We start from the raw sequence: 71,774 nt of genomic DNA on the forward strand, positions 1-71,774 counted from the left end.
AGCTAGAGTGATAGTACAGTGGGCAGGGTGCTTATCTTGCATGTGGCCAACCTGGGTTCAACCCCCGGCACTCCATGTGGTCCCCTGAGCACCATCAGGAGTGATCCCTGAGCGCAGAATTGGGAGTAAGCCCTGAGCATTGCTGGGTGTGCCCCCACCCAAAATAAAAATCTGGGGAGGGGTGTCAAGAGTCAAAAACCACTAAAGTGGGGGGTAGAGTTGAGGGAGAACTCTCAGGAGGCAACTTCAGCCAGGTGTGGCCACACCCTCTGTCCTCTGACTGTGCACAAGGACTCCCGTTCCAGGCAGCCAAGTACAGAAACACTCAGTCAGCTCTTGGATTCCAACTGGTTCCTTTCAAAACCAGTGATATTGGTTCAACTAACTAAGGGGCTTCTCCACCTGGAAGTAGGGGGCTGGTAGCCTTTAGGAGATCCTTTCAGCAACTGGGGCCTGAACAAGGACAATAAATAGGAGCTGCTAATATCTAGCCCCCTCGTGTCCCTGGTCTGGGCACTGCCTTGGGCTGAGAGGAACAAATGCTTATTGCAGATACTTCATATATGGGTGGAGGAATTTGACATTTTGAGGGGCATGAAGTGTGGCACATGTCTATCGTTGCTCCAGGCCTACTCTTGGTTCACTTAAGGATCACTCCTGGCAGTGCTCAAGGGATCATGCGTGGTGCCAGAGATTGAACCATGGTCAATTGTGTGCAAGGCAAGAGTCTTGGCCCACACTATCTCTCAATCTTTGACAGAGAGGACTCAGTCAAATTGGAAGTTTTCCTCTCTGTACACTTCTCATTCTCTTTGAGTATTAGAGAAGGCTACCACACTCATTTATGAAGCTATTCTTACTCATTGAAAATATCACTGCTGTGAAACCTGCTTTGAGTTATAATGGAAAATGATCACTACTGTCGTTAAAGGGCTGGAGTGATAGCACAGCGGGTAGGGCGTTTGCCGTGCAATGAGCCAACCCGAGTTTGATTCCTCTGCCCCTCTCGGAGAGCCCAGCAAGCTACCGAGAGTATCCCGCCCACATGGCAGAGCCTGGCAAGCTCTGCCATATTCGATATGCCAAAAACAGTAATAACAAGTCTCACAATGGAGATGTTACTGGTGCCCGCTCGAACAAATTGGTGAACAACGGGACGACAGTACTACAGTGCTAATGTCATTAAAAGAAGAAAGATTTTTTAAAATTCAAACAAATAAAAATCCTAAGAAAGTCACTGCCCACAGCAATAGAATTACCCAGAATAAGGCTTATAAAGATGACATATGAAAGCACATAAGTTATATAAAGGTGACTATTCACCAAAGAATAGTCTATCTTGAGATAGACTTGTTTTCACTCTCAAACAAGACTCCTTGTTTTAAGTCATTAATGGAGTCTAGGGTTGTAGGAAATATTTTCGCCACACTGAAAGCAACTTAAAGACATCTCCCTTCAAAGAACAAAGAGCAAGTAAAGGGCAGTTGTTTGAGAGACAGTGTCAAGACAGAATGAGGATATCCTAAGCATTGACACAAAACTGAAATAAGAAATCCCAAAGCAATTTAAAATGGAGAATAATTATTACTTAAGAATCATGAACAAGGTCCAGAGGGGTAGTCCAGTGAGTCAGGTGCCGGCTTCGAGTCAGTCCCGGGGCTTTGGTGAGCAAATGCTTGTATGAGGCCTCCCGTGTGAAAGGGGTGGTTTACTCTGCCACCTGAGCTCTCGGAGGGACAGTGAGGCTGAGGGAGTTGGCTTCTAAAAGCAGCTGTCCTGGGAGGAGGGAAGGGTGTGGCCCCATCCTAGAGCCTGGAGATTAAAAACAGAATTCAGGGCTAGAAGGATCACAAGCAGAAGCTTTGAGTGTAGGTCTTTCCTGGACCCCCCCAGGGCCTCAGGAGCTACATCCGAGAACGAAGGGAAGTCCTTGAGGACCAGCAGATGTCACCCAAAAACCTAAGTAATCAACCAAAATTAATTTTTTGGCGTCTACCCCAAGGATCCCCAAACACCCTTTCCAAAAGGCATTGGTGCCCCTATGTTTAATGCAGACTTGCCAAAATAGCCCAAATCTGGAAACAACCTGAGGATCCGAGAAGAGATGAATAGATGGAGACATTCTGGTACATATACCAAATGGAATCCTACTCCATTTTATCTAAGAACAGATGAAATAGGCTGTTAGCTTGCTGCTAAATGGACTAAATAGAGGGTATCCTGTTAAGTGAAGTCAGTAGGAGAGAGAGAGACATATAGAATGATCACTCACATACTGAACATAAAGAAACGTAGTAAGGGAGAAACAAATGGCCAAGGGCGACAGAACTGGAGAGATGGTTTGCAGAACTGAGTTTGCCTAGGGGTGGGGGTGGAGGTGGCTGGGAGGGGTCATTGGAACATGGGTGGAGGAAGTTGGATACTCCGGTGGTGGGTATGGTGTTACAAAGATGCATGTATGAAACTATTGTTAAATATCATAAATCATGGCACTTCAATTAGGAAGAAAAAACATAGTGTTCTTTATGGAGAAAGAGCAAAGAGCTAGCATATTAAAATCTGCGCACAATTTTTTTTAGCACTGCTTTCATTGTATTATGTTCTAATCTTTCAAGAAACAGCATCTCACATTTAATAAGTATGCTAATTTGATTAACCAGGAGATTTTCTTCCAGCCTCCTCCATATAGAAGTTCTTTATTTCTAAGTCCCTCTATCAAAGCAAAAGGAAACTTGAAGCAAATCACTTACTGGTTTTACATGCTCTCCCTGACCCTGAAAATGTTGATCCACAGCCTTAATTCTTTAATTCCTGTTTGGGATATCTAGTTTTAGTGATGGTTGCCCACAAAGACCCCAAGTTGCTCTGCGGCCATTCATCACACAGAATCAAGCATGCTTCCGGGAACTTGCAAAATATGGCAACTGAAAATTTGACCAGCACAACTTTGACAAGCACAGCTGAGTGATATCTTTCAGAATGTCAGAACCTTTGCTGGTGTGTGTGTGTGTGTGTGTGTGTGTGTGTGTGTGTGTGTGTGTGTGTGTCCATACCTGGAGGTACTCAGAGCTTACTCCTGTGAGCTCAAGGATCACTATGAAGTGCTTGGAGGACCGTCTGCCGAGACAGGAACCGACCTGGGATTGACCTTATATTGTACAAGAACTTAACTGCTGTACTGTATCTCCAGACCCAAGCATAGCAAGATCTATGGGATAGTAGAGTGTCATAATAGAACAGAAATGACAACAGGCATGTTTTGAACAGAACTGGATTTCTGAGATGAGACATCAATGACAGAAAATACATTCCTGTTAGTTATCTACAATTCAGTATTGGTATCAGGTAAATAAATTCTAGAGACAATAGTAGTTTCCATTTTGACTTCATAATTTATTTTTTTTCCTTCCCTTCCCTTTGTATGGGTCTGGGGGTGCCCCTGGGGTCACATGCCTGGTTGCAGCACTCAAACTCTTGGACACAGTACTCACACATGGTTGTACCACCCAGGATCATACCAGCAGAGCTGGGGATTAAATTCTTGACCTTGGGGTTGGAACAATAGCACAGCGGGTAGGGCATTTGCCTTGCATGCAGCCGACCCGGGTTCAATTCCCAGCATCCCATATGGTTCCCCGAGCACCGCCAGGAGAAATTCCTGAGTGCATGAGCAAGGAGTAACCCCTGTGCATCGCTGGGTGTGACCCAAAAAGAAAAAAAAAATTCTTGGCCCTACACAAGCAAGGCAGGCATTCTGCCGCTGACACATACCCCGCCAGACTCAGGCTTCATTTCATTTCAAGACACTGGCTAAAAGAGCCTACCTAGGAAAAATAGTGAGAAGCAAATTCTTTTGTAGCCCAGGATGTTCTGGATAATCGGAGCTATTAAAAACAATTACTGGAAACCTTCTGTATTTCACAGATGAGGTTCGAACAGAAATCTCCAGCCTACATGGGCCGGGCAGTGGTTCAGCGCTTCTCCCTGTATCTCCCTTACCTTCTTTTTGTTATGATGGAAATTTATTATGTGTATCTTTGGTTTTATAATTGATTTCTAAAGAGATGATTTTGCTTGTGGGTGGAAAGTTTTAAAAGATGCCCACCCTGTCTGCACTTGAGATGAACTTCTCTGTTCCAAACTGAGAAAATGCTGATTTTAGGAAACTCCCGGTGCCCTGCTGATAGGGTGCCATGAGGTGCATGTGCCCTTGCTTTGCTGGAGCATGGAGCTAAGTAATAGTGAGTTGGCAATAATGCCCTATGAAAACAGGCTCTTGGACCCCTGGGCTTTTTTTTTTCTTTTTCTTTTTGGGTCCCACCCAGCAATGCACAGGGGTTACTCCTGGCTCATGCACTCAGAAATTACCCCTGGAGTGTTCTAGGAACCATATAGGATGCTGGGAATCGAACCTGGGTGGGCTGCATGCAAGGCAAACACCCTACCTGCTGTGCTATCACTCCAGCCCACCCCTGAGCTTTGTCGAAAGTTTCAAGTGCTTGCCTAGGCTAGACCCACCGGTGTGATCAACCGGTGTAATAAAGCCCTCCTTGCTCTCCTGCCATAGAATTTGTCTCAGTGTGTTTGATTATGCAAACGCCCAGGACAACATTTTCTCCTAAGTCCACAGGGGAGAAAGCGGCTAGACAGCAGTTATTCTTACGGGAGACTGGTGGCTCTGAGGACCTTCTCCTCACCTGCGTTAGCCACACGAGTACACAGACACGTGGGGCTCCTCCCTAGAACTCACACCAGCTTAGTAAAGTCCACCCGACTGCCCCAAATAGGAAGCTGGACCTTTGTGCACACAGCAGCATTGCTTTCCCAAATCACAAGCCCAGATTTGGAGAATTCAGAGAGTCCTAGCTGAAACTAGCGGCATGACCCATTTAAAAAGGGTTCTGAAACTCAGCAAAAAGAAAAGCGACACCCACTGTTGGTCACTGTATGAACCAACATGTTGGTTGGTACTTAGCCCACAATATAGACTTTTGACTAATTGTTGGCAGCACAACAGCCTCCTTTAATGCCCTGTCTCCCTTATTCGGGAGTTTATCTGATTTCTATTCTATTCCAGAGTACATCACTGTCATGCAGCACAAAATAAGCAAATAATTTTTCAAGAAGGTGATTTTCTTAAACAGCCTTCCTCTTCCCTTTGTTGGTGATGACACTGTGTTGACTGATGAGCTCACACATACACACTTGACTGTCACGCCCATACTTTCAGGGGAAGGTCTCCCAAGTCGTGTGCAGGAATTACAACTGGTGATACTTGACCTATTAGTGCCAGATGGTTCACTACTCGGGAGCAGGGCTGCAGGGCCGCTCGGGCCAGGCAGTGTTCAGGGGATCCCTGTGGTGACAAGGATCAGACCTGGATCCTTTTGGCATGTGAAGGCATGACTCCTACCACTGAGCTATCTTCATGGCCCCTGCCCCCACATTTATGCTGCTTTCCAGGGGTTGTGCATCAGGTCGAAATGCTCGTGTGCATGCTCGGTCGCAGTGCTCACCGAGGTTTGCACTTCTTTAGTTGTGGCGCCTGCACATGTGCTCACCAGGGCTCCCAGACTTTCTGGTCATGGCTCTTGCACATCTTTTTAGTTGTGATGCTTTCCAAAGGCTGCACCCTTTTTTGTAGGGCTTATACACATCTGGGCGTGGAGCCTCTGGAAATTAATTGTGGCACCAGGGATAGGAGACTGAAGAGCTAGGTTTAAACATCAGAGCTGCTAGGATTATGGTGGGCACATGTGGGGCTCCAGGGATTTGAACTTGTGACCATATGCTTCTGAGGAAGGCACTCAAAACCACTGCTCCAGGTCACAAAATTGATGTTTCTAAGGGTACCACTTATTTGGAGGAGCGGTAGATTTCAAAACCTAGTTTACTTCTTTAGTAATATGTTTGAATTTGGGGGCCATGCCTGACTGTTCTCAGAGATCACTCCTGACTCTGTGTCAGGTATAACTCCTGGTTGTGCTCAGGGGACCATGTGTGATGCCAGGGATCAACCTTGGTAAACTGCATGCTCGGCAAGTACCCTATCCATTATACTATCTCTCTGGACGTGGTTTAGTAATTTACTCAGACTTAACCACCACTTACCAAGGACTTCTTATGGACTCAGGCTGTGTCCATATAGTTGCTATGTCAGGGAATAAAGAGAGTAATAAAACTGCTCCCAAATAGTCATCTTGGGAATGAAAGGAGTTCTGAAATTTACTGTCCTGTGAGAGAAAGGAAAGCAAAGAGCTCTTAGAGATCCAAATAGGGCTAAATAACAACTCAGCCCAAGTGCAGTGGGGAAAGAGGGAACCTCTGAAACAGGGCCATTCCAGGGCAAGAACGGGAAAGGACATTCACAAGAGATTAGTCACGTCATCAAAGGGGTCTGCTCTGGCCCTGTGAGAAGGGGAGCAGACAGGGGGTGATGAACCAAGTATAGGAAAACAGAGTCAGATAGAAATAGATGGAGAAGGCCCAAGGAGTTTGGACTTTCTCTGGTACCATGAGCATCACCAAAGACCGAGCTCCCTGGGAATAAACAAAGGTATAAGGTGCAGAGGAAGTCTAAATGTCAGCCACAAGCTCAGTACTGTCTGACAAAGCAGAATTTAATTGATATATTGAGTGTCACTGTATAACCCAATTATTTATTCCTTTTAGTGTGAGAGTAGTGTGAAGACAAACAGACGGGGAAGCATAAAAAGATTGGTTCCCCAGGCCAATTTCAAGATTTACTACCTGCCAAATAGAAATAAGATCATATATTTCAGTACTTTCAAACTAGGTCAAATGCAAGTAAATGTACACATTGTGGTTATTAGAATAAAAAAGGCTTCCTACTGAAACAATGACAATGTGAACATCAAGATATACCTAAGGTTTTCCCATAAAGTGTTTATACTAACATCAAATATATTCTGAATCCTTATTCTATTATGAGTTCATAGGCTATAAAGTGCAATTAGAGCTGACAAAATTAGCACAATGAAATTCCAAAATATGGCATCGTTCGCTTACTTGTTACAATAATTTAAGAACCAGACAAGTTGATGCTTATAGAAAATTCATGGTCACAACAAACTAAGTGATTTACGACAGGTACAAGATAAATGTGTAGCTTAGCCAAGAAAATAATTCACATTTTCTGTTTCTCATTCTGGGTCTCTTCATGCTGTTTATCCTAGATTCTCTTTCAGTGGACATCATTTGCTTTGTTTTTCTGTCTGATAGGTTTTGCGTAAAGGAAGTCCTTCTCTAAATTTCCCCAATTTAAATAGCTTTTCAAGGCTAGAGAAACATTTGGAAACTAATGAACCTTCTATATGTCCAACAGCTGTGTATGTGCTCTGTGGTCTTCTCAGGAATGTGTTTTGGCAACTCGGGAGCAATTGCGGTGCAGCTGAGGAATCCTTCGGGCAGATGTCTCTGAAGAGATGGGAAAGAGCAAAGAGTTTCAACGCTGCAAAGGAGAGCATTTTTTTTAAGGTAGAAATAATGGTTATCCTAGGTTTCTCACTCTTTTTCATACTTCTTTATATTTTGCTAAATAATCTTGCCCCTCTCACCATGAATTTGGACAGTGTGTTTTCCCAGTCCTGGCGGGGGCCGGGTGCATGGGGATGGAGCACCTGAGAAGGAAGAGAATGATGTGTTCCTCTTGGCAAACAGCTGCTGCTGATCCAGGGGTCTTGAAGTCACAACCTTTAGGTGTTTTTCCAGAGTTTGGGAGGCAGGCACAAACCACTTCCGTACTACAAGACCTCTCACTCTGGCTGACTGGATGGAGCCAGTCGTGGAAGGTCTCTCTCCTTCTAGAATTCTATTCTTGGCAAAAAAGCTAAGTGGGGTCGGGAGCCTCTTCCTAAGAGCAGAGAGCAAATTGGCTCAGCTGCACCAGGGGCTACACACAAGTATCTCTAGTCCTCCTTGAGAGAGAGAGAGAGAGAGAGAGAGAGAGAGAGAGAGAGAGAGAGAGAGAGAAAGCAGCTGTAAAGCAGGTAGCCATGATGGCATCATCAAGAGGAGGGCAGAAACAGCTGTCACTTAAGCATGTATATGTATTCTTAAATAAATGATTTGTTCTGAGCTCAAAAACTACCCACAGAAACTGAAACCAGAATGGAAGATTCCATCCGCACTCCATCTCTTGGCAGCCAGACCCTTCACACACAGGAAATGAAATACAAATAGAGCCAAATTCAGCGTTTGGGCTGTTTGCTCCAGCAGACCTCTGCTTAGAGATCTTTGGAAAATCTCTGGGCCACCCTGAGAAGTAAAGTAGTTCAATTATGCAAACATGAAAAAAAAAAAGCACTCATTGGATTGCAAACAAATATTTCATGACTTTTACAAACATAAAGAAAGTTCTCTTCGTCTGCATTCACTTTTAGAGGCGTCGGAAGGGGGAAAAGGCCAGAGTTTGACTTTGAGGGGAGGGAAATTTTCCCAAGTTCCTTCAGAGAATTCTTCATCGTTTCCTGTTTTAATGTTTTTTTCTATTTTATTGATGGCAGTAAAACATCCTGTCAGACTGCGGTAGTCCTTTTCATTGGAGGGTCTCGAAGCAAGGCGGTGCTTAATTAAGGGCCCAGTCACCGGTCCAGGGTGGTGGCCGTCAGGGCCAAGCAGGAACAAAGCAAATCTGCCCAATCATTTAGAACATGAAGGGAAGGGCTGTGGATTCCCCCTGAGAACACGGGCGGGAGAGGCCGCACAGGTGTCGGGACCTGTGGTGAGAGGACTCAGGAAGGGAGGTGACCATCCGGCTTCCCCTTCCCTGGGAACTGGGGAACTGCCTCACCGCAGCAGGAGCTCTTGGCGGGCCTGCCCGGGTGTGAATGTCAGAATGTCAGACCGAAAGGGCAGTCGTGGCCCAGGAGGAGGGTGGGCGACAAGGCAGGATGGCTCTGGGACCAAACGTGGGGCCTGCATAGCCACTGCGTAGCCGGAGCTCGGAAGATCTCTGTCCAGGGAAGTCCCCCGGGCACATGCCGTTCTGCCAGCGCGTTTGCTCTTGCGGCCAGGGTTGTTACTGCCCTTTTGCCCTTCCTGCCCGCTTCCCCTCCACTATCTCCCCTCCACAGTCGCGCCAGCCTCTTGGAGACTTGGTTTCATTCTTGCTGGGAACTCAGCTCCCGGCTGGGGGCCGGGTCATAAACATGGTTCTTACGTGGTACCTTAAGGGGCGTAGAGTTCAAACGACAAGCACTGGGGGTTGTTCCTCGGACACGGAGCCTGGGGGCCGGGAGATGAGATCTGGGACCCAGAAAGGGGAGAGTCGGGGCGAGAAGGCCAAGTGGGGAGAGGTAGGCCAACCCTCCCGCTGTTCCCAGGGCGCAGGTTCTGCTGGGAACCAGATGTCAGCACAATCTAAGGAAGCGCTCTCTGGCTCAGAGTGAGCCAAATAAGAAACGAACAGGGTTGGGAGTGAGGGCCGAGCTTCCGGCTGTGGATGTCATTAGGGAAAAGGTAGACTCGTCAAATGGGGGGCACTGAGGTCCCTTCCACTCCGAGTGAATTATGAATCCACAGGGACTGCCTGCAGGAGGTGACAGCCCGGGTGGACAGGTTTGCTGTGCTTGTCATGGAAAAGGTGACGCAACTGGGAAAGGGTGGAGGGAGAGAGCGGGTGCTGAGGAGTGAGCTGGGCTCTGGGAGAGGAGCGGAGGGGGATGTGTGGCGGCCATAGCCTCCCATCACAGGCTGGGTGGGTTCCAACAACAGCAGAAAGTTCTGGAAACCCAAAGTCAAGGTGAGTCAGCAAAGTGACCCCTTCTGGGAGCTCTGATGGAGAATCTGTTCCAGGCCTTTCCCAGCTATGAGCAGCCCCAAGAGATCCTTGGCTTCTAAAGGCATCTAAAATCCTGTCTTGGGGGCTGGAGCAATGGCACAGCGGGTAGGGAGTTTGCCTTGCACACGGCCGACCCGGGTTCGATCCGAAGCATCCCATATGGTCCCCTGAGCACCGCCAGGAGGAATGCCTGAGTGCACAACCAGGAGTAACCCCTGATCATTGCCGGGTGTGACCCAAAAGCTAAAAAATAAATAAATAAAATCCTGTCTTCACACACGGTGCTTCTTGTAGGCCTACCTCCTACCTCCTACCCCAGTACAGCCCTATCTCCAAATAAAGTTACATTCTGCAGATCCAGGTGAAGAATTGGTTTTTATTGAGGGCCACACTGGTCAGTGCTCAGGGCTTAATCCTGGCTCTGTACTCAGGGATCACTCCTGACCATGCTCAGAGGACCACATGTGGTGCTGGGGATTGAACTGGGGTTGACAAGTTGCCCATCTCTCTGGCCTCGCTAAGGTACTTAGTGAGGATTTTTCACCTCTTTTTTTTTGGGGGGGGAACACAATTCAGTCCGCATCGGACAGCAATTTGCTGATTCCCCCTTTTCCCCTATATAAAAGTCTGAGGCTGGCACGCCACAGAGAAAGTCTGGGTGGCCCCAGGCAGACACCACTCCCTCTGCTGGCCCTTGCTTGTCTACAAGCACAAGTCAGTTCTTGGGTGTCTCTCTGCTCTAATGCCAGAGAATCCCCTCTTAACTCCCATAGCACCACCCTCCCCTCCAACCAGGACATAGCTTGGCCCCCTAGATCCTCAAGTCCGGCTTCTTAAATGAAGTACTGAGATTTCACTCACATGGAGATACAGGATTACTTGGGGAGGGTGTGGGTGTGTGTGTGGGGGGGTGCACATGCGCGCCTGTGTGTGTTCAGGGTCTTTTGGGTTTTTTTTTCTCCACTAGGTTTCCTCTCAAAACCCCCTGGGCGGCCCCGGGGGCTTTTGGCCAACTTCACCTAGTGTTGTGCAGTTATGTACCTTCAGTAAACGTCCTAAATAAGAATACTTTGGGGGGGACCAGATAAACCCCGATTCTAATGCCACAATTCCTTCCATTGGTTTTATCAACATACTAGAGGAATACGGTAACATGGGAACGTGCCATCCTAGAAACCAGAAATCTCCATTCCTGTGGCCACATGCTTTGGGTGGGCTGTGGTCAGCGAATGTCCAGTCACTGCCCCTCTCTCTACCATGGGGCTTCTCCAACAGGAAAAGCAAGCCTAGTTTGTGTGTTCTTATTCTGATATCACAACCAAAAAAAAATGTATCTTTTATGATTTCACAATGGAGTCTCTCATTCTGTTACTATTATGCGATTTTATCCTAAAACACTTAAGTTCGGGGGCGGGGGCGGGGCGGGAAGGCTCAAGACGTGTATGGTTTCTCTGCAAGTCAGGGAACGGCTTTTCCAGGGATGACGTCCCCTGCGAGCCTGTTTTCCCAGCTATCAAGCACAGAAGGAACCGCACGGCCCTAATAAGGAGACGGGCGTGCGGGCGCCCGGCGAGAGCCACAAGTGGGCAGCGGGGCGAGGCCAGGGCCGCTTTTGAAGGTGCCCTTTAAAGAGCTCCCGGAGCCCCGGGCCCCGGCCGGGCGCGGCGGGGGCGGGGCCTCCGCGAGGGCCGGCCGGGGGCGGGGCCGGGAGGTCGGCTCGGTTCTCGCCCCGCCCCCCGCCCCTCCCTAAATATCGCGAGAGGGCGGGCCCGGCGGGCCGGAGCGTCGGCGTCGCTCCCGCGCGGGCGGCACTAGGCCGGCTTCTCGTCCGGGGCGCGAGGCGCGCGCAGGGCCGCCGGGTCGCGCGGCGGGGCGGCTCCGGCGTCGGGGGCGTTGTGTCGTGACAAGGGCGCCGGCGGCCGTGTCGGCGACAGCAGCTGCGGCCGCGGCGGCCCCGAGCGGGCTCCGGCGGCCGGCCGGCGAGTCGGCAGGCGGCGGCTCGCGCGCACCCTTCTCCGCGGCGGACCCGGCACCCAGCCGCGACGCTGAGCCAACCGCCGGAGCGGCGGGCAATGGCGGCCTCGACGGCCTCGCACCGGCCCATCAAGGGGATCTTGAAGAACAAGAGCTCCGGCGCGGCGCCCCCGGTGGTGGGCTCGGCCGAGCAGCCCGGCCGGAGCGTGGACGAGGAGCTGAGGTGAGCGCGCCGACCTCGGGCGCCGGGGGGCCGCCGCCGGCGGTCTCGCTCTCTCTCTCTCCCTCTTCCCTTCTTCCTCGGAAACTCTCCGGGCCGCGCTCGGCGGAACCGGCCGCTCCGAGCTGTGGACTCTGTGCCGCGGGGGGCGGGGGGGACCGTTGGAGAAGCCGAAGGAAGTTTCCCGGCGCTCCCCCCACCCCACCCCACCCCACCCCGCCCCGGGAAGCGTCTGCCCCGGCTTCTGCCCCGACCTTGCCGTTCTTCCGTCGTTTGTGTGTGTCCTCGAGGCCGGGGGAGTCCCGGAGAGGCTCGGGGTCAGGCGCAGGGAGCTCGGAGTAGGACAGGAGACAGAGACTGAGACAGAGACAGCACCTCTTCCTTTCTCTGCCGCGCCTTCCGCAGCCGCCCCAGCCAGCCTGACCCCAGGAGCCCAGCATCCTCCTTGGCCGCCCCCCCCCCAGCCCCGCACGCCAAGGGCCATTAATACGGGCCGGTGGGATATTAATCCGGGTGCGTTTGCATCGGGAATAATAGACCCAGGCCCCTGGAGAAGAGGGAGATGAGCCTTGGTGCCCAGATGCAGTGTCCCGTGCTCAGTGGTGCTGGGGACAGGGATCACTGCAGTTCCAGTGTGCATATCTATATACATATATGTACGCGGTGTGAGAACATTCCCCGGGTGCTGTCGAGAGAAAGCCAAGTTCGGGAAGCAAGGCTGAAGGAGAACTGCTTGCATCTGCAGAGTCAGGGAACGTGAATGAGGATGTGCCCGAGAGCTCGGGGTTTGGGAGTTGCAGCGCGCCCGGCACCTGTTTAAAAGGGCCAGCAGTGGCTCGGGGCCCGGAGGAACTTAATGTGGAGGTGGTGAGTGGACGGGGGCCCCCGTCACCCCGAGAACGTTAAGTCGGCCTGGGAATCGTGGCCGAGAAGGACCTTGTTTGTTTTGTCCGGCTCCGGACGCCCAGCATTCTCCAGCGCCCGATTTTCCCACCTCTGTGTGGGGTGAACAGCTGGAAAGTAGGATTGGAGGTGGGTACTGTGGAGAGAGAGAGCCGTATAACCAAGAGACTTTTCAATTTTTTTAATTCTGTTTTTGTTTTGGGTTTCTTTTTTTTTTTTTCTTTTTTGATGTTGGGGTCATACCAGCGATACTCAGAGGAAACTCCTGACTCTGTGGTCTCTCCTGGCAGTGCCAGGGGTTCCTGGGGATGGAATCTGGGTGGGCGGTGTGCAAGGCCCACTGTACTATCTTCTTCCCCCCTTGCCCCCCCATACTTTTTAATTGAATTGTTTCTTTTTTAACCCCACTCCACCCCCTTTCCCCCAGGATACGTCTTTAAAACAACAGAAAACCACAAAAGGCTGTAATAGAGACAGGATGGATGCTTTTCACTGATGAGGCTAGTCCTCCGTGGGAACTGTTTGCAGTGGGGCTATGAAATGGGAGTACCTGCTTCCTTTCTCTAAACTTTGATCTTTTCTCACCTCTGGCCCCATTCTATGGACAGGCCTGTGTTACTGGGTGTGGGGCTTAACCTCCAGCCTCCTGCCTGGAATGCCACGTAGGACTGCTGCCTGCACTGGAGCTGCAGCCGACTGGTCTTGTTTAGAGGACTCGAGTCCTGTCCTCAGAAGGAACTACCAAGCCCCAATTTATTTATTTATTTATTTATTTACTTATTTACTTATTATTCGATCACTGTGAGATATAGTTACAAAATTTTCACGTTTGAGTTTCAGTCATACAGTGATCAAACACCCATCCATCCACCATGCACATTTTCCACCACCAATATCCCTGGTATACCCCCCCTTCCAACCCTCCCCCTATATCAATGGCAGGCAGTTTCCTCCATACTGTCTCTACATTTGGGCATTATGGTTTGTAGTACAGATACTGAGAGGCTATCACATTTGGTCCTTTATCTACTTTCAGCACACATCTCCCATCCCGAACGATCCCTCCAACCATCATTGACTCAGTGATCCCTTCTCTATTCCAGCTGCCTTCTCCCCCTACTCATGAGATCGGCCTCCACCTATGGAGCAATATTCCTGGCCCTTGTTTCTACTGTCCTTGGGTGTCAGTCTCATATTATGTTATGTTATACTCCACAAATGAGTCCAAGCCCCAATTTATGATGAGGTTCCTGATGTTCAGCTTCATGTAGCTTTTTATATGACTGTAAAGCAAAGTAACTTGTATTGGTAATATAATTCAGTAGTTGCCCCCTATTCATTCTTTTCACTTGCTGTAGTTTCAATTACCTTGTGGTCAATTTTAGTCCTAAGTATTAACCTACAGTAACATAATCTGAAAGCAAGATGACAATCATATATTGTAGTATATTCTTATAATTGTTCTGTTTTTATTTATGTATTTTTGATTTGAGGAATCACACTTGGCAATGCATAGGATATACTCCAGGCTCAGTGCTTAGGGGTTCCCACTCCTGATGGTGCTTAGGGAACCTTGCAGTGCCAGGGATCGAGCCCAGGCCTCTCAGTCCTTTGAGCTATCTCCCCTTTATTGTTTTTGAATCGCTTGCTATGCCTAATATATAAATTAATCTTTCTCATAAATATTTTTCTGTTCACATAATAAGAAAAAACAGGGTTCAGTGATACTTGGGCTTTGAGGACATCTCTGGGGGCCTTGGACTGTATGTGGGTAAGGAGAGCACTGTTCATGTCACAGCTCGTGCAGACAATATTAACAACGTAAGTGGTTCTCTATCCAGAAATACTAGTTGAACATATTGAAACAAACCTTTTGTAATGTTCAATTTATTTAGAATTCTTTCTTTAATATAGAAAGAACAAAATAAATAGCCCTTTTTTATTACAATGCACTTCAAGTTCAGAAACTAATCTAACTTTAAATGTTGAAACAGAGTATGAGACAAGAGAAACTCATGTTATCTGAAAATGACCGGGAATCTAAATCAGTTCTCATTATTCTCAATAGTTTATTTTTCTTATGTTATATGTTTTTTTGTTTGTTTTGTTTTTTTTTTCTTTTTGGGTCACACCTGGCATTGTACAGGGGTTACTCCTGGCTCTGCACTCAGGAATCACTCCTGGCGGTGCTCAGGGGACCATATGGGATGCTGGGATTCGAACCCGGGTCGGTCGCGTGCAAGGCAAACGCCCTACCCGCTGCTGTGCTATCACTCCAGCCCCTGTTATATGTTTTATAAAGTCACTGCAAATGCTAAATAAGTGACTGCTGACTTACTGCTCCAAGGGGAAATAGAGTTCCTTTAAGCTTTTGATCATAACATTTTCATCAATCAATAACCTTGTTTTGATTCTGATTCTGTTATACTTTATACTTGTTTTAGTTCTATAGAAAATTATGATACCTCGATAAAAATATACTCCTTTTAATATAATGTCTTAATAATATCTAAATATAGGCAATAGCATAGTAAACTCACACCTGACTAAAATTTATAGAACACTTTTTATTTTTTACTCTAAGACACATCACAGCTTTCTTATGTATAGGAACACTCTACAGCACTTGAACACTACAACTAGGAGTCATTTAAATCAGTGATTTCACTAACAAGCAAAAAGTTGTACTAAGTAGACATTTATTTACAGTCTAAGTGAAACAAGAAGGTAAAGCATCACCTATTTAGCTTTCTCTGGGAACCTATTTGTTGGACAACTCAAAATTTTTCCTAGTTTTGCACATGTCTCAAGAGTAAGAAAATACCTTTAGTATTGATTATAGAGTCACAGCTAACTTTTTGCAAGTAGGCAAATTTGTAAAATACCTTTATTGTTGTCCTTAGCAAATAAAACATAGTGACCTATTTCTTTTTTTCTGCACATACTACTTTGACCTTATTAGTCAAGAAGAGGACATGATTTAACATTTCATTTAACGAAGAAGGTTGTTACTAAGCTGGGAAGGCAGCTCAGGGCCAAAGCCCAGTACCCATACTTGGCATGCAGAAGCCCCCGAGTTTGTTCTGGGAGTAGCGCCTGAGCATTTCGGGGTGCGACCCAAAAACTAGCAGGGGAAGGAGCTGCAGATGTTGAATGTTGAATTATCTTATTTGTTGTGTCCTCTTTTGGATTGTGTAATCTTTATTACAATGAATTAGAATAGTCTTCTAATATATAGTTCATATATATGATATATATGTTATAAGGCTCCATATACACATAAAGTGAAGTTTATTTAAGGCCATATTTCATATAGTCCTAGAATGTTTCCTAGAATGTCCTAGGTGGGTTTCTTTTTTTTTTAATTTTATTTAAGGTTCTTTTAGTTAAAACTGGTTAGTCTCTCTAAATCCATATTTAGGCATAGAGAAATTTGCATTTGAAACACATTGTTCAACCAGTTAAAACACCACTGTCATAATCTTTGGTTATGGAATTCTTCATCTTTCAGGATATCTTAATTATAGTGTATAACTCATGAAGGTCTAATAAAACATCTGTTGAGTAGATAGGGTTCATCAAAACAAAAATAATGTTGATTTTATGATGTAATTTCATTTAAGATATATTGTTCTTTCAGAAATACTAAAATCAGAGCAAAATGTGCATTTGTAAATGTTAAGAACATAACATTAAATGCTGTTGAAGCCTGGTTAATAAGAAGATTAGAGTTTAATATGGGACTAGAATTAATCTGGACTCAGATCTTTTCTGTTATTAGCTCACACTTCCTGTGAGTTGGTTATTATATCCTAGTTTAATTATTAAAGGGATTAATGTAATGTTGAGGCTGAGGATATGACTCACATAGTAAAGCACATGTCATGCATGTGCAAGGCACTAGGTTTGACATTTCTCACCCAACTAGTAGGTGGCTCCAGGCCAAGGAATACTGCTGGATTTGTCCTCCAGTAAATAAAAAGTGTTTAACTCAATGCCTCACCTCCCATTGTTAATCTTTTTTTAGAAGAAGTAAACATGGAGATTAATATTTATATATCTCGATGAGTTATTTTATGTAATGTAGTATTGTCAGTATGTTTAAGTTATATAATAGTGTTGTTCAACCTTTTTACACCTGCAGACTAGCACCTGTCCTGCATACCATGCCAGTCCACAAACCAGTACTACAGCCAAGGCAGCAGACTAGTGGTTTTCAGCCTTTCTACACCTAATTGGTACCTGTCCATAGACTGGAGGCTTATGATCACTGATATAATAGATCTAGGAAATGTAGGCAATTCTGTTTATTGGGGAAAACAAATGTGCTTGGAAGTCAGCTAGCTCAAAGGGCTGGAGAAAAAGCATTTTGGATCAATGGTATGCCCATTTCATCCATCCCCTAAAAATTTATAACTTAATTTTCTTTGGCATGATTTCTCTGTTTTTGTTTTTGTTTTGATTTGGGGGTCCACATACAGTGTTCCCTGGGTTACTCCTAGCACTACACTCAGAAATCACTCCTAGCAGTGCTCAGGGGAGCATATGGTATGCCAAGAATTGAACCTCCGTCTGCTGGGTGCAAGCAAACACCCTATCTATCTCTCCGGCCCCTGTCTGGTATAATTTCATATAAGCATGCTTCAACTTTCTACCCATGAAGGGTTAGAAATATAGTCAAAAATTCACTAAGTAAAGTCTTGTGAAGTGACTTCGATTACTAATTGCTTGCATTGGTTAAGCCTTCTTTTATTTGTTCATGTCAGGCTTCAAAATCTTCTATTTTATCAACCTACATAAGCTAAATCTTCATTTAAAGACAGAACTATTTCTTGAAATGTGCAATTAAAGTTTAACAGTCTGAAGCAAAACCCTGCTTCCCACTCCATACTAAAACTATTAAATGAGCAGTTCATAGCAGTAAGAAGCAATAGTTCTTTGAGATAACATCATAGGAGCTGTCAAGGTGGAAATGAGAAGTGGTGACTTAGGGACTGGATTTAGACTGCAGGGAAAACATCTAGTGTAGGAGGAAGAGGGAGTGAGGACTGAAACTAGACCATTTTCATGCTTTTATCTCCCAACACATCTGCCATATAAATGTTGGTGCCATTTATTTTTTGCCAAGATAATGACCCAAAGAATGATCACTGTTTGTTATAGTGTTGGCTAAAATTCAGGTTTGTTCTTTTTTTTTTTTAACTCCATAGCTGTGGTTAATTCTGCAAATTTTATATAAAGATACTAATATCCTCATCAAGTATCCTCTTCTGCCTGTATTGCAAACCGTAATGTACAAAAGGAAAAAGAGAGAGAGAGAGCAAGAAGGAAAGTGCCTCCCATAGAGGGAGGCTGCGTGTGAGGGGTGGGGGGTTGGAAGATTGTGGGAGGGAAACAGGGGACATTAGTGCTAGGACATTAGTACTAAATGTGCACTAGTGGAGGGATGGGTGCTGGGTCACATTGGATGACCAAAACCCAGTTATGAACAGCTTTGTAATGGTTTACCCCACGGATATCCAGTTAAAAAAAAAAAGTAGAGTTCATGCCCAATTCAATCAGGCTTTTTCACACCTGCAGACTAGCACCTGTCCTGCATACCATGCCAGTCCACAAACCAGTACTACAGCCAAGGCAGCAGACTAGTGGTTTTCAGCCTTTCTACACCTAATTGGCACCTGTCCATAGACTGGAGGCTTATCAATGGCTGAATAAGTATCAGTACTCCTACATTAAGGGGAAAAAAAAGTATCCTCTGCTGACAGTTTGCTCTACTTCATGACTTTCCCCTAAGATGCCTAGATTCTTTGGAACCTCTTGTTTCATGCCTGTATGTAAGACTACATTTTTTTGTAAGATATTACTTCCTCTAAACCTGAGTCATTCTAAAGATTTTTTTTTTTCTCTTAATGGTGTGTTGAGGAAGTGAAGTGAAGCTTTGAATAGATAAAACTTTAAAATCTCTCTTTTGGGAGGGTTGGGGGGCTATACCTGGCAGTGGTCAGCTTATTCCTGGCAGGCTCAGGGGACCATCTGGGGTGCTGGGGATCGGGTTCAGAGGAAACCTTTTTGGCCTCTTTAAATCTTTTTAGATAAGTGGGAAATAAGTGTGATTTATAACTTATTTTTATACTTTTTATTATATGTAATAGATTTTAAATCTCCAATAAATTTAAGTTCTTTATGTTAACTAACTCTCGAATTCTGTTTTAAGTGTTTTACGTTTCACTTAGGGAAGAAAAAAAGCAACAACAAGACTTTGGGCTGGAACAATGATGCAGCAGGTAGAGCTCTTTGTCTTGCACACGTGCAACCCAGGTTCTATGATTATGACTTCCCATATGGTCCTGGAGCACTGACAGAAGTGATCCTTGAGTGAAAAACCTGGAGTAAGACCTGAGCATTGCTGAGTGTGGCCCACAAACAACAACAAAATCTTTAGTTTCAGTACTGGAGATCAAGCCAGTCCTTCCATACACGTGCATGGCAAGTGCTCTGTTGCTGACTATGTCCCCAGCCCAGCACTTTTATTATTTTTTTTTTACTTTTTTTTGTGTTTGGGCCACACCTGGTAGTGTTCAAGGCTTACTCGTGGTTCTGTGCTCAGAGATTACTAAGGTGGGCTCTGGGGACCATGTGGGATGCCAGGGATCCCAGGTCAGCTTCATGCAAGGCAAATGCCCTACCCACTGTACTATCTCTCTGACTCCTATTTATTTGTTTGTTTTTAAATTATGGTGCTAGATATCAAACCCCCAGACTTGAGAAATGCGAAGCAATTTGTTTTTTCATTGAACCATATTTCTGACCAAAACAGCTTTTTTTTTTGCTTTTTGGGTCACACCTGGCAATACACAGGGGTTACTCCTGGCTCTGCACTCAGGAATTACTCTTGGTCGGCCTTGTGCTAAGCAAACACCCTACCTGCTGTGCTATCGCTCCAGCCCCCCAAAACAACTTTTAAATATCAATTTATAACTGCTCCAGAGTAAAATACACTTACACACAAGTAGAAATTCTGGCAAAACTTTGATAATTATTGAGACTATCACATACAGTTCTCTTTCATTTTTATTTTTGTTGTTTTATTTTGTCTTGGGGTTACATTTGCGGTGCTCAGGGATCACTCCTAGCAGTGCTGGGGGGACCATGTGTGGTGCTGGGGGTGGAACCCGTTACTGCTTGCAAGGCAGTGCCCTACCCACTGTATTATCTCTCTGTCCCCCCAAAGGGATAGGGAATTACTTCAAATCTGATGATTCATGTCTTATATTTTTAGGTTCTAAAAAGAACTTTTAAGATTTTGACTTTTCATGGAGATAAGACATACGGCAACTTCTAATTGCTTGAGGTGGTATTGGAAGGGCTGGGGCTCTGTAGTAGGTGTTAAAGTCCAGTTATCTCTGTCATATATTTGCATCCACCTTTGCCTCTTGATAAACAGAAGGTACATTGGAAAGCAGCTTGTTGCCAGGAGTGCTGCAGTGGAATATTACTTAACTTTAAAACAGAAACTTTTACATCACTCAGCATAGCTGAGTCTGGAAGGCATCAAGTGGAATAAGCTAGTCACAAAGAACAAATACGGTATTGAGTCCTGTTATGTAAGGTACCTCTCTAGAGCAATCAGATTCACAGACAGAAATTGGAATGGTGGTTGCCAGAGGCTGGGGAGGGTAGACTGGAAGTGAACCTTCAATTGATGGAGTTTTAGGTAGGGAAGATAAACAAGTTTTATAGACAGATGGTGATAGGCGTGTAGCAGTGTGAGTGTACATAATGCCACAAAACTATACATTTTTAATGGTTAAAATTGTGGACTTTATATGTGTGTCTTAACCATAGTAAAAACATGAAAAAGGGGGCCAGAGAGATAGTTCAGTGGGTAGTATGCTTGCCTGGTACACAGCCAGACCAAATTTGATCCCTGGTACCACATATGGTTCCTTGAATACAACTAGGTATGTATGGCCCAAAAGTTCCCCTCCACACCTCCCCCCCCAAAAAAAAAGAGTGAAGGGGGTGCTTATGTGACGTTGTGGATCCTTTTGTGTAGAAAACATAAGAAAGCGTGTATGTGAAATAGTAGTTTCGGGCCAGGGAGATATTTCAAAGGGCTGGAGTTCTGTGCCACAGGCCCAGGTTCTATCCCCTGCAGGTCGTCTTAGTACCTTGCTGAGAGTAGTCCCCAAGTACCTCTGGGTGTGGCCTCAAAAAACCTCAGGAACACAAAAATAATGTTAGCGGTCAAATAGAATTTGAAATGTGGGATTTAAATATTGAGAATGTACATAATTGGTTTGTTTTTTTTTTTACAGTAAAAAATCCCAGAAATGGGATGAAATGAACATCCTGGCAACATATCATCCGGCAGACAAAGACTATGGTTTAATGAAAATAGATGAACCTAGCACTCCTTACCATAGGTAATGTAATTCACTCCTTTTTTGGTTTGTTTTCATTTTATATTTGATATGACCTTTGTATATAGTTTGAATTTGTGTTTGATTTTATATTTGTTATCGGAACACTAATTTATACTCCTAAGTACCTATATTACTGTAATAAGACTTTGAAATTATGGAATCTATTTTGTACACTATAATAATAGTTGTAGAAAATGTTGATTTGTTGGGGCTGAAGTGATAGCACAGCGGGTAGGGCGTTCACCTTACACTCGGCCGACCCGGGTTCGATTCCCAGCATCCCATATTGTCCCCTGAGCACTGCCAGGGTAATTCCTGAGTGCAGAGCCAGGAGTGACCCCTGTGCATCGCCAGGTGTGACCCCCCCCCCACCAAAAAAAAAATGGAAAGAAAAAATATGTTGATTTGTTGCACCAGTTGGTTCTGGCTGCTAATTTTGCTCACAGGTGAATGACTTGCCTTCCTTAATCTCTTTATAAACTGAGAGATGAGGATGAGATTTATTTATTTCTAAATAGAAGTCAGGTGTAGGGCTGGAGAGATAGTGTAGAATTAAGGCACTTCTGTGTGACTGGCCCAGCTCAGTCCCAGCTCCAGGAGTGATCCCTAGACACTAGAGGTGTGCCCCAGTGCTCTTGCCTTCCTCTCTCCCCCCAAAATTGAGGGGCTTCCCCAATCTCTTTGCCGCAAAAAAAGAATGACTTCACAGATGGAAACTTGTTTTATCCACCCATAGAAAGCCATCTCTCGTGTGCATCAGGCCCCAGATTCTATCCCCAGCACCGAGTGCTTCCTCTTTTCTAGCACCATCAGGTAGCTGGTCACTCCAAGGAACTCTGTGTGTGACTTGTATAGCACAGAGCAGGGTGACATCTGACCAAGAGATGAAACTATCTGGCAATAAACTGCCCTCCCAGAAAAGCTGAGAGCGAACCCCTGGGACCTGGCATCACTAGAGAACGCTGTGCCCCACTCCCCCCAAAAGACAAGTCATTACTACTATTTATCATTCCTATTTTTCATTTTACATAATGTTGTCCAGATCATTGTCTTGTGATTGTTGGCACTTTTGAGTCTTAAAAAATTATAAGGAATTGTAAAATGACATTATAGGTGACAGTATTTAGTATGAAGACAAAAGGGATGCACCAGAGAGTTTAAATACTCTACTTTAAATTAATGGGTGAAAACTTTGCAAGTTTGTCTAGAGATGCCTTGATAACAATAAAAATAAGAATTGACATTAGATTATAACAGGGATAGGAAGAAAGAATAAAATAGGGGATTAAGAAACTGAAACTCAGAGCTAACAAAGCTTTAGAGCAAAATTAGACGTTATTTATGAAAACTTTGATTTCTTGGGACTGGAGATGTGGGTAGAACACATGTTTTACGTGTGTGAGATTCTGGGCTTGATTACCAGCACTACAAAAACAAGAGTTTGTATTCTTGGGGTATAATACAGCCATTAAGGTATTTCTTGTACTCAGCCAACCTGAGTTTGATCCCCAGCACCCCATCTAGTCTCTCAAGCTCTGCTAGGAGTGATTCCTGAGCACTAATTTATACTCCAGGAGTATGCCCTGAGCATCACTGGTATGGACTTTAAAGAAAAGAAAAAAATAGTTTTTGCACAGCAAAAGCATGCATCGAATAAAATGCCCATTTTGTGGTGAAGGGGGGAGAACCAAGTTTTAATTGGAGACTAATTTGTGAAAGCTTTAAAATTTTCTGGATTAAGCCCTCAGGATCTGATTTTGTTGTTTTATTTAACCCTATGTCTGCATAAGATCATTTGTCCCTATGCAGGTTAATAGACAAATATATATTCTAAAAGCAAGCAGTTGTAAAAACCGTTTTGTTTTTGTTTTTTGCATTGTTTCTTTTTTTATGAATACAATTTTCATGATTGCATTAGTTTTGTGAGTTCATTTGGAAGTGCTATGTTTTAAAATATTTGACAGCAGAGCTCTGTGTTGATATTTTAATTAAGTTAATAGGATGTGTCTGCTTTTTCTGCTGGAAAAATTATAGTTTAGGTATTAATTATAATGTGTTTGTTCTAGTATGGTAGGAGATGATGATGATGTATTGAGTGACTCAGAAACCAATGAAGCCATAGCCCCAGCACTCTTAGCTAAAAAGTAAGTACTGATAAGTGTAAAGCACTTTTCACTTACACTGTTTTTATTTGTACAGAGATAAAGATCCTTTACTTTTGCAAGTATAAATAAAGGACATACTGTTAAGTTTACCTGTATTTTTCATATCAACTTTTGATAAGTTTTGTTTCTAGATAAAAACCACAATATGTGAGCACTCAATAAAACAAAAATTCTTCCTCTAATATTACATCTTGCTACTTTTTTGTTTCTACACCTGTTTCTCACCAGGCTTTAGCTAGTCTATTTATGATCTTCAGTTGTTTTTGTCAGACTTGAAAGTTGAATACAGTACTCAAATAATTTTAAGAATATCACAGTATTGATTTCTTTTTAAATTATTATTATATAGATTAGCTGCTGCTGAAGGCTCGGAGTTAAAGTATCGAGTTCATGACCAAGAAAGCAGTGAAGATGAGGATAATGACCTCTCACCTGAAGAACGAGGTAGTTTATTTTCTTTACTGCTTTTCAGCATTATGCTAGTAACTTTTGCTAAAAAATTTACTATTTGTCAGGTGGTGTTTTTTGGTTTTTTTTTTGTTTTTTGAAGAAGTATATGGTGGGGAGGTTAAGGAGCAATGATGTAGGTTTGTTATATGTCTTTTTCCCTCATGATATCAAAAATCTGGGAAAATGCTACCATCTTTAACATAATTGTATGTTCCTTTGTACTTCAGTGTCTGGCATTGTATAGAAGCCCCGTAAACATTTGAACAGATATAAATAAATCAAATAAAAGAACTAACACGTTTAGTCACTGAGCCATAAGAGTTCATTTCCCTGTGATTGTTAAGACAGTGGTGAATCCAAGAGTAGAATGAAATCTTTATTGAGCAAAAAGAACAGTACTGTCATAGGAAAGGAGATAGAGGCCCTGAGAGCTCACGCCTAGGGAGAAAGCATTGCAAAAGCTTTCTGGTTTCTGTTTTTACAACTGGCAGTGGTTGTCTTGTGGAGGCAAAAAAGAAAACTTTCTGCCTTACTGCTTTTCATACTTTTGAACCGGACTGGAGCTATAGCACAGCCGGTAGGGCATTTGCCTTGCACGCAGCCGACCCAGGTTTGATTTTTCCGTGCCTCTCGGAGAGCCTGGCAAGCTACCGAGAGTATCCCACCCACATGGCAGAGCCTGGCAAGCTACTGGTGGCATATTGGATATGCCAAAAACAGTAACAAGTCTCACAATGGAGACGTTACTGGTGCCTGCTCGAGCAAATCGATGAATAATGGGACAACAATGCTACTTTTGAACCATGTGAGTGTATGATCTTTTCAAGAAAGGAATTGCTCATATGTCTTTTGCTCTTTATTGATTTGTTTGATGGGGGCAATGCCCTCGAGACCATGTGGTGCTGAGGATCAACCACTCACCTGGTCCAGTTTTCAGCTCTCTTAAAAAGGAAAGGCGGCAAGTCTATGTATAGGTTAAATATGCATACCCTCACCCCAAAAAGGAAAATAATGTGTCTGGAGTGATAGTAAGCACAGTGGGTAGGGCATTTGCCTTGCACGTGGCCAACCCAGGTTCGATTCCCAGTATTCCATATTGTCCCCTGAGCACCACCAGGAGTGATTCCTGAGTGCAGAGCCAGGAGTAACCCCTGTGCAAGGGGTGTGACGCAAAAAGCAAAAAAAAAAAAAAGTAAAATAGTATATTTGAAGCCTTGAAACTTGGGAGTACCTCTACTGTAAAAAAATTCCAAAGTTTTAATTAAGGTTTCATGTATTTGCTGTCATAATCATTTGTATGTGTACCTATGGTCAGAATATAGCATAACTAAAATATGATAGTTTTAACCTAATTGTTAGACAAAAAAGAAATTTAACTTAGAACATAAGCTTAAACTGTTATTATGCCTACTCTCAGTTATTACCTGATTATTTTCAAAAAACATGCCTCCAAAGAACCTTGAAAATGTTTTCAATTAATCTTTCTTGAGCTTCATTAATCTCTTAAAATGTGATCTGTTGGCTGAAGAGATAGTATTGATGGTAAGTGGGGGTAAAATACCTTGCAAACTGCCAACCCCACTCTGGTCCCCAACACCACATCTGGTTTCCTGAGCATACTACTAGGGATCATTCCTAAGCACTGAACCAAGAATAACCCTTGAATTTGCCGTCCCCACCAAAAATAAATGAATAAATAACCATGATCTGTTCAGAATGGAATTTTTTCCTCATACTTCTAAAATTATTTTGCAGTGTCTTAGTATAGCCTGCGTGCTTAGTACATACTAAGTAGAAAAACAGGCCTACTAAAACAACTACTGTACCCTGTTTTTAGTGTCTCGTTTTTACCTGTTTATGAGGGCATATATTCCTGGGGAATTGTATTAATGCCTTTTGTTCTTTCAGTAGGTAATCTCTGTTTACTTTCAATTTCAGTCTCATGATTTGATCAAAGTTTTTATTGAGGCAATTTAATTACAACAGTTTCCATATTTTAAAATTCTTATTATTTAATCATTTTTATTGAGCTACAATATTTACAGTACTGTAAATTTTTTCGCCAGTGTCTCCACTTCCCTCCACCAGTGTCCCACTGCCCCAGGCATTCTACCCCTACTCATAGGAAGCTAAATTCTGTACACAAAAATTTCCAGTTTTGCTGACTTTGACCATTTGTTTCTTTACTGTGTTTCTTAGATCTCACATACAAGAGAGACCATTTAAAAAGAAATTTTATTATGGAGGTGGTGACACCTGCACATTCACACATGAATAAAACTAAACTCCTGAAATTCCACAAAATTATAAATCAGTGATAAGTTGATAAGAAAAGAAAAAATATTTAACTATATATCTGGGGCCGGAGTGATAGATAGTACATCAGGTCGGACATTTGCCTTGCACACAGCCAACCTGGGTTTAATCCCTGGCACTCTCTATGGTCCCACTGGCCCACCAGGAGTGATCCCTGCTTGCAGAGCAGGAGTAAGCCCTGAGCATGGTCAGGTGTGGCCCCCAAACCAGAAACTGTATGTTTGTTTTTACAGGTATATAAATTTTTTAAATAATATGAATTTTATTTATCTATCTATTTATCTATCTATCTATCTATCTATATCTGTCTCTGGGCTGGAGAGATAGTACAGCGGGTAGGGCATTTGCTTTCACGCTGCCAACCCAGGTTTGATCCCCATCGTACCGTATGGTCCCACAGCACCTCTAGGAGTAATTCCTGTGTGCAGAGCCAGGAGTAACCCCTGAGCGTTGCTGGGTGTGACCCAGAAAGCCAAAAAAAAAAATAGTATGAATAATTCTATTCTGATACATTTTAAACTTTACGTTAACTACATAAATCCTGCAAATATACAATTTAGTAAGAGTTAGAAAAGGAGAATTAAGGGAATTTTAAGGAAAAATCTGAATAGGAGCAACGAATTTTTTACCAAGAGAATTTCCTCTGAAATTGTAATTCCAGGAGTTACCCAGCAGGGGGAACCATTTACTAATTAAATTTTATAAATTCCCATCAGTTTTATTGTTTGATTTCAAATTATGACTAGAAATCTTGATTATTGACAAAAATGCATAGGTAAAGTCTTGTAACTCTCTTTTTATAAGTTGGTTTCATAAGATACTACATTTGGAGTCAGATCTCACTGTGAACCTTAGATATGTCACTTAAATGGTTTGCTTAATTTTTCTGAGCCCCAGTTTTTCATTTCTGAGTTGTGGAGATGGGATGGTAGGATGGTATTGGAGAGATCATTCGAAGCGGGTTTGATCCCTAGCCTCACATATAGTCCTCCGAGCCCTACCAGGAGTGATTTCTGAACACAGAACCAGGAGGAGTAATTCTGAGCACAAAGTACATATGGCCCAGAAACAAAGCAAAAGAAAGGAAAGAAAAGCTGTAAATTTTTAGTCATTAAATCAGAAATAATTTATTAGTACAGTTCTTAGCAATGATTCTAGCTTGAGAGCTCAATAAATGTTGACTCTTAATTGATATGTCACCATTGTATTATTGTGTATAATAATAAGAGAGCCTGGCAAGCTACCCGTGGGCGTGTTCAGTATGCCAAAAACAGTAACATTATCGGGTCTCATTCCCCTGACCCTGGAAGAGCCTCCAATACGGCGGGGTTGGTTGTATTATCCCTATACTGTCTCTCCAGCACCCCCCTTTTTTTCTGTGTTGTGATTCATGACTCATGATGCAGTTTGAAAAAATATATTATGAAAATGCTAATAAAGGGCTGGAGCAATAGCACAGTGGTTAGGGCTTTTGCCTTGCACGCGGCCGACCCGGGTTCTATTCCCAGCATCCCACATGGTCCCCCGAGCACCCTAAGGAGTAATTCTTGAATGCATGAGCCAGGAGTAACCTGTGCATTGCCGGGAGTGACCTGAAAAGAAAAAAGAAAACACAAATGAAAAGGGGTAATCAGAGATTTTTCATCAGAAATAGTAGATTAGGACCAGGTATATGGTTCAGGGGTAAAGCATTTGCTTTCGGTGTTTTTATCCCTGGCACCACAATCATTGAGATTAAATTATAACCATACTTTGTAACCATTTGAATATATTTTTAATTGTCTAGATCAGTGTTGCCTAAAGTGGGTGATACACCCTGCAGTGTATGGTTTTTGGGGACACTCAAACAATCCAGGGGTGGGGTGACAGCCTGTGATACAGTTGTAAGGAGGTTGTAAGTTGCGCTTTCTGTTTTTTTCCCCTCTGGAAGGTAGATTTCGAGGGGGTCCTGGCCACATGAGTTTGGGATCTTTTGGTAACCTCAGTAACTTAAGCACTTTAGGAATGAACGAAAGGGCATACACACAGACACACACACACACATTACATATGGTATGGCTTGCTTTGTTCCATTTAAATTTTTTCTGGACTATTTTTCTTTATCTTTGTTTGTTATTAGTACACACCCGGCGGTGCAGGACTTGTTCTTAGCTCTTCGCTCAGGTATCACTCCTGGTGGGATTTTCAGGACCTATGTGGGATGCCAGGAATCAAACCTGGGTTGGCCACACACATAAAAGGCAAGTGGTCTACCCACTGTACTATCCTTCCAGCCCAATTTTCTATAACTTTAACATTTTCTTCATAATTATAATTGTAGCTGTTATGATTAGTCCTCAATAAGATACACCAGCATAGACAAAGTAAGAGCCAAAGAGAGAATATTTTCATTTTTGTGGGTAAAATGGTCTCGTTTGCAACTACTTAACTCTGCCTTTGAGTTTGTGAGCAGTCTTAATAGCAAAAGACAACTGAGCCTGGCTGTATTCCAGTGAAACTATACTGAACAGTCAGATACAGGCTGTGTGTTCTTTGATAGTCCTTAAGTTTCAAAACTTTCTAAGCCAGTCTTCTATATATTCTAGAAAAAAAGCGACAGTTTGAAATGAAAAGGAAGCTTCACTACAATGAAGGACTGAATATTAAATTAGCTAGACAATTAATTTCAAAAGATCTAAATGAAGAAGAGGAAGATGAAGAAATGTCAGAGGATGTTACATCTGGAGGAACTGTGAGCATGGAAGAATCAAGTCAAGGTTAGCTATTTCAAAAAAATTTAACTGAGACTATTGTTTTCTTTATACCTAAATGGAAACCTTATTCTGCTTTAAACATTTTTTTTTTTCCCTTTTATGTTGTAGGGTATCAGACCCAGAGTTCCTTGGTCTTTGTTTGCTATTTACTGATATTTTATTGTTTGGGGTTTGTTTTCTTTTGTTTTTGCTTTTGATGCTGGAGATTTTTTTTATCTTTTGTAGAGCGGGGAGCCACATGCAGTGCTCCTGGGGACTTACTCCTTATGGTGCCTGGGAGTAAATCTAGTTCTGCTGCATACAGAGCATGCTAGCCATGTCAGCTATTGCCCCATGATTCCAGGGATTGAACCTGAGGCCTCTCACATGCGATACAAATGCTCTGCTGATGACTTTATATCTCTGGATGACTTTATATCTTTAAATCCTGGATGATTTCTTTTGATGTATTCATTGTATATTGGTCATAACATTTCATTTGATTCATGCTCTCCATGTCCTTAGTAATTGGTGAGCCCCTGGGACTGTTCATTTCCCACTTGAAATTTGCATTAGTAGGGACTTGCACTCAGCAAAGGCTAAAGAGATTTGGTGGGGTGGGGTTGGTGGGGGGAGCAGAGGACAGAGAGCCTTCTGGCCAGTGCTCAGGGGGCTCAGGGCCACTTGTAGAGAAAGTTGATCAACTTGACTGGCAGATTAGTGCTCAGAGCAGCAGAGTGGTATGCTGCTGGGGCCCTGACATGCCAGGTGGAGTACACCAAGTCACCTGGACAGTGCTCGAGAAGCTCCCGGACGTGCTTGGGAGGCCTTGTGGTGTATGTGCGCCAGACCCTCTGCTTAATCCCTGACCACAGAGGGATTTTGCTTTAAGCCATAACTTGAAAACGATCAGGGAGATAACTCAGCTGGCTAAGTGTGTGCTTTGCATGCAGGAGGCCTGACATCAGTCTCTGGCACTGAAGAGTCACCAAAGCATTGCCCAGGTTGCTCAGGAGAAAAAGAAAAATAGCCTTTCATCTGTCTCTGCTTGAAATAGATTTTACCTACTTAGTGCATAAATACATTTTTGTTAGTAGTGGATTATTAAATTGTTGGTGCCTGATTTTTCTTCAGTGCATGTGAAATACTCTTTACACAGAAGAGTGTGTCCTTCTTAAATTCTTTTTTTATTCTATCCATTTTTGGTTCTTTTTAAAAAATCTTAGCAGTTTCACAAGGGCATCAGCAGAGAGTCTTAGGCGCTTTGGTTGTGGTAAGGTGAGGTAACTGTAATATACCAAAACATAAGTGTTAATAGTGTTGTAATTTGGTTTTAGTTTTGGAGTCAGATATCTAATGTTGCTCAGGGCTTATTCCTGGTTCTGTGTGCATAGATCACGCCTGGCGGAACTCGGGGGATCATATATGGTGTCAGGGATTGAACTTAGGTCAGCTGCTTTCAAAGCAAATGCCTTACCCACTGTATCATCGCTCCAGCCCCAGAATTAAATTTATGGGGTTTTCCTTCATTTTATTTTGATGGGAGGCTATGCCCAGTGATGCTCAGGCATTACTTCTGATGCTATACTCCAGAATGACTCTTGGCAGTGCATGGGGGACCATATGGGATGCCAGGCATTGAACCTGGATCGACCACATGCAAGGCAAGCACCTTACCTGGCTGCATTATCATTCTAGCCTCTGTTATAGATTTAGAACCTAAGCTATAATAATTTAATAATTTAAAATATGTAAGGACTGATGGAGTATGGACTTTGTAGTGTAGAACACAATAGCTTTGTCCATCAGAATGAAAAATAGTTAATACCAGCTTGAGGCTGGAGAAATAAGTTAAGAACTAGCACATGCTTTGCATTCAGGAGACCAAGCACCTATGTATAGTCCTAGAACATCATGGAATGACCCTTGAGCTCCAAATCAAGAGTAGTCCCCAAGCACAGCTCAGATTAACTTAAACACATGCACATGTACATGCACACAAAACTTCCTAGGTTTTAAATTTTCTAGGATCCATGGAGCAAAGAGATAGTACAGGGAATAAGGCACTTGCCTTGCATGAGACCAATACCAGTTCAATTCCTAGCACCACATATGGGTCCCCTGAGCGCAGCCAGTAGTGATTCCTGAGCATAGCCGGATTTGAGCCCCCAAAAAAGAAATACTTTTTCTTAATTCCACAGAAACCATTAATTTTTTTATTATTATTCTAACTCATCCCCTTAACTCTTGCACTCTCTTTTGTTATTGTTATAAAAAGTGGAGCTATTGCACAGTTGGTAATAAAAGCACAGCATTTATTACCAAGGCGAGGACGTTTGCCTTGCATGCGGCCGACCTGGGTTCGATTTCCAGCATCCCATATGGTGCCCCTGAGCACCGCCAGGAGTAATTCCCTAGTGCATGATCCTGGAATAACCCCTGTACATCACAGGGTGTGACCCAAAAAAAGAAAAATGGCATGGTTATATTCTGAGGAAAGTGTTTTACTATTTTGAGATCATAAACAAATCGTATTTATAACTTTGGATGTTTAAGTTCTAATAAAATTATTTGATTTAGTCACAGAAGTGTTTGGAGTAGGGGACTGAAGCAATAAGTACAATAGGTAGGGCGTTTGCATGTAGCCAACTTGGGTTCGATCCCTGACTTCCCATGTTGTCCCCTGAGCACCACGAGGAGTAATCCCTGAGTATTGCCGGATATAACCCAAAAAGTCAAAAAAAGAAAGAAGTTTTAGTATAAAGTCTGTTCTGTCACCAAGTAAAGGCACCTATTCTGCTCACCTATACAGACTCTTTTTCTTTCTTTTTTTTTTTTTTTGTCAGACTATCCTACATGAAATATCTCTTTAATTATTAGACTTTTAGTATTTGTCTATTTTGCATAGCAGTGAAGGGAAGTTAGATGGCAGTAAAGGGAAGTTAGTTAACATGGTTCCAAGATTGGCAAAACAGTGATGAATTAGATTGACTTCTTTTCTTTTCTCTTTGCAGGATCTACTTCAAGTGACCAACTGAAAAACCAATCACAGAGTTCATAGAAGAAATTTGTTCCACACTGTAATTGTTTGTCATACCTGCACCCTCTTTTCTTTAATACACAATTCATCACAATTAATGACTTACATACCAAAATGCATATGTTATATATTGCCAAGAATTAAATAATTAATGAGTGAACATGCCTAATTGATGCATATCTTTTGCCTACTAAGTACTTTACCACAAAAGCAGCATAATGTCATCAGTCCAAAACCACATTACTTTTGTAAGAACACTGGTTAATTTGTATAAGATAGTATATAGCTTTTTATGCTTAGAGGATAAATATCTTTTGGGGTGGGAGATGGATCTAATTTATTTTCTTCACTTCTAGATAGGATAGCTCTTGTAAATTTGTTTTTAATCAAAAATTCAGTTGGAACAAAAGTTTATGTAGACTGATAAGTGTTCAGTCTGAAAAATATTTTAACATGATGTAGCTTTAACTTGATTTGTTTAATTGACGAAGATTATCAGAGTGACTATTGCCTTTTCTAGCCTACTACGTTATTCTGTTGACTTTCTTTTTTAACGAGGGAAGAATTGACCTTTTTCTCATCAAAACTTTTTCCACAAATATATATCAGGTAAAACTTGCACTAATGTCTGCTCTGACCGTTTTATACACTCAGTGGGCAGCTTCAGATCAGTTTTCAAATAAATATAAAGCTAACATAGTCTCAGCATTTTCTTTTTGTAACTCGCTGCACCTCCTGCCTTTATTTCTTAATTGCTTTCAACACATTCGTACACAATCTTTTACCTTTATAATGGCTCAGAAAGATTGTCATGACTTTAGGAACACTTTGTTCTCTTACATATTTTATCATTTGTTGTAACAGTGACATTCTTATTTTATTATCAATACTGTTCTTCTAATCCATGGAGAAAACAGATTTTGTTGAAGCATTACTATAGGCAGGAAATGAATTTTAGAATATCTTCACCTCTCTGATTTACAACTTTGGAATCAAATTACTATTACTAGTTTTATTTGACTTAATTAGACCTTAGAAAACAATTTAGTGAGGGTTCTTTTGTTTTTTTGGTTTGGGGGTTTTGTTTTATTTTTCAGAATAAAAGAATTTTGTGTAACCAGTATGGTCATTTCTGAATGTACAGACAGGGGTAATCCTGAATACTTTTTAATTTAAAAACTTAGTCCCTGCTTTAAGGGAATATGATAATGTATACTATGACAAATATACTTTATTCTTCTAACAGTGAGTTTTGGATTTTTTTTTTCCTGAAATGAAGTGCAGTTCTGTATCTGGTTTAGTGATAGTTTCATTTCTAGTCAGTTGTCTGTGTCTTAAGTTTTTTGTTAGTACATTATATAAACAGACTCAGTATAATTTCTGTATATTGTATATATAAAAGTTTTATTGAACACCTTGTCTTCCACTTGCAAGTTAGTGGAAATATCAATATGTCGAATAAATAAAAAGTGGGGGACTTCTTTGCTGTTAGAGGAATGTGCTTATTTTAAATGTGTTTTTTTAAATGGGATCCAATCAAAGTACTTATGAAATGCAGTATAGTATTCTAACTAAAACATATTAGCTAGTAATACCATTGATTTATAAACAAGCATTTATCTCTTCTGAATTTATAAATATTGAGGTATGCTCATCTGTTGAAACCTGTTTGGGAAAATTTAAGCTTGTTATTATGTGTGTACATATATTTATGCACACAGCAGTTTTTGGCTTTCTCATTTTGAGTTTTTTTTTTAGAGTATCCACATACTCTATTTGTAGAAATAGCTGTAGTACAGTAAACATATTATTCTTTTGGTGTTTTCTACATACTATTTCTTGAAGCTTAAACAATAGGCAAACTGGTTTCTGGAGGGTAGGTAGATGGCTATCTCAGAGCAGTAAGACAGCAAATAGTATACTTAGAGGTAGATGTAACTGAATAAAGCTGTTTGCGGAGCTCAGAGGTAGACTGTAGGCTTGCATGTACTGAATTATATATCTCCTGCACTGCCAAAAACAAACCCAGCTTTTCATTATGCCACAAGTTCCTAATTTGACAATGGTATTGGACTATTGGCTTTCCTGTGGAGAAAGTTACCTTTCAGCGTTCAAGTCTAGCCAAGATAGATTCTACTTTCAGCTTATTAATGTCACTTCCTCAGTTTAACTCTTGGTGTCATATTTTCTGTTTATTTCTTTTTCATTCTGAAATTCACTGATGCTCCTTATAATTCAGACAGAATGGTACAAATGAATTGTTAAAATAAAAGCAGGTTAAATTGCCATTTTCCCCTAGACTTTAATTTTTGTTTACATGATTCCTTTAAGTTAGTACGGAAACATGTTGTAATAAAATACAGTGCTCTTGACATTACCTGTGTGTGGATTTTATTTTCTTGCTGTCTGGCTGTCTCAGAACCATGTTCCATGACCAAGGGTTCTGGATATCAAGAGAGGCTCTTGAACTACATTGTTGCAGAATAGTTTTTGTAGGGGCAAGCTGCATTCATTTACAACTCTTGCTCTAATATTATTTTGTGTCTTTAATCCTCAAACAGCCACACAAAGTGCGAGTGTCCATACTTTTTTTGGCTTGTTGGTATGGGGGCCACACCTAGTGGTTCGAGGGCTGTTCTGACTTGGTGCTTGGGTTTCATTCCTGGCTGTGTTTGGGGTACCATGTGGTGATGGGATGGGACGTGCAGAGCATGCACACAGACTGTTAAACCATCTCCTCAACCCTTAGTCCATATTTCCTAGTGAGGAAAATGCTGTTGGCCTGTTTATATGTTTTGACTGTCTCCATTCTTCTTAAGTTTACTTATTTTTGTTTGTTTGTTTGGGGCCAGACCCAGCAGTGCTAAGGAGTTATTTCTAACTCTGTACTCCAGAATGACTCCTGACATGCTCAGCACCTAAGCAGGGTGTCTTGAACTTAAAAGCTCATTGTTGGGGCCGGAGCGATAGTACAGTGGGTAGGGCATTTGCCTTGCACGCTGCCAACTCGGGTTCGATCCCCAGCATCCCATTTGGTCCCCCGAGCACCACCAGGAGTAACCCCTGAGCATTGTCGGGTGTGACCCAAAAAAAAAAAAAAAGCTCAGTGTTATAAAGTACTAGCTAGTCTTTGAAAATCAGCCTATACCAGCATTTCTGGATATTCCATGGAATTCCAATCCTGCATGTTCACTGAAAGAGGTTCTGTGAGCAAATATGCTGTCCCGGGGCCACACCAGTCAGTGCTCATGGGCCACTACTTGTAATGTTCTCGGGGAACCTTGAAACCTGGGCCTCGAGCGTGTGTAGCCTGTGCAGTAGCCCTTTGAACTATTTCCCTAGGCCTGTAAATAAGTTTTGGGCAGGCTGTAATACTTCACTCTCCTTCCCTTTGAAGACTTTTAATCATCATATTAAAAGGTCTGGTACGAAAAACCTATTTAAAACTTAATTTAACCCAGTATTTTCAAACATGTCACCATAAACCAGCCTCCCCTGGTCTCATTATTTTCCTCATATAGCATCTCTCAAGGGGATAGGATCCCAGGTGCTCAAGGGTTTGTAATATGCTATGTTGGCTTCTTCCAAAAGAGGAAGAGACAGTTTGACAGAGGAGATGGCATGTTATCTCCAGACAAAACTTATCTTTTTGGTATCATACAAGAAACTAAAATATATCCTCAAGTCTAGTTCAGGATGTGGTCGATGCTCTTGGTTCTAAGCTGCTGTGTTTTAGTTAATATGACTTATCGCTTAAACTTAACTGCTCCAAGCAATTTTCTAAAATGCTTTCTTTGTTTTTGCCATCAGCTGTTAAAACTGGTTGATCAGCACATCAGCTACTCACTGGGGAAATAAAAAGAGCAAATACCAAGTGTCTCTTCTGACTCACTCAACCCTGCACCCAGTTGCAGAGGGGTGAGGGTGTTTGACTCATCGTTCTGTATTTTGGGGGCTCTTGGTTTTTGTTTTTAGGGATTACTTGGGAGAGTTAACGCTTCACAGTAGGTGAGGGTGGATTTGGCAAGCGTATAGTCATGATTTCATGGCCTGCCCAAACTTTTTTTATTTTTCAGTTAATCTGCCAAGTATTTTAGTTCTAGTACCATTTTAGTTCTATTTATTACCAATAGGGATTGCTGGAATTAGAACTATAAGTTTCTGTTCTGTTTAATTCTTTTTGGATTGATGACATCGTGTTGACTAGTAAGAGAAGCTTTGTGCAGGCTGATTTTTAGTATTGTTTGACCACTTTTTCTTACCATTTGATGGTGCTTTCCAGCCATCTGTATTCAATTATTCCTTAATTGAATAAAATATATCGACCTGGTGAGGTGTTACCAATAATAGACCTAATAAACATAGGAAGGAGAAAATTTAGTTCCACTCTTGTTCAACTTATACTCTGTGGTATCTGAATTATCTTACATAAGTAATTAAGAGACAATATAGTTTCCCTAGATAAAAGAAATACCAATTAAAAATTAAGCACTTTATTCTCACGCTCCAGGCCAACCTAATTGAAGATAAGGATATGAAACCCTGCCTTTAAGTGCTTCCAAACTTAGATGAACATACAGAGCAGAGGGTACTGCTTTGGGTGGACATTGGCAGAGTAAGCAACATTTGAGCCATTCTGAGATCTTTAGGAGGGAATTACAGATTTCTAGAAAGATTTTGTTTCCCTATAAACCAAAGTAAGACCTTCATAAGTCACCTACCACAAAATTGTCACTAAGCAAGATAGAGGGATGCTACAAAAATCGGAAACTTCCAATGATTTGTTTCAAAGTAATCAAAACTGTTGGATTTCAGAAGCAGTTATGTAGGCTTTTAGGCATTTTAGTAAGACTAAATCTGATCATTAGAACACCAGTAGGTGGTGGGTGGGAAGATCTAGGATAAGACCATGATTTGGGACCAATTCAAAACTCTCAGGGAAAAAGTATCTTGAGTTTTTGCAGCAAATAACAAAGTATGGAATTGGATCTGGTATCTTAAAAGCATCCCAAGGGGGAGACAACAGTTGGCCAGATTACAAAGTAAATCGAAGCAAGAATGATAGTCATTCTAAGCTTCAAGCATTGTTCCATAGACTTAGACAAGTTATCTGGAATGTTATGGTTTGGATGCGGAGGCACTGATAAATGTAAAGTTGAAGGGAAAGTGCTTTTTAGAACATTACTAAAACATTTACTAAACACCAGCCATGCCCAGCATTTGTGAGACAGTATTCATAAAAGGTAAATGAAAGGTGTGGGGTGAGGAGGTTGGAAAGATGGTATGGCAAGTAGGGCATGTGACTGACCCAGGTTCAGTCCCCAGCATCTCATGTGAATCCCCCCCTTCCAAGACCCCTAGAATTGATCCTTGAGTGCAGAGCTAGAAGGAAGCCCAGAGCACTACCAGCCAAGTGTGACCCCAAAACAAACTAAAGATGGTTCTTGGAAAAAACATGCCATTATTATGACCAAAATCAAAACATGAGATGTGATAGAGGTAAAAAAGAGTTTAGGATTCTATTATGTAAAATCTCAGATACCAAACAAGTCCTTGTATGACCACTCTCTTTTTCTCCATTTTCAGTTGCTTTATCTCCAACCTAAAATAATACTCTCTCCAAATAATAACTTGGCACCATATTTCTCAACAACAGATCCTTTCATTCTCTCAAGTATCATGCCTGTAGTCCACCTGGAAGCTCTTTGACCCTTCCCTGCATAATGAATTTGGTGGGAATGGGAGAGAGCACACTCAGTGATGCTCTGGGACTGCCCTTGACACAGTACTCGGGACCGTGCAGTACCAGGGGTCAGATGCAGGGCGCCCCTGTGCAAAGCACACATTCCAGCCCCTTGAGCCATCCTCCCTTGCCCCTGTACAAAGAATCTTGTTTCTTCCCTTCTCCAATTCCTACTTTAGTATCCTAGATAAGAACATTCGTACCTTGCTTCAGTCACAACCTCCTGACTTCCAAATTTTCATTCCAACCCATCTTTCTGGCCAAGTTTTGGTTTTGGTTTGGGGGGGAAGGGGAAACGAGGCATACCTAGCAGTACTCAGGGCTTACTCTTGGCTCTGTGCTCAGGGGTCACTCCAGGGACCTACTATATATGGTGCTGGGAAGCCCTTTCCCATTGCACTATCTCTGTCCATTCCGCCAATCCATTTTCTCTAATGGTAAGTCTTGTGAACCTGGGAAATGCTTCAAAGGGCCGGAGTGCATGCTTCGAATGAAGGAGACCCAGATTCAACCCCTGGCACTTCCAAACACCACTAGGTGTGGTTTCAAAACAACAAAAACAGCAAATCTTGCTGCCTGCTATTTAATGTCCTCCAGTGATTTCTCAACCACCCTCAAAAACAAGCTCCCTTATCTGTGAAGACTCCCTTACCATTTACATTGACATTCCTTTTCCCCCTCTCTCTCATTTTCTCCAATTCACTTGGGTTTCTTCCTGCTTTTCGGACCTGAGCACTAATCAGCCATTTCACTTGGAATTCTCCTCACTAATTCTTATATGACTTTCCTTCTCATTTTTCAGGCTGAAGCCTGAAACAACTCCAGAGTTGCTATCCCTTCAGGGAGATGGCTCAAAGGGCTGCTTTGCATGTGAGAAGCTCAGGTTTGATCCACAGCACTGCCAGTCCCTGTGGGCACCCGTGGGTGTGACCCATCCACACACTAAAATGATCCCTTTTATTACTTGCAGGCTTCCCTTTGGCTAACTGCTAGATTTGCCTGGTGGTGCCTGCCTTCCTCGATACACAGATCTACGGGACAGAGGCTCTCTGCTTAACTCCATTCTCAGAGCTTCCTATGGGCCAACTCAAGAGAAGCTTTAATAAACGCTGCTCAGATAAACTATAGGAAGATGATTGTTTATAATGTGATTTTCCTTTCTCTTCCTATTATCTTTAAGCCTATCCTGTTTATTATCCATCTTCACACATTTAATGTTTGACTGTCAGAACTGGAAAGGATTTTTGTCTTTCCTAAGATTTTATTGATGGTTTTGAGGATCAATACACAGACATTTTCGTGTGTACACAAATTCTTAATGTACTGAAAAATCTTAAAAAATCATGGACTGTGCTCAGATCAGACAGGAATTCTAAGCCGTGATTTCTCTAGGGCCCTCTGATTCTTCTCTAAGCATTTATTTAAGTGACTTAGAAATAGAAAGGATTTTTTTTCTTGGTGCATTTATTTTCAATTAAATTACCACAATTAAAAACTTACCTGTGGTTGAGTTTCAGGTGTGCAATGTTCCAACACCAACCCTTCACCAGTATCCACTTTGCTCCACCAATATCTCCAGTTCCCTCCTGTCCCCCAGCCTGACTCTATGGTAGGCACTTTTTCCATTTTTCCTTTGTTTTTTAGATACTGGTAGCAGTACCGTTACTAATTGGGGTGTCATGTGCATCCCTTTATCTCCTTTCACCACCCAATCCTGTCCAGAGTACCACTTTCCTCTATCATTGTCCGGGTGGTCCCTTCCCAGACCAAACCCCCCAACCTGCTTCCCCACAGTGGCGAGCTTCCTACAAAGGACCAGATCTGCACTTCTGTTGCCTTTGGGAATCTCCCTACTATGTTTCTTTAATCCCGCATGTGAGTGAGATCATTCTGTGTCTATCCCTCTCCCCTCTGAATCATTTCATTCAACATGATACTCTGCGGATCCATCCATGTAGCAGCAAATGGCATGACTTCATCTTTTCTTATGACCAAGTAGTGTTCCGTTGTGTAGATGTACCAGTTTCTTTATCCAGTCGTCTGTCCTTGGGCATTTGGGTTGTTTCCAGATTTTTTGGCTAATGTGAATACAGCCACAATGAACGTAGGAGTGCAGATGGCATTCCTGCATTGTGTTCCAGGGCAGTTGTGTAAGGGATTTCAGAACTCAGTCCAAAGTTCTTATATTTTAGTGCATACCCAAACAGCGAGGATGATCCAAGCGGTTTTGGCTACAGAGACGAGTGTTCCCTCCATGGCTCCCTGTCTTGGATGGAGATTCTCTCCTTAGATTCAATATCCACAGCCCACAGCCCTGTCTTGACTTAGTTTGTTTGTGTTCTGTCAGAGTAGCGGGAATCTAAAAATATTCTGGATCTGAAGAGGTAGCACAGGGGTGAAGGCTCAGGCCTTCCATAGGGTCAACCCTGGTTCAAATCCCTGGCACTGCCTATGATCCCCTGGGCAGAGCCAGGAGAGACCCCTGGAGTGCACAGGGCAGGGGTCACACAGCAGGCCGCAATGCCTGCATGCTTGCTGAGCTGCCCGGGGAGAGTTACACCCGTTTAGCTGGGAGGCTTGCACACAGGCTAGCCAGGAGCCACGTTCTCGTCCAGAAGTAGAGTTCATTGATGTTACTCACACTTGCTCTGGTGGGGATGGCGCTGACTGTACGCGCTTGCACACCTCTTTTAGTGGTACACACCTGATGCATCTGGAAGCCACATGTGCTGGGGTCTCCAACAGGAGAACTGCCAGGATCACACTTGGGACTGAACTTGGACAGGAATTCTAAGCCATCATTTCTCGGGGCCCTCTTGGTCTTCTCCTTTACAACAAACCCTCTAAAACATCTGCCAACATGTGCAGTTCCCTTTTCACAACTTGCATCCCCTCCTCAGCCCCCCGCAGCAATGCATGCCTGGGAAAAAAGGGGATGGTTTTGAGACCATACACCGTGGTGCTTGGGGGTTATTCCCAATGCCTAGGGCTTGCTCCTGGTGGGGCCTAGGGGCTCAAACCTCGCCATGCACTCCTGCCATTTGAGCTAGCTCCCCGGCCCACAGACCTGAAGTTTCTATGTCAGAAGGCAGTAATACTTCAATTAAGAACTGTTTAGATTGGGGGTGTGACTCAGTGGGAGACTGCATGCCTTGCATGTGATAGACCCTGCACTGCAGCAAAATATGTTGAGGAATAGGGACAGGGAACGGGGTTGAGCGGTAGAGTCCTCACCTTGCATGTGTGAGTGTGTGAGTCTCTGGTTTGGATCCCGGGCACTATGAGAGGGGACGGGGGACGCTGTTTTGACTCATTAATCCATAATCACAGGTGAAAGAGCTCTGAAAGTTTCAAACTCCTGCTCTGGAGATTGAGAGGCAGTTCTGGGGTTCAGTTAAGGCACAGGCTTTGCAGATGGCCAACCCCTGGGTGATCCCCATCACTACATGGTCCTCCCCAGGTGCCGTCCTAGTGGCCACTGAACTCCACTGGGGTGACCTAAGTTGTCTCCAGCAGTGTAGCGTCCAAGCTGCTCCCGCCCAGGTGCTCATAGGCCAGCCCAGGATTCCAGGGCACAGCTTGGGAGACCCAATTCCCCCACTGGGAGCCAAATCCTTGCCTTATTCTCTGAAGCAGCCACATCCTCGCTGTGTGCTGTGCTGTATGTGTTTATTGAGCATCTTGTGGCATCCAAGCCTGCTCGCTTCATGCAATGCCAAACACATGTCATTGTTTTTTATAGCACGGGCCAATGAGATCTATATTAGTATTTTCCATTATTTTCATGTCATTTGCCTTCCAGAGATTATTTTTAAACCATTAATTAACCTAACAGATGGCACGACAACTAAGAAATTTATTTTTAGAGTCAGCTTTGATAGATACTCAGAACCCCAAACTTTATAGTTCTTTATTCACATATCTCTGAACAAAAATGATTGTTTGCCAAATGGTCATAAACATAAAAATATATACTGATGATTTTTTAAAAAAATACTAGAGCTACTTCTGCAAAGAATCATGTAAAAGATGATCTCCCGCTATTTTTATATGAAATTTTTAGACAGTTGAAGTGGCATATCTTAGTATAAAGGGGATATCCCAATGCCCCAAGCCCCAAAAATAAACTACGAGCACAGTACCAGAATAGTCAGAGCGAATTTTGGAACTAAACAGTCAAAACAAGATTTTTCAGTTTACATTCTTTTCTTGAAATTTAATGCGTACAAAGCGACTCATAAAACTTCCCTCACAGACAATGGCATCATTGAACATCCCCAGGCACTGCGAAGTCATCTGTGATGCCCTTTTTGTCCTTCCCCTAACATTGCACATGTAATTACAAAGCGCCTTCAATAATACTTTCAAAATATCACTTGAGGGTCGGGGAGAAGGCCTCAATGAGCCGGCACATGCATTGCCGTCGGGAGCCTTGGGTTTGATTCCCAGCACTCTGAGGTCCTACCCCCACCCCAACACCAACGGAAGCAGAGCTTGATCACTATTGGATACGACCCCCAGATGAACAAAACAAACACTTGAACCTTTTTTTTGTGGGGGGAGGGGATCATACCCGGCAATGTACAGGGGTTACTCCTGGCTCATGCACTCAGGAATTACTTTTGGAAGTGCTCAGAGGACCATATGGGATGCTGTAAATCGAACCCGGGCCATTCACATGCAAGGCAAACGCCCTACCCACTGTGCTATCACTCCAGCCCCCACTCAACCTATTTTTAGATTCTCTGTAAATATGCTCCCTGATCCTTGATTACCCAGCCCCCAACTAATCTCATTCCTTTGGTCCCTCCTCCTTTGTCCCCGTTGCTAATCGTTATCCACCCTGTTCCTGGATGTTAACTTCCTTTAAAAACAAATATGAGCATCCATTAAAATATTTTCCATTTAGGACACTGGTGGAGGGATGGGTGTTGGATCATTGTATAACTGAAAACTGATCGTGAACAGCTTTGTAACTGTGTATCTCACGGTGACAAAAAAAAAACAATAAGAAAATTAAAAAAAATAAATTAGGCTTTATCTTAAGCTTATCATTAGAAGCAAAAACAAAACAAATTTTCATTTTGAGGCCCCTGGCTCCTCCAACCAACCCATGTCCCCGTCCTCCGCCCTGGCTCTCTCAGCACACCCCTGCACAGAAGCGAGCCAGACCTATCTCTCTTTTTTCCTATCAGTCTTGCTTTCTAACCTCTTCCTTTGCTCCATCAAATCTCCTCCTTCGTGCCTTTTCTATCTTTCAGAACAAGTTCTATCTCTTTCTTTTTTGTTTTTTTGTTTTCTGCTTTTTGGGCTTTTGCGTGTTTTTTTTTTTTGGTTTTTGGTTTTTTATTTTGCTTTTCAGGTCACACCTGGTGATGCTCAGGGGTTACTCCTGGCTCTGCACTCAGGAATTACTCCTGGCGGTGTTCAGGGGACCATATGCGATGCTGGGAATCGAACCTAGATCAGCCGCGTGCAAGACAAATGCCCTACCTGCTGTGCTATTGCTCCAGGCCCCCAAGGTCTATCTCTTTAAGCTTTTCCACACCTGCTATTTTTTCTGTGCCTCCCATGGCATGATATTGGTGGCACCTCTCTCTCTCCCTGGCCACACACCATTCGGTCTTACTTTGTCTCTGTCTTTTCTTGACCTAAAGGAATCACATCTATTTTCCAGCACGCTGGAAGGTGCAGGGCGTGTTTCCTTGTTGAGTCTTGAAGTATTTGACTAGTGAAGCAGGGATCCGGTGGCCCTGGGTAGCAATGGAGCCCGTTGGTCACTGTGCCAGGGCTGTTGATGGTGGGACCAGCCGAAGAAGCTTGCCTGGACCCTGTTTCTCTGAGGGTCGGAAGGAAGCCTGCACTGCACTTCTCTTCCTTCCTCTTCTCCAGTCGTGGGTCCCCAGGAAGCTTGCCGAGGACAGGCTGATGACAAGACGGGATTTGGGTTACGACAGACACGTCACTCCTTTGAGCCTGAGCAGAGCCAGGCCTTCCACTGTCCAAAGGAGGGAGGGATTCTGGTCAACACGGTCTTTTTCTCAGAACTGGTGCAGGTTTGGCTGGCACAGCTGTTTGCTTCCAAACACTGGCTCGTGCCACATACTGATATTTCTATTTCTCAGTGACACGTGGGCCCATCGAGAGAAAAAGAAAAAAATCAGCAGATGTGTCCATTTCTACTGAGGGAAAAGGTGTCAGAACACTTGGTCACCAAAAATATCTTCCTCAACACCCTGGGTCCTGGATTTAGAAAGATTAAAAATAAAAACAAAAACATTTTTACATACTTCTCAAGTCGTAATACATGCTAAACTCTACACAAGGACTCTCTCAGTATTTATTATCAGGAGAGTTGCTTGCATAACCAAAATGATAACTATCTCTGCCAAGTTTCATAAATTCCCAGGGATTTTTCATCTGACGTTTTCCCTCACAATCTATTTATTGCTGTGGGGAGACTTGTCGAACAGCATTTTGTTATCCATATGCATCTTAATCCAGTTTTGAAGAGAATTTGGTTTGAGGCTGCTATTCAAATCCAGGAGGACAAATGAAGTAAGGTGGGGACCCAGGGACCTGGCCAACAGCTGGGTGTTAGAGCAGCTTTGTTCTTAATCGGGTTTGCCTCAGTTACACACTGCTCCAATTTCCTTCTCATGCTCAAACAAGAAAAGTAAGGTTTCACTAAATATTGTGAAAGGAAGGAAGACGTTATCAAAATATGAATAGGACAAATTTGTAGGCATGGAATCACATTACACTATTGAGAAACAGATGATGCCCTTTTATTGTTCCCACCAGGCTGGTCCACATATTAGAGATGACTACAGAGATGGAAAAGTTTTTCCCTAAAAGGCAGAAAATGCTACAAAACTTGACATGGGGTAGGCCATTTCTAAGTGCCTCAAATACTAGCATGAGGTCTTCTCTTAAGCTAAAAACCGGGTTACCAACAGTACTGACAGCATATATGGTTTATCAACTGTCCCTACAATGGATTTCTAACCTTCATCTTTATCCATCTTGTAACATCAGGATTGGTTGTCTTTGATTTGTCAGATTCTTGAAGCATTATAGTAAGAGTGCTGTGTGGAGCTGGCCCATTGGGTTGGAGCCATGCTTTGCACACAGGAGGGCTAAGTTCACTCCCTGGCGCCCCCAGTGGCCAGACTGATTCAGCACCTTGCCAGGAGCAGCTCCGGAGCACTCCTGGGTGAGGCACAGAACCAACAGCAAAGTTGTTGTATAGACAAACTATTAAAGAAATCAGACTACCCTTTCATACACACTATGAATACCAAGAATCTCTTGGTGCAAGCAATAGAAACCTAATTCTTTGCAGGGAGGGGGATGTGGTGGGCTGTGCCCCCCCCCGCCCCCCACCCACCCACACAGTGGTACTTGTTAGATGCCAGGGATTGAGCCTGAGCTCAGCAAGCAAAGCATGTGCTACAGCCCTTCAAGCTAGCTCCTTGGCCCTAGAAACCTAACTAGTAAGCAAATGGGATTTCTCTGACTTCCAGGGCTGTGAAATTCAGTAGCAAGTTTATTTCCCTTTAGATTGGGGTGAATTCCCCAAGGGCTGTTTGCACTCCCATTTTTTTTTGAGACCCCATGATTTACAAAACTGTTCATGATAGGGTTCCATCCTTACGGCGATGGTCCACCACCACGCCCACCACCAGAGTGTGTGTGTTCTTCCCTCCACGATCATCTCAGAGTCCCCCATCAAGCCTCCTCCCATCCACAACCCCACTGTGTCCCCACTCTGGTAAGCTGTACTGTAGACTGTAGTTCTCAGCATCTTTTGCACTTGGATATTTATTATTCCCCTCCTATGTTTCTTTATGTCCCGTATATAAGAGTACTCATTCTGTGTCTGTCCCTCTCCTCCTGACTCATTATTTCACTCAGCAGGATACTCTCCAGATACATCCACATAGCAGCAGACTTCATAATTTCTTTTTTTTCTTAGAGCCACTGTTCCATTGTGTATTACAGCATAACTTTTTTTTTTAGTCCACTCATCTGTTCTTTCTCGTTGGTTTGGTCTGGGGACCACCCCAGAACTTACTCCTGGCTCTGAGCTCAGGGAGCATTCCTGGGGGACTTGAGGGACAGTATGGGACACGGGGATCGGCTTGAGTTGGTCACACGCAAGGCAAACGCCCTACGTGCTGTGCTCCGGCCCCTCATCTGTTCTGGAACACAAGTTGTTTTCAGATTGTGGCTATTGTGAATAATCACTGCAATGAACACAGGAATGCAAATGTCTTTTCTGAATGGAGTTGTTTTTTTTTTCATTTTTAATTTTTTTCTTTGTTAAGATTATAGATTCACAGAAAGTTGCACACAAACTTCTAGCAAGGTCCTCTGCACCCTACACTCAGTTTCTCCTATGGTAATTTCTTTTCTTTCTTTCTCTCTCTTTCTTTCTTTCTCTCTTTCTTTCTTTCTTTCTTTCTTTCTTTCTTTCTTTCTTTCTCTCTTTCTTTGTTTTGACTTTTTGGGTCATACCTGGAGATGCTCAGGGTTTACTCCTGGCTCTGAACTCAGGAATTACTATTGAGGGAGCTTAGGGGACATATGGGATGCCAGAGATCGAACCCAGGTCGGCCATATGCAAAGCAAACACCCTACCCACTGTAGTATCGCTCCAGCCCAACCTGAATGGAATTTTTGGGTCCTCAAAGTACATGCCAAATGTAGAGAGAGAACATGGGAGAAATTGTCTGCCACAGAGGCAGGAGGAGGGCTGGGATGAAGGGATACTGGGGACATTGGTGGTGGAAAATGTACACTGGTGGAGAGGTGGGTGTTCAATCATTGTATGCCTGAAACTCAAACATGAAAGCTTTGTAACTGTATCTCACGGTGATTCCATTAAAAAAAAAAAAAAGAATTGCTGGGTCCTATGAAAGCTCAATCTGCTGCACCAGTAACACCTGCTCCTCTTGACGCTGCTTCTCTGTCTTGACCTCATTCTTGTCACCAATATCAAAAGCAACGGTAACACCAGCTACATCAGCCCGAGGGCAAGAGACAGCCAAGAGAGAGAAGGTTCTTTGCCCTGTGGTTTGGCAACAATCCCAGCAGGTCTCTGCGGGGTCTGAGGACTCTCACTGTGTGTGCTGGGAAAGGGCCAGAGATGAAGGTGTGGGCGCAGGCAGGCACAGCCGCCCACCTGGGCCTCTCCACTCCCCACCAGGGCTGCAGGGAGCAAGAGCCAGCACTCAGCCCAGGGAGGACACGCCTTAAGGAGCACTGGAGGGCTGGAGAGAGAGTGGGGTGGGTACAGTGCTCACTCTGTACACAGTGGACTCCAGTTCCATCCCCAGCACTGCGTACGGTCCCCGAGTGGTTCCAGGAGGGATCACTGAGCACACAACCAGGGGTAAGTCCTGAACTCTGTTAGGTGTTGCCCCCCCCCAAACCATTATAAAGGAATAATGGCAGATAAAGCTTCTTGGCTCTCATTCAACCCTTAATATTTAAAACATTTTATTTTAATGGTTTTGAGCAGGGGAGAGGGGTGGTTGTTTGTCTATTTGGCAGTGCTGAGGACAGAACCCAAGTGCTTTGCAAACTGCTAATATTTATGCACTTTAAATTATTAATTTATTAAGGCACCAAGAATTGAACCCAGGGCCTCACATATGCAAGTTAGTTAGGTTCTTTACCACTGAGTCACATTTCCAACCCTATATTTATTTATTTATTTTGCTTTTTGGGTCATACCTGGCGATGCTCATGGGTTACTCCTGGCTCTGCACTCAGAAATTACCCCTGGCGGTGCTCAAGGGACCCTATGGGATGTTGGAAATCGAATCCGGGTCGGTCACGTGCAGGGCAAACGCCCTACCCGCTGTGCTATCACTCCAGCCCCCCCAACCCTATATTTAAGCATTTTAAGGTCATTCAGACTTTTGAGGGAGGCAATTTTCACTTGTTTGTTGTTGTTGTTGTTGTTATTGTTCTTTACTTTGTTTTCATTTTGCTTTGTTTGGGGGTTACATGCGATAGTCTTAGGGACTCCCGTCAGCTTAGTACTTGGGAGTCAGCCCCAGTGGTGCTTGAGAGACCATGAAGTGTCAGGAGCTGAACCCTGCGTGCAAAGCATGTGCTCTAGCTCTTAAGTTCTCTCTCTGGCCTTCCTCAAACATTCTTTTAAAAAAGGGGGTGGGTGCTCGCTTCGGCAGCACATATACTAAAATTGGAACGATACAGAGAAGATTAGCATGACCCCTGCACAAGGATGACACGCAAATTCGTGAAGCATTCCATATTTTTAAAAATAAATAAATAAAAATAAAAAATAAAAAAGAGGGTGGGGTGATGGAGAGACAGGAAGACAGGACAGTGGCAAACCTGGGTTTAAGCCCCAGGATCCTGTTTGGTCCCCTGAATACTGCCAGGAATGATTCTTGAGTGCAGACCTCGGAGTAACCTCTGAGCATCACCAGGTATGATACCCCTCAAAAGAAAAACAAACAAAAATCTTAAGGGGGGGCATGGGCCTGGGGGGAAAGGGCGGGGGAGACATTACAGGAGATAAGATGCTTGTCTTCCATGTGACACACCCTGGGTTGGTCCCCGACACTGAGCGTGGGTCACTGAGCATTTCCAGGGGTCACTCCTGAGCACAGCCCCTGAGCATTGTTGGACGTGGACCAAAATATGCCCCCAAAATTTTTTTAAAAATCTGTTCTGGGCTCAAACTGGAGGTGCTCAGGGCTTATCCTGGATTGTGCACAAAGATCACCCCTGAAAGTGCTCAGGCGACACATGCTGGGGATCGAACCCAGGTCGGCCACTTGCAAGCCAAGCACCTTGCCCACTCTACTATCCCTCTGGCCACTCAGAAGAAAAGTAGTTCTAACAATCAAAAAGGCACGTACTGTCACTACCACTCTCACAAGTGAGCAAAGTGGGGGCACCGAGGAATAACCCTGTCCTGGCTACACACACGGTGGGTTTCCAGGACGCCAACCCCGCAGCCTCCACTGCGCATGCTCTCCGCAGACGAGCCAGATTGACGCCCCAGTTCCGGGTACATCTCCTCCATCTCCCATATGTGCTTCTCTTCCATTTCCTTCTTCCCACGAGCATGGAAAAAAAAAATCCAAGCTTCAGTCCAGTCTGCTAGGCTGTGCATGACCTGGCCCGACTTCTCCACTCCCCCAACCCCCTGACTCACCCTGTTACTCCTCACATATGATCCCAAATTACACGACCGCAGGATCTTAGTACTTCTGTCCCTCTGTGCGGCCCTTCCCCCAAACGACCATGTGAGCTGTTCTCTTCTGAGTCATGTCTTTGTCTAAAGTTCCCTCCTGCACACGGCTGGAGAGGTAGCACAGGGGTGGAGGCACTTTCCCCGCAGACAGCCGGCCTAAGTGTCATCCCTGGAGCCCCATATGTTTCCTCTGAGCCCTGCCAGGGGTCATCCTGAGCACAGAGCCAGGAGTAAGCCCTGAGCACAGATGAATGTCATCCCCAAACCAAAACAATAACAAAGTCCCCTCTTTCCTGCTCACGCGCTAAATCCTGTCCTGTTTTGTAATTCCTCCCTTGATTTATCACTCTTGAAACCAAGGGCTCTTTGTCTGTTGCTCTGGTGAGTATCCCTTTCAGTAGGATTCAAGCCCTGCTTCTGGCTGTGCCCTGCCCTGGAAGCTAGAACAGAGAGGAGCGCGCAGAGGAGATTGCCAGCAAGTCGCTAACACAGAACATACCTGCTGGGTAGTGAAGTGGTTTCAGAAAGGGAAAATCCACTCCTAAGTGTTTGGGACTAACATCCCTCACCCCTGTCTTCAAGTGTGGACTACGAGTTCCACCTCTGTGCCACCATGATCTGTCTGAAGTCATCTGATCGTCTCTTTGCCTCTAGGGTGATGACAAAACGTTTCTGAAGTCCTGGTCTGCATCACTCATCACACCGAGAAAACCACAGCAAAGAACGTCTTGGGTTTGAGAATTCACAAGTCAGGGGTGCTAACTCTTGGTGCCTCTTCACAAAATTTCCCAACAGCCAAAGCAGAAATATTTAGAAACCTCTATTCTTCCATTCCATATGTAGTCAGAATATTTGCATAGGCCCAAACTTCCACTTAAGTGGACAGAATCCGTTCATTTGGTCGCCACGGATTTCAATAATCTGCGTCATTCCATCTCTCCAGGCCAGTCCCTTCACTTGTTGAAGGAAGAGAATAAGGCGTTTACCTCAAAAGGTGTTGCGCAAAATGCTTCACATGTAGCAGGGGCTTAGTAAATAAAAACTGCATCACTCTGTCCTACACACTTCCTAATCACTGTCACTGTCACTGTCATCCAGTTGCTCATCGATTTGTTTGAGCGGGCACCAGTAACGTCTCTCATTGAGAGACTTATTGTTACTGTTTTTGGCATATCCAATACACACGGGTAGCTTGCCAGGCTCTGCCATGTGGGCTCCATACTCTCGGTAGCTTGCCGGACTCTCCGAGAGGGGCAGAGGAATTGAACACGGGTCAGCCGCGTGAAACCGCTGTGCTATCGCTCCAGTCCGAAAGTAGTGAGTGGTCGCAAGGTCAACCTAAAGTCAACCTTCAGCAAACACTTCCTAATATGAGGATAAAACAATGAGTCTTTTGGAGGAAGCCCGAGTTTTTCGGAGTCATTCCGCCCCACCACACAATGCTTAGCATCCCTGGGGCCACCCCCCCAGCGATACTCTTCCAGGGGGTCCAGGCGACAGTTCCGTGCTCAGGTCCTGCAATGCAGTGCTGCTCTGGCCAGTGGGATTGGGGGACACCAGTGCCTCCCCGCTGTGCTCCAGGGCCACCAGCATTATATCCAGCGGTATTCTGGGGTGCATTTGGTACCAATGATGGGACTTGGGCCATGCATTGCATGCTTCTACTCCACTGTGCTGTCTCCCCAGAGCCCAATTTCTGTATTGTTATTGCAGGAGTCACTCCTGGCAGTTTTGGAGGCAAGGGGCTGTATGCTACGTACGAGGCACCAGGTTCAGGTGATCTACCACAAGAGCCACGTACCTGCCACATGCAGGTATTCCTGCCGTGATCAAGCCCGGAGGAGCATCCTTCCTCCTGCACAACTTTCCGTCTAAGAAGGTGGTAGTTAAACAAATAAATGCATATTTGTCAAAAGGATACCAGCCTCTGGGGGAGAAACTCCAAACAGTAATAGTTTTGTGTTGAAATAGTGAATGTAATCAAAGTAAAGTGAAAGTAAAGTGAAATTTATCAGTAACACCAGGCGGGGTGGGGGGCTGGAGATGTAGGGGGACGGGGTGGAGCTATACCGTGATTCTTGGTGGTGGAATATGTGCACTGGTGAAGGGATGGGTGTTTGAGCATTGTATAACTGAGACTTAAACCTGAAACCTTTGTACTTTCCACATGGTGATTCAATAAAAGAACAAAAAAAAGGATACCAGCCTCAGAATTATCCTGCACTCCTCTCCTGTCCTACCCGACATCCAGACTATCATCAAATCATGCCAATTCCTCTTTCAAAAATACTAAGAGGAGGGGCTGGAGCAATAGCACAGTGGGTAGGGCGTTTGCCTTGCACACGGCCAACCCGGGTTCAATTCCCAGCATCCCATATGGTCCCCCAACCACCGCCAGAAGTGATTCCTGAGTGCATGAGCCAGGAGTAACCCCTGTGCATCGCCATGTGCGACCCAAAAACAAAACAAAACAAAAAAATACTAAGAGGGGCCAGAGCGACAGCACACTGGGTAGGGTGTTTGCCTTGCATACAGCAGACCCAGGTTAAATCCCTGACACCCCATATGGTCCCCCAAGCCCTCTGGGAGTGATTCCTAAGTGTAGAGCCTGGAGTAAGCCATGAGCACCACTGGGTATGGCCCCCCAAACCAAAACAAACAATATAATAACGCAAGGCTTGGGGGAATAGCTTAGTCTCTTAGCTTATCTGCCTTGCAAATATCAAGTCTTGAGTTTAATCCCTGATGCTGTCCCATGGGGCGAGAGTGATCCTGGCAGTTCTGGTCACCCTGAGTTGCCAGGGCTGCAAGCAATTTTGGGTCAAACTCCAATCCGGTGTGTGTGTGTGTGTGTGTCAGCACCACAGCATGGGGGATAACCCCTCTCATGAGCTTGCCCTGCAACCCAAGAAGACACCGGGACCCCAGGGACAGGAAGCGTAAGCCCAGGGGATCAATCCTGGAGATCACCATGGCCAAACTGTGCACAAGCACCACAAGGAAGCAGTGAGCCGCAGCACTGCAGGCACAGGAGCAGCCCTGCATCTAGACGAGCCCCCGAAGTGTGTGTGTCCCGCCAGGTGTGCATTCGAAGCGCCTCATCACAGCCAGCAACAACAGTGGGAAGGTGGGGCAGAGAAACCCATTCATGCATCCAGGGGTGTGGAAATCCATTCATTCATTCAGGGTGCGGAAGTCCGTTCCGTTCATCCATCCGGTGCAATGGAGCCTTCCTCGCCGTGGCCGAGGCAGATGGGATGGAGAAGGCGCGTGGCTGACTCGACAGCAGAGGAAGGGACCTCAATCGGATCTGGAAAGGGCAAAGGAACAGTCTTCTCCAACCCCCAGCACCCAGCTCTCTGCCGACCATAATTAATCCCTGCAAGGCAGATGTTCTGACCTCCTGGACTGAAGGATGACCCGAGGGTGTGGCTTTAAGTCACTAAGTTTGTGGTAAACGCTAATAATTCTCAGGCTCAGAATCCTCATCCAGCGCTCCATCGCGCCCAGGGGCAAAAGGTCCTTGGTCCAGACAGCAGCCCCATGGCATATCCCTGGCCTCACTTTCTCTTGACAGCGCTCTGCTCCAGACACTCTGTTCTGGAAGCTTCCCTGTACTCTTTTTGTGTTGGGGCTTTGTCCTGGCTTTTCTCTCCCACCCACCCCTGATACCCTCTCTCCCTCTCTTTCTCTTTCCTCTCTTTTTATTTTCAATGCGGGCCACACTCAGAGGTTCTCCGACATCTCCAGAAACCTGCGGGGCTGTTTCTCCTGCCTTTGAAGGCGGCTGCATAACTTTGCCCCCTGTCTAGCAGGCGCATGCTCCTGCCCTGTCCCCCCCCCTTCTCTCCCCGGCTCTCTGCTGCTCCTGAACACATCTCTGACATGTGACTTCACCATCTGCTCATTTCCTCCCGTGGTCATTTTTGGGGAAGGTGTCAGCTGCTGCAGGCAAGGGCTTGGGGCACTTCCTGTCCGTTAGCTCCTCAGAAGGAACTATAGTAACTGGGCTGGAGGAGTGAATGGAAGGAGGAGAGAACATGGTGAGAACTAAGGGAGGGCACCGAAGGCAAGAGGAAAGACAGAAATGAGGCTTCTGGAGGGACGGGTGTGGGAGAGAGTAATTGAGGAGGTGGGACACCCATTGGGCACCATGGGCAGGGTCAGGAGACCAGAGCCAACAGGCAGCAAGAAGACTTGGAGACTATTTTTAAAAAATAGATGCTTATTCATTTATTTGGCTTTCTGTGTCACACTCAGCAATGATCAGGGATTACTCCTGGTTCTGCACTCAGGAATTACTTCTGGTGGTGCTGGGGGACCATATGGGGGAGCGAACCTGGGTCAGCTGCAAGCAAGGCAAATGCTCTCCCTGCTGTCCTATCGCGCCGGCCCTTGGAGACTATTTAGAGCAGTTGCGTTCACTGTTTGACAACTGAGGGCAAAGGGACCCACTCTGGGGCTGGCCTGCAGCTGTGTCCACACCCTCGCCCTGCGCCTACTAGCTCTGTGGCTCTGGGCTCTTACTCACTGTCTTTGTCAGATGGGTATGATAATCCCGACCTTTCGGAGTCACTGTGAGGGGGAAAGCAGTGGGGCGGGTGCAAACTGTCTCCAAGAGGGACTGGCTCCCTGGAAGCGGGGAGGAGTCCTGGCAATTGGAGAGATTCTTGCACCAGCGATGGACAGGATCAATCTTTGTGATTAACGTTTTCTGTGATGATGATGGAGGCGGAGGAGGAGGGGGGGGGAGGAGGAGGAGGAGGGGAAGAAGGAAGAGGAGGGGGAGGAGGAGGAGGAGGAGGAGGAGGGGGAGGAGGAGGGGAAGAGGAGGAGGAGAATAGCCACTCCTACCCCTGCTGGGGAGCTACTGGAGCAGGGAGCCAGGTCGTGCCAGGGAGGGACATGGCGCCTCTCGCATATCAGACATGCACATTTTCAGCCCAGATTTATTTTTTAAAGCCTTAAATATGAGCCCAGAAAGACTGGGTGGGGGTGGCTGGAGTGATAGCACAGCGGGTAGGATGTTTGCCTTGCATGCGGCCGACCCGGGTTCGATTCCCAGCATCTCATATGGTCCCCTGAGCACTGCCAGGAGTGATTCCTGAGTGCAGAGCCAGGAGTAACCCCTGTGCATCATTGGGTGTGACCCTCCCCCCCAAAAAAAGACAACATAGGAGCTAACGCTCTTGCCTTGCAATGTTGCCAACTCGGGTTGGAACTGAGGACTATGGTCCCGATTGCCACCAGGGGGCACTCCTGAGCACAGAGCCAGGAATAGCCTCCAAAACGCCACAGTATGGCCAGGTGTGGCCCAAACCGCCCCACCTGTGTCATCCTCATCCTCATCCTCATCCTCATCATCATCATCATTGGGAGCTGGGAGATAGTCCAAAGGGCTAGACCCACACCTTGCATATCCTGAGCACCATCAGGCCCACACAGCCTGGCCAAGTCATGCTAGAGCAGCCCCCATGCCCCTGAGCACTTCTGGGGAGACCCAGCCCCCACCAGCCTTATAGCTGCAGTATGGAGAGTGAGGAGAAAGGGAAAGGTTGCCTTCCTAAAGGGCTCTGCATCAAATACAAAGGCCCTTTTCTAATGTAAGAGTGATAGTTACTCTTGTTTTCAGAAATCTTGACTATTTAGGTAAATTTGGGTCTCGTGACTCCGTGGGAATCAGCACAGAGCCCGGCTGCTGGGTGTGGTGCTTCGCCAGCTGCAGATTGGAAAACTCATTCGTGGGTAACAGGCCAATCGGGTGCCTCAAAGCAGCTTTTAAAGAGCAATAGTGGAGATTCCCTTTCTCAAAGTCTCCCTTGCCGTGTCTCACAAGACTCAGGATTGAATGATTCCTGGCTAGAAAGTAAAAACAGCCTCTAGATGCAGGCGAGAACTGGTGGTCTGACCCTGAACAACTCTAAGAGGAGACACAGAAGCAGCAGCAGAATGGCCCGGAAGGACTCTTCCCCAAGGTCAGATGCACACAGGAAGGCCAGACCCGAGGGGCCTGAAGCAGCATATTTGGACATACTTGACTCAAGAACCAGCTTTTGCTTTGTATGCTTCTGTGCCTAGTTGGCTACGCAGTAATAATAAGTGTGTGAGAACTTCCTCTGAAACATAATCACACACAAAAAGGGAGATGTAAGGCAAGAGAGCTAGCACAGAGGTTAGGAACTTGCATCGCATGCAGCTGAGCTCAGTCTGATCCCTGACACGACATATGGCCCCCTGGGTGCAGAGCACAGAGCTAATTGTCGGATAACATTGAGTTGTCCTTGCTCCTCCCGCAGGGAGCTTAGGTTTATTGAGTTACTCCCACATCAGTGCTCCTAGGCACACCCAATTCCACCAAGCACTAATAATCCGATGTTGCTTTTCTCTTGCCTTTATGTAATTTGCATGGTTTAGCAATGTCCTTTTTGTATAGACACAAGAAAGACAGTTGATGCTATGCTTATGTAACATGGGAGTTAATTGACTCCGAAATAATATTTACTCCTGGACACCCACATTTACTTGACTTAAGCCTCAGTTGCCCTTAGTTCCTAACACTCCCAAAGCAGGGTCCCGATGAAGGGACTGGATGGACCCAAGGCAAGCTGTAAGCTACCCTGGCATGGAGAGGGACAAGCTAAGCACCATAATAAGTCAAGAGCATGGTCATGGGACAAACTGTAATGACCCGAAAAGAAGTAACTGAATAAGGCCCCTGCTGGGTTAGGAAAGACCAACCTGGCCTGAGGACTGTGGTCTGGGACATATAGCAAGATGTCTCCAAGAAAAGCCACCCTTTAAGCTTAGTACACTAAGTATGAACTCTTACTGCGTTCATACAGAATGACTAGAAATATTATAAGAAGTAAATTCACTATGATTGTTTAAATGAATTACTAGCTGAAGAAAGGAGAAAGCAATACACCCTAGATGGAATCCCGCCCTTGAGCTGATCTCCTAGTAATCTGGAGTGCTGAACCCTCAGATGAGATTTTGTCCTGGAGTTAATCTAGAACTTCCCCTGAAGGACGGGCTTTACCTCTGTTTGTTGTTATGACAATGTTCAACCCCACCTATGTGTCCCCCGACCCTTCATGATTTCTATATAACTATGCTGTAAGGGGGGACTAGAAAGACGAAACTAGAAGATGAGGACTAGAGGAGACTTTGAGGCGTAGGAGGAGGCTAGGACGATGGAACTGTGATGACTGGGACTATGAGCAAAACTACGACTACGATTGTGCTGTAAAGGGGAGATCAATCTATGCTGGGGAGGAGAGGGAAATACACTGACTACCGACCAGCCTGGGCCCAGTCCCTGTTTCCCCTGATCCCTTGTCCGTCCGTGGCCGTGGGTGGGCCAGGGGAACGGTTCTCAGCCACCAAAAGCTTGAGTCACACGTGTGCCTGCAGTTCTCTTTTGAAACTCACAATTTGGGGGCACAAGAAGAAGAAGGAAGAATAGGGGAAGAAAAGAAAGAGGGAGGGGAAAAGAAAAAGAGAATGGGGAGAGGAAGAAGGGGAGAGGGGAGAGGAGGAAGGGGAGAGGAAAGAGGAGGGGGCCTCGGGCATGTGGGGAGAGGAATTCTACAGCCACTTCCATTTTTCAGTCATACATGTCTCTTCAAACATGGGTATCAATATATCTAGCTGTATCATATCCCCGCCTGTGCCAGGAAGGAACCATGGATCCTGCTTTCACAGGTAAGTGCACACACACACACACACACACACACACACACACACACACACACACACACACACCCTGTTTGGGGAGACCTGTTCCCATTCTGGTCCGGCCAGCTAGCCCGTGTGGCCCTGGCTGAGTCATTTCCAGGGCCTTGAAGGCTCTCGCGTGTCTGGGTGAGGGAAACCGTCCCTGCTGGGGTGTGCAGCTCCGTCTGTCTTGCCGTGACCTTTCCATGGAGAAAGGCGAGCCCAGCCCTCCGGAGCCTCCTCCAGCTTCTCCTGGGAAGCAGTTGGGAAGCACAGGCTGAGCAGCACAGCTGCGGGGGCCCGGCCAGACCCCGGTTCCCGGTTCCCAAGGGAGCGAGTGGGAGGGAGGACGCAGGCGGGACGGGATTATCACCAGAGCGCCACCCACCCCTGCTGCCTCCCAGAGCCCCGTCTCCAAGCTGCTGCCACCAGCGCCTGGCCGGCCCTGCCCACCCCAGCCCCTTTCAGCTGCCATTTATGGGATCGGTGAGAACAGTTTGGGGGTGGGAATGGTATAAGCACGAGAAGACGGGCATCCACACCGCCCCCCTCGAGTCATCTCTGGGGAATGTCTCTCCCAGAAGTTGCCGGGCAGGTCCCCAGCTCCAGGGTGTCAGGGAGGGTTGGCCCAGGCCAGGGATTAAAACAAGAAGCACTTGGAGCCGCCCCAGCGGGGCCGTCCACGCCCCTGTGGCAGCACCGTGGGCACCAGCCCGCCTGTCCTTTCGCTCCAATCTGCTCCTTCTCTGCAAGGAGGGAGGAAGGAAGGAAGCAGGGAGGCAGTCCACGGTGAGGAGCCCAAGTGACTGGGACCAGGGGAGCTGGACAGTTTCTGCTCTTTGCACCTAGCTCGGTTGTGACCGGCCATGTAGAAATCAGCGCCTGGAACAGCGTCGCACTCGAGGGGGGCGGGGCGGGAGAACAGCGCTCGCCCGCACGCCACCGACACGGTCCACTCGGGCTGCACTGGGCTATTTTTACTGCTCTTTCCCCTTCCATTCCCAGGGCACTCACATCTGGCGCTTCGCATGTGTAGTTTGGGGATTTTTACCATTTTAGCCAGCATTTGTTTGGGTGCAAAAGGCCAACGTGACAACATTTTAAAAATAAAGACTTGTCTCTGGTGGAAAAAAAAAAAGCCTTTAAAAATAAAGCTTTGTCGTTTTATTGTGTGAGGGGGCTGAGGGGAGACAGTGGCCATGGCAACAGCTGCTCACTGGCAGGTGCCCTTGGGTGTAATCCCCAGTGCCATGTGGTCCCCAGAGCTGGAAGTAGCCCCCAGATACTCCCGGTGTGGTCCAAGAACACCACCCCCTAGAGATGTTTTTAAAATCATAACTGTAGCATGCCATGCAGTAGAACAGGGTGTTCCGAAGAACTGAGAAACAATACGATTCATCTTCCCCCACACCACACAGCAACAATTTTTTTAGGGGGGTGCGGGTTGGACCACTCCCAGCAGTGCTCAGGGGTAAGTCCTGGTCAGGAATTACACTTGGCGGTGCACGGGAACCATATGAGATACTGGGGGTCAAACCCCGGTAAGCCCCATGCAAGGCAAGCTCCCTACACATTGCACTGTCTCTCCAGCCCCACAGCAACACGTTTTAAAACAAGAAGCCCCCTTGTCACTGGAAGAGATGAAAGAAATGGGGAACTGAGGCTCGAGAGATAGCACAGAGGGTAGGGTGCTTGCCTTGCACACAGCCAACGGGGCTTCGATCCCCAGCACCCTATAAGGTCCTCCACGCTGCCAGGTAGTGATCCCTGAATGCAGAGCCAGGAGTAAGTGCTGAGCACCGCTGGGTGTGCCCATTAAAGTACAAAAGAGGGGCTGGAGTGATAGCACAGCAGGTAGGGCGTTTGCCTTGCATGTGGCTGACTCGGGTTTGATTCCCAGCACCCATATGGTCCCCTGAGCACCTCCAGAGGTAATTCCTGAGTGCAGAGCAAAGAGTAACCCCTGTGCATTGCCGGGTGTAAGCCAAAAATAAATAAATAAACAAATAAGTACAAAAGAACTGGGGGTCTACAGGCCATACCTGGCAAATTGATGGAGGCCAGTAGCTTCCTAGTGTGGGTAGTGAAGGGCATATGTGATTCTCTTCCTATTGTTGACTCAAAACGGTAGAATGTTTTCCATTTCAATCACTGAAGTTCATAGTTAGGTTTTTTGTTTTTTGGGTTTTTTTTTTTTTTTTGCTTTTTGGTTCACACCCAGCGATACTCAGGGGTCACTCCTGGCTCTACACTCAGGAATTACCCCTGGCCATGCTCAGGGGACCATATGGGATGCTGGGAATCGAACCCGGGTCGGCCGCATGCAAGGCAAACGCCCTACCCGCTGTGCTATCACTCCAGCCCCAAAGTTCATAGTTAGGTTTTATGTATCAATCTCCATTGTACCACAAGAATGAAGGTGGGGGGAGGGGGAGGAGACACGAGGATTTCGATGCTTCCCTAGCACCTCTGCCAAGGGACAGAGGCAGGAAGAGCACTCACGGAGAGCTGCGGGTCTTTCTCCTAGAGGAGGTGGGTGCACGTCTGCAGCCAAGGGATGAAGCAGTCAAGCCCGAGAGGGCTGCCATGCCCCCCCCCAGCACCTCCCTGTACCCCCTTATACATATTTAAATCAAGCTCGAACGAATGCCAAGCATAAACCATTGCCCAAAAACTACAGGTACCTAAACATTTGAGTGCAATCTTTCTTTTTTTTTAGTATTTCAGGAGTACCAGATTGTCTTAAACACCATAAAGGTCACACAAAGAGGGGATGTGTTTTTGTTGGCTTTTTTTTTTTTTTTTTTTTTGCTTTTTGGGTCACACCCAGCAATGCTCAGGGGTTACTCCTGGCTTTGCACTCAGGAATTACTCCTGGCAGTGCTTGGGGGACCATATGGGATGCCGGGGATCAAACCCGGGTTGGCCGAGTGCAAGGCAAACGCCCTACCCACTGTGCTATCGCTCCAGCCCTGAGGGGATGTGTTTTGAAAGGGGAGGATCCGACTGGCCTCATGCGAAGCACTTCCAGAGCCTCAGACCCAGCGCTGGGCAGAGGTTGGGCCAGGGCAGCCGGACGGTTCACTGCAGGTGATGGGAATAGAAGTTACGCTGGGGAAAATTCCCCTTGGAATCAGGATTCAGGAACATGTTTGCCTTTCCTGATACTGGTCTGAGTTCTTTCCTCAGTTAATTGGAATAACATCAGTGTATTTTATTTTTAGCCTTGCCAAAAAAAAAAAAATGGAAAAGGAAGAGGGGAAAAAAGAATAAAAACCTAGGTTCTAACTCCATTCTATTTCATATAAAGTTTTCATATTTTATGTTTTTGCTTATGGGGGGGGGGTGGGCACATCTGGCAGTGGCTCTGCTTGGGGGTCCCTGCTGGTGATCCTTGTAGCATCAGGAATCAAACCCGGAATCAAATCCTTCACACAAAGCATGGTCCTAGGCCATTGAGCTGCCTCTCCAGCCTTGAAACTTCAACTGCATTATTACATAATATTCGTAACTTTTTTCTGTTGATCGTTTCAGGGATTAAATCCAGGGATTCACACATGTAAAGCATAAGCTCTACTGCTAAGCTACCTCTTTTAAAATTTTGTATTTGTTAATTTGTGGAATAGGCGGAATATAAAGAATTAAAATGAAAGTGACTAGACAAAACTGAAACCCTTCAGGATTCGTTCTTTTTTGAAATAATAGGTCTGAAAAAAATGTTATCTGATTATAAAAGGGATATCTGGGCTGGAGTTATAGTACAGCTGGTAAAGTGTTTGCCTTGCACGCAGCTGATGGGGGTTCAATCCCCAGAACCCCATATTGTCACCCAAGTAACTACTAGGAGTAACTCATTAGCACAGAGGCAGGAGTGCCCTGAACACAGGCAGGTGTGACCTACACCCCACCCGCCCCCCAAAAAATCCCTATGTTCACAAGAAAGAGGGATGAATTATAGCAAAACAACCATTCTTAGCACTTCCGCCTATCACCTTTCCTATTTATCGCCAGTAACATAATACATGGTGTGTACTATATGGATACATTGTAATTTATTTAACCCAGCTAGTTTATTAGTCAAAAATTAGTTGTAGTCCCTTTATTTCCTAGAAACAACATTGTAGCAAGCGTGCATATGTATGCAAATCCTTTACTTTTCTCCAGAGAAGTCCCCAAAAGCACCTGCAAAGCAGTTGGAAATCCACAGTTCCAAGCTCAAGGTGGAAAAGTGCTCTGTTCCTACAGGAATTGGGCGTGAGCCTCTCTGCACAGTTTCAACAAAGTTTCCTTGATTTTCCCCCTTATACATGCTTCCTGTTTCCTTTCGAAAGTTGTTTATCTTCTCACACTCGGCAGAGCTTTCAGAATTGGGCCCAGCCCACAGCGCCCCTTTAAAGCGCCTCTGCGGGGAGAGGGCAGCGGGGCTGGGCACGGGCACTGCTGAGCAGGAAGGAAAGGCTGCGTCTCACGGCATCACTTGTCTAATCCTGCTCAGCTCTCTGTGGCGGCAGGGGAGGACGGCAGGGAGCCAGGCCAGCAGCCCCTGCTCTCGGGATGTCCGCGTTCTCCTGAGCTGTTTCTTCTCCATCGTTACCATCTGGGAACACAGACAATGATCTCCTTTGTAATTTGCGTGGATTGAGTTTCTGAATTCAATCAGCCCATTGGTCTTCCTCCACTTTTTAATTTGTTTTTGGGTCACACCTGGCAGTGCTCAGGGCTAACTTCTGGCAGTGCCCAGATGGGGGTTGTTGCGGATCGAGCCTAGCTTGTGCCTTGTGCAATACAAGCCCTTATCCACTGTATTATCTCTCTGACATCCATAGTGCCCACTTAAAATCTGACCGTGTGGGGTCAGAGAGACAGCTTAGTAGACAAGAGGGCATGCTTTGTCATAGAGGCCAGATCCCCAGCGCTGCATGAGGACAAGTAAAAACTAGTGAGACCCCCGCACATAGAGCCAGGAATAGCTCCAAAGCACCACTGGGTGTGCTCCCTCCAAGAAACCCACCAAAAATAAATGAATGTGGCCCAGGGTTTGGGGGAAGGGTACTGGGATCACACCCCAGGTCTCATACATGCAAAGCTAGTGCCTGACCACTGAGCTATTTCCCTGGCCGCTAACAAGAGGGTTCCCTTTGGGGCTGGTGGAATTCCACACAGTGCTCGGGGCTGGGTGTTTCGGAGCCGTTATCAGTCCAGTTGCGGGCATAAGAGCATCATGTGCTGTGGTGGGACACGCTGCTCGGGCCCAGCAGTGTTAGGGGATCACTGGGCTATGGCCGGGTCTCGAGGGCCAACCACCAGGGTCAGGATGGTAGTATCCGGGGGCTGTGCCAACTGGGGTTCACACTCAGAGCGGCCACACGCTACCTTTCCAGTTCTCATAAAACCATTCTTCACCTTTTCCTTCTTTTTGTCTTTCCTATTTTTGTTTCATTCTGTTTTGAGGCAGCACTCAAGACTTACTCCTGGCTCTGTGCTCACAGATCACTGCGGATAGGCTTGGGGGACTGTGTAAGCTGCCAGGGATCCAATCCGGGTGGGCCGCATGCCAGGCACGTGTCCTACCTCTGGACTATATCTGCAGCCCCGTCTTCTTTTCCTTTATGATTCATCAGAGTTCATTCCGTTCGCCCAGTGTGGGGCAGCAGACAGCACTGGGCGCGTGTTCTTGGCCCCAACCTCCTGAGTCCGCCCTGGTCCCAGGGGAAGCTCTCTTAAAGATGGAGACATCTGGAGTAGGTGTGTGTGTGTGTGTGTAATGGATTTTGAAGCATGCATAGCAATGATCCTGATCATTTGCAAGAGGCTGGTCATGTGTGCAGGGAGGTCTCTGTGCGTCAGCCAGTGGTGAGGGCAGAAGAATGAACACTGCTATCCTTTTTTGGATTGCTGTTATGAACCAGACTTTATCCCTTCTCCAGACCATTCCAGGTTGGAGCCCAAGGCTCCAACAACATGCCTACATTTGGGGATAGCCCCTTGAGGAAGGTGAATAAGGTGGAGTCCGGTGGAGCAGACAAAGAAAGATGAGGAAGGGGAATACAGAGCAGAGCAAGATAAGAGGCAAGAAGAGTCAACAAGCCCAGGAAAGGGTCCCAGGAGCAGCCCCAGCTGCTGTCACCTGGATCTTGAGCTTCACCAGCCTCCAGAAGCATGAAAAAATTGATCTCAACAAGACACCCGGTTGCAGTCTGTGTGATGGCGACCCTAGCAAGTTCATTTCCTGCCAGTCTCACCCTCTTTAATGTAGCCTCTGCCCAGTTCCCAAAATCATCCGGGAAAGCTAACCAGGCACCTCCCCTGCCTCAAAATACTGAGACGCCCCAGACTGGTTCTAGGGCCTCATGGTCCCTTGTAAGCTTCCACTTCCGAGACCCCGGGCCTCGGGGTCATTGCAACTGTTGCCTTTAACAGAAACCAAATCAGCCTGGGTGAGAATTTAAGCAGGTTCCATGTACAGAAAGGACTTTCTGAAAAACCTTAGGTGTTTGCATTGGTCAGCTCAGGCTGCCATCACAACATACCAGAGACAGGGTGGTGCAAACAACAGAATTATATCTATCTTGTTATTGTTGTTGTTTTTTTAATTCAAGACTCATGATTCACAAATTTATGGATCGTTGCATGTTAGGCATACAATAACTCAACACCAAACCCTCCACCAGTGTCAACTTCCCTCCACCTGTGTTCCCAGATGCCCTCCCCACTCGAACCCGCACTCCAGTCCCCGCCTATCAACTTGACAGGCACATTACAAGGCGTCAGTGGTTGTCGCGGTAGGTCTCAAGCTCTATTCTTTCATACAGTGATAGGCACTGGAAGTCCAAGACAGAGGTGCCGGCCAGCTTGGTGTCTAGTGAGAGCTTTCCGGGCGGTGGTGGGTACCTTCTCCCCCATCCTAACGCCGCCTTTCCTCCGCGTGGCAGGGAGGAAGGAGGAAACAACACAGGCAAGATTTCTGGTGGTCTCATTCAGTTACTCTCCTCTCTGTCGGGAGATCCACACTCATTCCCTCATTTGACTCACGTTTCCTGACAGGCTCTGTCTCCAGACACAGATGCACTGCAGGGCAGGGCTTCAACTTTTTTTTTTTTTTTTAGTTAAAAGAAATATTTCCACTCCCCGTCATTCTTGTTGTTGATGCTGTTGATGTTGTTGAGACCGCCGGTGGTTGCACACGCAACTGGCCGTGGTGCTGGCATGTTCTGCTGTGGTCTCTCTTGGGGGTGGGGGGTGTCACATGCCAGGATGGGGTGCTCACTCACTCGGCTGCAGTGCTCACTGACGTTTGTGCTCCTTTAGTTGCGGGGCTTGCACATATGTTCTCTGGGCTTTGCATTCCAAGTTGAGGCACACACTTAGGATTGGGGGTGTTAGGATGCTCCACATGTGCTTCTCAGAGGTCTCACTGCCCAACTGTGGGGCTCAAATATTTTTTTCTGGTGGTTCCCCACTTGCTTCCCTACCCGCCCCCCAGTTGTCTACCAAGACTCAGGGGATTTGAACTCATGCCCAGGGACTCACAGAGCAGGCTAACTAAGCCCTGTGGTCTTTCTCCAGGGCCATCAACATACAAAATTAGAGGGACAGTAACTTTCAGTCCCCAGCTAATTCATGAAAGCTTTATTCATAAGACGCCCAAATGGGTTTAATAAAGTGCAGGGGAAGGGCGCTTTGCCTTGTATGCAGCTGAGTCTGGCTCCATCCCTCGCACTGAGTATGGTCTCCTGAGCACCACCAGGTATGGCCCCAAATCTCCCTCTCACCCCAAAAACTCCAAATTGGAAGCAACATAAATATCATCTATGGGTAAAAAGATAAGAGAACTATGCCTTATCTACACATGAATTACAACTCCTAAATTAAAAAAAAAAGAAAAGGGCAAACCACTCATCCACATATAAAGATGGGTTTTTCAAATGTTATAATAATAAATGAAAAGAGGGGACTGGAGCGATAGCATAGCAGGTAGGGCATTTGCCTTGCACGCGGCCAACCCAGGTTCGATTCCCAGCATCCCATATGGTCCCCTGAGCTATGGTCAGGAGTACTTCCTAAATGCAGAGCCAGGAGTAACCCCTGTGCATTTCCGGGTGTAACCTAAAAAGAAAAAATAAAATGAAAAGAGCCTGGGTTGGAGAAATAGTACAAGGGTCAAAGCACTTGCCTTGCATGTGACTGCACCGGCTTGACCCCCAGCACGGCACATTCCCCTAAGCACCACCAAGAGTGACCCCTGAGCACAGAGCTAGGAATAGTCTCTGAGCACTGCTGGATGGTTCTCAAAAGCTAAAACCAGGGGCTGGAGCGATAGCACAGCAGGTAGGGCATTTGCCTTGCATGCGGCCGACCCGGGTTCGATTCCCAGCATCCCATATGGTCCCCTGAGCACTGCCAGGAGTAGTTCCTGAGTGCATGAGCCAGGAGTGACCCCTGTGCATCGCTGGGTGTGACCCAAAAAGCAAAAAAAAAAAAAAAAAAAGCTAAAACCAGCAAACCCCAAAAGCCAGACACAAAGGAGTACATGTTTTATGATTCCCTTTATGTGAAAGTCTAGAAATCTCAAACAAATCTACAGTGATTGGAAATGCCAGGGATTGGTATAGAATGGGAGGTTGGTTGGTGGCTGCCTATCAGTTCTGGGTCATGGAAATGCCCTGTCGATTGTGGCAGTAATGACACACGTCTATATGTATCGAAACACATCAACCATATGTGAGTCCATTTTAAGTAATTCTTTTCATTTAGGTTTGTTCTGTTCGCCCAGCTCCTCCTTCCATTCCTTGTGGTTGTGGATGGTGGTGATGATTGCAACCACCAGGGTTCACACACTCGCCCTGCTGGGGTGCTCCCACAGTGCTCAGCTGTGGTGCTCGCTGGGGTGGCACAGCAGGTCGTGGTGTTGGCACACTCGGCCAGTTCTAATCTCTAGAAACCATGCCATAGACGAGCCCCCTGGAAACGCTGCTTGGGGGTGGGGACTTAGGATGGCATTCCTGGGAGTCAGCATGGCTGGCAGCCCAGAGCTAATCTGGGGAGAAGCTGCATCTGCCAGCAACGAGGACACTGCAGCCACCCCACACCCGCACCATACAGGACACAACTCTGACGCTATGGCCTGTCCCGCACTGCTGCCCATTGGATCTACCACCTGAGCCTCGCCACTTAACCCACAGGAACCAAGACACGGCCCCTGGGTACCACTTTGCCCCTGGAAGGGATCCTGCCCCTTCCTTGCTTCTTCTATGGCGGTTCCTGCTGGCTAAGCCTCAGCACCAGCCTCTGTGTGGAGGTTTGTGGTGCTGGAAAGAGCCACTGTCCAGCTTTGCTGGGGCTGGGTGGACTCTGCTATGTAAAGGTTCCCCAGGACATCCAGTGGCTTTGAGGACAGAGTGACAGCACAAATGTTTTCTAGGGCCAGTCCTCGCACCCTGCCACAGCCCTAGCTGACCGGAGCCTCGGAACCAATTTTCTTATAACTCTGGGATGCTGAAGTCCAAGTTGGACCTCTAGGTGAGTCTGGTTTCTCCTGAAGCCGTATTCCCACTGGCCTGCACCTGACCATCTTCTCATCCCTCCTCGTGTTGTGTGCACGGGCTGGGGTCCCTTTCTCTGCCACTAGGGGATGGGCTTGGGTGTTTCCGTTTTGAAGGAACACAATTAGCCGGTGACGGGCCAGGGGCTGCTGAGACTCGATGGAATAATTCAGGTAAGAGGTATTGAAGGCCTGAACCCGGGCAGCGGCTCTGAGGTTTGGGACGTGGATCCAAATGAAGCAGAAAAGCAGACCCATGCCCGAGGAGAGTTGCCAGGTGGTGCCAATCTGTGAAATGTGGAGTTTCTGAGAGAAGGAGACTTCCAGGAAAGCTCTTGGAGCAGACCACAGGCAGATCAATATGTTCGGATGCACATACAGACAGCGGTTGGTGTTTGGGATCGATAGGGATTGTGGTTGGGCAAAGAGCAAGTCTCAGTACTAAGTACCCAAAGCAGGGCCTGGGGTAGAGGGTGGAAAGACCAGCAGAAGATTCATGGAGTAAATACAGAGTCGGCAACAAGACGCAGATTCAGGTTGTGGTCTGGGCCCCTTTAGCCTAAATCTCTCTTTTCTTTTAGCTTAGTTTTGTTTTGGGAGGTCACATCTGGCAGTGCTCTCGGTCATTCTGGCAGTGCTCAGGGGACCATATGTCGTGCCACAAATCAAAGCTGGGTTGGGCAATTGCAAGACAATCCCCTTATCTGCCATCCTGTCTCTCTGGCTCCTAAATCTAGATTTGGAAAAATAATCAGTGCTCGGAGCTTCCTCTTGGCTCTGCCCTCAGGGATCTCCCCTGGCAGGCTCAGGGGACCAAATGGGGTGCCAGGGATTGAACCTGGGTTGAATACGTGTAAGGAAAATGCCCTATCCCGCTCCCGCCCTAGCTTTGGAACATATTAAAGGTTACTGGGCCCAGGCTGTGGCTCCATGTTAGAGCCCAACCTGGCATGCATAAGGTCTCATGTTCAATCCCTGGCACCGCCCGTCATCGTGGGGTTTGGTGATCAGCACCTCAACAATAAAATAGGCATTATTTGGGACCAGGGAATATAGCTCAGTGGCAGGGCACAGGTCCTGCATGTGTGAGACCCTGGGTTCGAGTCATACATAAATTCCCTACCCCATCAGCACGAGTCCCTGCATTGCATCTTCAGTGTTACCCCCTGGGTGCCAAGTGCAGTGCCAGTGACTCTCTGTCTGGTGTTGCACCCTGAGTGCATGACCCTCCCAGGGAGCACCTCATCTGGGTGTGGGAGCACCACCCCTCAGCATGTGGCAACCTCAGTCATTGCAATGGCGGCAGCATCAAAAGGAAGGGGCAGGGAAGCGTGCTGTGCTATGAATGTTCCGAAGGCACAGCTTCTACTCAGGCGGCATTCTGTGGGCACCTACGATGCTGGTGCTCGTGCCAGGAACTGGAGTTACAGATGGGCACTCGCTAGCGTTCACAGAGCTTCAGAGATAAAGTCGATGCCTCAGAATCATTTGTAGGACTTCGGCCCAGGCCCCTTACTGGAAAATATGATTTAGGAGGTAGGGCTCATGATTCTGTTTTAAAACAAGCAGAGAACAGTTTTACAGAGGATTGTGTCATGCAGTCAGGGTGGAAAACCACCAGTGAGTCAGGCATCAGGCAAACTCACAAGCAGCTGAGCTCTCCCTCCACCCTCCCCGCCACACTAGTGGCAACATCTGAGCTCAGGGTCTGGTAGGAGACACATACGTGTGTGTAAGGAGTTGCCAGGATCTGAGTAAAGGAACGATCAGTTCGGGAGAGGGACACATCCGCATCTTCAACATTGGTCCCAGACGCTGTTGGTCAGGCTCAAAACGGACAAATCTGCAAAGAATGTGACGTTGGGCTAGGAAGAGCTGGAAGAGCTGAGTGCAGTCCCGCGTGTGGGGGTCTGAGTGTGACCCCCATTCTGGGTTAGACTCCCAGAACAGTGCCATGTGCATCCCCAGCACTGAGCCAGGAGTAATCCCTGTGAGCACCGCTGGAGGTGACCCTAAATTCAAATGCAAAAGACTGAGAGATGGGCTGGCGTGATAGCACAGCGGGTAGGGCATTTGCCTTGCATGTGGCTGACCCAGTTTCCATCCCCAGCATCCCTTATAGTCCCCCGAGCACTACCAGGAGTGATTCCTGAGTGCAGAGCCAGGAGTAACCCCTGAGCATCGCCAGGTGTGAACCAAAAAGAAAAAGGAAAAAAGACAGAGAGGGGCTGGAGTCATAGTAAAGCAGGTAGGGCACTTGTTTTGCACCCAGCTGATCCCAGTTCTATCTCCAGCATCCCATAGGGTTCCCTGTGCACTGCCAAGAGTGATTCCTATGTGCAGAGCCAGGAGTAACCTCTAGGCACCATTGAGTATGACTCCAAACAAACAAACAAACAAACAAATGAGAGACAGAGAGAGAGGGAGTTGAGGGGCCAGAGAAAATACAAGGTTCAAGGGATTTGCAAAGAAAGAAAGGAAGGAAGGAAGGAAGGAAGGAAGGAAGGAAGGAAGGAAGGAAGAAAGAAAGAAAGAAAGAAAGAAAGAAAGAAAGAAAGAAAGAAAGAAAGAAAGAAAGAAAGAAAGAAAGAAAGAGAAAAAGAAAGAAAGAGAGAGAGAGAAAAAAAGAGAGAAAGAGAAAAAGAGAGAAAGAGGGGCTGGAGCAATAGCACAGTGGGTAGGGTGTTTGCCTTGCACACAGCCAAACTGGGTTCGAATTCCAGCATCCCATATAGTCCCCGGAGCACCGCCAGGAGTAATTCCTGAGTGCATGAGCCAAGAGTAACCCCTGTGCATCGCCGGGTGTGACCCAAAAACAAAACAAAAAAAAAAGGAAGGAAGAAAGGAAGGAAGGAAGGAAGGAAGGAAGGAAGGAAGGAAGGAAGGAAGGAAGGAAGGAAGGAAGGAAGGGAGGAAGGAAGGAAGGAAGGAAAGAAGGAAGGGAGGGAGGGAGGGAGGAGGGAAGGAAGGAAGGAAGGAAGGAAGGAAGGAAGGAAGGAAGGAAGGAAGGAAGGAAGGAAGGAAGGAAGGAAGGAAAGAAGGAAGGGAGGGAGGGAGGGAGGAAGGAAGGAAGGAAGGAAGGAAGGAAGGAAGGAAGGAAGGAAGGAAGGAAGGAAGGAAGGAAGGAAGGAAGGAGGGAAGGAAGGACATAGGGAAGGAAGGGTGGGAGGAAGGAAGGAAAGAAGGAAGAAAGGAAGGAAGGAAGGAAGGAAGGAAGGAAGGAAGGAAGGAAGGAAGGAAGGAAGGAAGGAAGGAAGGAAGGAAGGAAGGACAGAGGGAAGGAAGGACAGAGGGAAGGAAGGGTGGGAGGAAGGAAGGAAGGAAGGAAGGAAGGAAGGAAGGAAGGAAGGAAGGAAGGAAGGAAGGAAGGAAGGAAGGAAGGAAGGAAGGAAGGGAGAGGGAGGAAGGGAGGGAGGGAGGGAAGGAGAGAAAGAGAGAAGAGAAAGAGAGCCTAACCCAGCCTTCCTCAGAGGAGCAGGAGGGAGAGATGGAGCACGGGCAGAGTGGTGGAACCTCTGACATGGGCAGATAAGGCAAGAAGATGGGAATGTAGATGAGGATATGGGTCAGGGCTGGGTGGAGAGTTCCCAGAGCAGGACTCCTACTGTTTTGTCATCAAATGTTGGAATTATCAAGAAATCATGAGAGGGCGGGGTCACAGCTTGCATAGGATGTTTGGGAATAGCCAGTGTGCCAGGGAACTGGCCACAGGTAAGTGACACAGACAGGAGACAATGCCAGACCTGTTGGGTTGGGGGTCGCGGATGTGCTGTGACATCTCTGTCCTAGAAGCCTTTATCTCCTGCCTGCCCGGTCCTTGTTAAAATACAAACTGGATCCCGGTGTGCTCCATGCTTACGCTGTTTTCCCCGGGTGCCTGTTTGAGATCTAAATGATCTCCAGTGGCAAGAGGAACACAGGGGCGATGCTGGGGGTGATTCTGTGATGCCAGGGGAGACGCAGGGAGGAGTGTTGAAGGCGGGAAAGACAGATGGTTTCCGCAGGTCTGGGAGAATAGCCATGACAGGGCCTGGGAGACGGCTGCAAGGGGTAGGCACGAGCTTTGCATGCAGGAGGCCCAGGCTTGGTGCCCTGGTTCCCCGAGCACCACTGGGTGTGATCCTGAGCTCAGAGCTGGGAGTAGCCTTCGAGCATTGCTGCGGGTGGCCCAGAAAACCACAACCAACCAGCCAAACAAAATTGTTCTGGTTGGCATTTAGGGCATGCAGTAAAAGTGTGATGCAGGAGGGAGAGAGAAGGAAAATTCAGGGGCAAGCTCGTGCGTGGGATGTCCTGGGTGAGACAGGTTGAAGGAGGGGACATTTAAGGACTTTCTGAAGGGACAGAGCTTGAGACAAAGATAAACTTTGTTTTCTTGCTGTGTCTGGGGCCCACCCAGTCACCCCCACCTGAACCTGACGTCACCCTAGGACTTTGGGCTCTTTCCCGACAGGCATCTGACCATCGGATCCCCTCCACCGTCTTCCCTAAAGCTCCCGGATGGCGACTCTCTGGGCTGAAACCCTGGATATTGCTCAGGACATTCAGTCACAGAGACCCAGTGTAGATGGCTCCACTTGCTCTTTCCACCTGCTTTTAAAATTCTGACTGTAAGGTGAAGACATAGAGCACGGGAGTTACGGCACTTGCCTCAGAAGCAGCAGACCCCAGTTCAACCCCCGACATCCCGTATGATCCCCAGAGTGCCAGGAGTGACCCCCGAGCACCAAATCAGAAATAAGCCATGAGCACCATCAGAGGTGGTCCCCATATGACCTCCCTCCCAAATAATAAAATTCCCATTTGGAGCCTGGAGAGGGTACCACGGTCAGGGATCCTGTTAGTATGTGGCAAGCTGGGTTTGACCCCCAGCACCACATGGTTTGTTAGCATCGCTGGGAGGAAACTGGGGGCCTCTCAAGCACCCACAGGCTGGCCCAGGTAGCCCTGGTACAGCAGGACCCAGTGGCACTGTATTCTCAGGCCTGTGCCAATCACCAGTGAAGACTGGTGGGGTCCTGGGGCCTCACCTCCTGTGTGCCACTTGGGAGACTTCCCCAACTCCTCCCTTCTCCCCTAACACACACACACAAGATTGTTCTTCCCGGGGCTTCCCATTACCTTAAGATAAAAAATCTCTTAACTTGGCAGACAAGGTCCTTTACTGTTTGCCTCTGTGCTCTGTTCACATGTTCTCTATGATTCAGAGTCTTAGACCTTCCTCGCCGTCATGTAGATAAAGATTCCCTATCTCCAGACCTAGCAGAATTCAGTTTCTCCTTCTCGGGGAGATTCTCAGAGCATGGGGTCCCTCCATGCAGGCACATTCCTGGGCCCAGAGTGTATCACGTGCCCTTTCTGTCCTTGGTGTCTACAAGGGAAAGTTTTATCTATAAACACGGAGCGCACCTGCCCCGAGTGGTGGTCAAAGGACGTGCTCACTGGGTATTGTTGAAGGGAAGAGAGAAAGAATGGGTGAATGTTGAAATCACTAGAGGGGATGGGGT

The 71,774-nt window shown here is 46.0% G+C and overlaps 1 protein-coding gene and 1 non-coding gene across 2 annotated transcripts; both read left to right on the forward strand.

The window, feature by feature from the left end:
- Positions 1 to 11,562: 11,562 nt before the first annotated feature.
- On the forward strand, positions 11,563 to 34,405 carry PPP1R2 (protein phosphatase 1 regulatory inhibitor subunit 2). The gene is made up of 6 exons (XM_004603239.2): positions 11,563 to 11,999; positions 21,218 to 21,325; positions 23,392 to 23,469; positions 23,840 to 23,934; positions 28,842 to 29,012; positions 32,003 to 34,405. The coding sequence occupies exons 1-6, from the start codon at positions 11,875 to 11,877 to the stop codon at positions 32,047 to 32,049; spliced, it is 624 nt and encodes a 207-aa protein (XP_004603296.2). The 5' UTR covers positions 11,563 to 11,874; the 3' UTR covers positions 32,050 to 34,405.
- Positions 34,406 to 47,957: 13,552 nt separating this feature from the next.
- Positions 47,958 to 48,064, forward strand: LOC129402769 (U6 spliceosomal RNA). Its single transcript, XR_008628813.1, has one exon. It is a non-coding gene; the product is annotated as a U6 spliceosomal RNA (small nuclear RNA).
- The last annotated feature ends 23,710 nt before the right edge of the window (positions 48,065 to 71,774 follow it).

This window comes from Sorex araneus, chromosome 2 (assembly GCF_027595985.1).
Source record: "Sorex araneus isolate mSorAra2 chromosome 2, mSorAra2.pri, whole genome shotgun sequence".
Taxonomy (NCBI): domain Eukaryota; kingdom Metazoa; phylum Chordata; class Mammalia; order Eulipotyphla; family Soricidae; genus Sorex; species Sorex araneus.

Bases quoted from the DNA above. Each gene is read 5' to 3' on its own strand.
- PPP1R2 (XM_004603239.2), top strand. From the start codon at position 11,875: ATGGCGGCCTCGACGGCCTCGCACCGGCCCATCAAGGGGATCTTGAAG. The intron at 23,935-28,841 runs GTAGTTTATTTT...TATATATTCTAG, and splicing joins CCTCTCACCTGAAGAACGAG to AAAAAAAGCGACAGTTTGAA. The intron at 29,013-32,002 runs GTTAGCTATTTC...TTCTCTTTGCAG, and splicing joins CATGGAAGAATCAAGTCAAG to GATCTACTTCAAGTGACCAA.